The 60,948-nt window shown below is 39.3% G+C and overlaps 2 protein-coding genes across 2 annotated transcripts; both read left to right on the forward strand.

Moving 5' to 3' along the window:
* Positions 1-20,997: 20,997 nt before the first annotated feature.
* On the forward strand, positions 20,998-23,794 carry LOC148113854 (vomeronasal type-2 receptor 26-like). Its single transcript, XM_087893466.1, has 2 exons — positions 20,998-21,121; positions 22,895-23,794. Exons 1-2 carry the CDS (start codon positions 20,998-21,000, stop codon positions 23,788-23,790), a joined length of 1,020 nt encoding a protein of 339 aa, XP_087749592.1. The 3' UTR covers positions 23,791-23,794.
* A 4,222-nt stretch (positions 23,795-28,016) lies between these two features.
* Positions 28,017-57,903, forward strand: LOC148113855 (vomeronasal type-2 receptor 26-like). The gene is made up of 10 exons (XM_087893467.1): positions 28,017-28,064; positions 30,279-30,332; positions 31,952-32,074; positions 41,389-41,413; positions 41,751-41,940; positions 42,669-42,846; positions 43,380-44,225; positions 50,610-50,837; positions 53,668-53,794; positions 56,938-57,903. Exons 1-10 carry the CDS (start codon positions 28,017-28,019, stop codon positions 57,831-57,833), a joined length of 2,715 nt encoding a protein of 904 aa, XP_087749593.1. The 3' UTR covers positions 57,834-57,903.
* Positions 57,904-60,948: the final 3,045 nt, after the last annotated feature.

Raw genomic sequence — 60,948 nt, forward strand, 5'->3', positions numbered from 1 at the left:
GAAAGTTGAAAAAACATCCCAGGAGAAGTAATGTCAAAGCATTTCTACAACATTGTCCAGAATCTCCCAACTAGGAGGAGGAAGAGAAACCGAGAAAGAGGAGGCTTTGAACCAAGTTGCACCCATGCAACCTATCCTCTTTCATAGAACTCATTGTTCTCCATGTTTCACTGAAGAATTAAGGGAGGTGAAACAAGCTATATCTGGAGCATCACTGGGACTTCACAAATGACTAACTCAACCAAATGTGAGCTACAGCTGTTATTAAGTTTTATATTGTGGCAGAAAAGATGTCGCTCAGTGGTGAGTTGCTCCTGGTTTGCACTGGTTCTATAGAACTGGTAGTAAAACCAGCAGGAGGTTCCGCTTACCTTCCCCGATGTCATCAAAATGCTTTTGCACATGCAAAAAGTCCCCGATAAAGACAGCAGGGCACTTCGACTGGTAGCCTGGTTCCACCACAAGTACCCAGATAATTCGGGGGGGTGGGGGTGGGGGCGAACCACCCTTAACCCTCCTGACCATGTTCTCTCTCTTCTAGATACCATCTTCATGATAGAGGGGCCGCATGTCAGCTCCGGCATGCTCAGCTCGGAGCTGTCATTCAGGGGGTGGGGGGGAGAAAAGATCATCAGGGCCTATCCCAGGTGAGGCAATCTTGCTGCAAACAGCTGGACATTGTCATGCCCCTTGCAGGGCCTCCAGAACTGTCTCAGAATATGTCCAGCGGCAGGTATGCCGCAAGAGTACAACTTACAACTGCAAAATGACTCAAAGTGACACAGCACTTCCGGGAGCACTGCGTGATGGGGCAGGCACATAGTAGAGGGAGTGTCGTGGTGAGAACTGTTTAAAGGTGGTGGGGAGCACTGGATGTTAGCTCTGTCAATCCTTTCTTTGCATTGTTTATTGCTTGGATGGTCAGTGAGTGCCAAAGCAGATAAAAGCTTTTAACCTAACATTGGTATTTTTTTCTACGGAACCTGACACATGGCAACTCCTCAATGCCCAGAAACTTTTCTTTTCTTCCACCCCCACCCGTACTCCCATAAAGTTGGCAGGGCTTGATTGCGTGGAAGGATGCACTGGAGGAGGGTCCAGAGTCTGACTCCCGAGCTGAGGCGATGCCTGGTGCGGAGCAGGTGAAAAGGAAAATGAGCAGGGCTCATCTGGTATGGGAGGCAAAGGCCAACAACATGTGTCTTCTCAGGCTCGGCTGCGGCTGACATCAGCCAGCGCCTCTCTGGCCAACTCTGCCAGGCTCTACAGCATCCCACGGCAAGCTCTGCATGATTGGTTTTCAGGGAAAGGATTGTGGGAGATTGGGGGGATGGCAGCTCAGGGAGGAGTCTGGTCTGCAGACCGAGGCAATGTGTGAAAGGACGGTGAGGGGGCAGGAGATGCATGGCGGGGAAGCCCGGGGGTCTTCGTGGACATTCTCTCCCCCACCCTACTTCTCTGACTGCCAACCAAGGAGTCTGGCTAGGCTGGGCTGGGTTGGACATGCACGGCTGCTCTCAAAGCTGCTAAGGGGGCCAGGATGGGGGTCTCAGCCCTGAGAGTCACCTAGCCAGCTTTGCTGAAGTTCTCCCAAGCCCTCCTCCCCCCAACCAGGGATAGGATGGGATGGGGGTTGGTTGCAGCTCCTGGAGCTGAAGCAGAAAACAAAAGGATGGCAGGGAAGAGTTTAAGAGAGAATCCAAGTTGCTACTTCTCAAGTTACACACCACTTGGGGGGAGGAAAGGAGAGCAGGAGAAGAAGTGCTGGCTTGGATTGCAAAAGCCACTGACTAGCTTGATCGCCTTCCTCTTGAACAGCCTGCAGGGCAAACAAGAGATCTGGGGTTTGGGCGAGTGGCAAAATTCTTGCTTTTCTGTCACCCCACCCATCCCCACCCATCCCCACCTGCCACTCCCCCTTGCCGGCTGAGATCGGCAAGCCAGATTCAGGGAGCTGAACATGCTGCCGCTTCCCGGGAGGAGAAGAACGTGAGAAATGGGTGATCTCATAGTGCCTCCTCTCTCTCTTCTTCTCCCGAGTGATAGCGGTGCATTCAGCTCACCGAATCTGGCTTTCTGATCTCGGGAGGTAGCTGCTCTGATGTTCCCCCTCCCTTTCCCCCCTGTGCATGCATCTAAATATTTTGGGGGGCTAATTTTCAGGGAGGCATTATTTTAGTGCATACCCTCGAAAGCCCAATTGGGCTTATTATCCGGACATGTCTTAGTTTTGGGGAAACACGATAGTATAGGAAAAAAGCAAAGATAAATAAATTCCAGTGATCATGATTGTCCTCCTTTGCTTTATTAAAAAGAATCTGTTATTGCAGGACCTAATTCTTTCATCTTTCCCTTCATGGGAAACATCTTGAATATCTATAAGTTGCCTCAGCTAAGGTTTGTTCTTGAAGAAAGTGTAATAGACTGTAAGGATAAACTTGAAAGACAGGAAGATATGAAATCTATTCAACATTCTGATAAAAGTAATCTGGGCCTAAATCAGAAGTGTAATCTAAGAAAACGGCCACAGATTAACCCCAGCACACACACTTCATTCTTTGGAACATAAAGACAGAGGATACCAAATGCTATCCAGTTTCCAAGGTTGATGTTGGCTCTTAAATTTCTCCAGACTAGGAAACAAAATCCTGAATTCTTCCATTACAAGATTACAATGAAGAATCTTGCAAGTCTAAAAGTACTCCCTCCTTTTTTACTTTTATTAAATTTATTTTTAACAAATAGCAACAAATAATCTTTTTTTCCCTTTTTGCATTACATTTTGTGATCTGGAAATATAGTGGCAACCCAAAAAGGAATGAACAAACTATGAGTTTGTAGATGAAATTGATATTTTTGGAACTCTGCTAGATGTATTCCTCAATAAGAATCTGAATGAATTAATGTATTTGATTTCTTGACTTATTTATTAATAAATTCTATAGAAATATCAATTCATTTATTGTATCCATTTCGTTACCATGATTAAATAATCAAGTAAAGGATTCATGGACTTGATGAAGTAATACGAATAGTTATCTTGATTTTTATATTGCAGAATATCCTTCCTTCCTTCCTTCCTTCCTTCCTTCCTTCCTTCCTTCCTTCCTTCCTTCCTTCCTTCCTTCCCTCCCTCCCTCCCTCCCTCCCTCCCTCCCTCCCTTTTATATTCTTCAAGGACTATATTATTCAATTGCTCATCCTATCTTATCTTCATAAGATAAAAACATCATGTCTTTTATTTCTTCAAACTTCTTCCATTTCCTATGTGGAGAAAATTAGTGAAATGTAGTTATAGGTTTCCTTTCTTAGTTAGGATCTAGAAAATCCTAACCTAAGACCTGAAAACCTGTGGTAAAAATTTCCTGAATTAATGCATTTCTGATGACTCTGCCTTTGAACATAGACTACATTAATAGCTGTTGTATAAAAATTCTGCAAATTCTTTCTGAACATGAATAGATATCTTTCAATATTTGCAACAAAAATAAATAAATTAAGAATAGAATTTTCAAAAATAAGAATGAATATTTCATTTTGGAAAATCACATTCCCTCTTTCTCCCATGTTTAGCTCATTTATGGATCTTCTCCAGCGATAGATGGCAGGACACAAGACGTTTTCTATCATCGATTTTTCCCAAATGGTGATCAAGAGATTACAGGTCTTCTCCAGCTGCTGTCGTATTTAAGGTGGACATGGATTGGACTTATTTTTCAACTTGAAAAGATTGGTGAACAATCAATAGAAAATACTGTTATTTTTCCAAGAAAGGTATCTGCTTTGACTTCATGGAAAGAGGGTCCAGCCCACATTTACCAATTATATTGAAAATATACTTAATGATTTCCATAAATTATACGTGATTATCATGAATAGCACTGCCAACGTGATTAACCTATATTGTGAAAATCATTATACTATCACTATTACAATGTTGTCCTAAGCAGGGAGTTGAACTAGAAGACCTCCAAGGTCCTTTCCAACTCTGTTATTCTATTATCTTCTATTATCAAAGACATGATGAAAGTGCCTTAATTTCTATGCTAATTTCCATATCAGAACACATGGAATGACTTAGCCATAGTTTCAATTGGGAAGCCATAGTTACAAGTGAGAATCAGAGACCAAGCAAGTCCAAAAATGCATATAGAGGTAACAACAACTATATATCATTCAAAAGAGACAATCAAAAACCCAAAACAAAAACAAAAAATTCAAAATACCTCCTCACCAGCAATCAACATAAAGATTTTTTTTTGTACATATTTTTTATTTACTTTTTCAAATTTAAACATAAAAACATAACTTTCAAGAGCAAAAATCTCGATCCGGTCATAGATGGTTACCACGCTTACATTCCTTTCACAAGCTCAATTCACAACATTACATCTTTTATAAATAAACAAAAAAAGAAAAAAAAAGATAAAAAAGAAATTCAAAACTTAAGAAAAAACCAATTTTACTTCAAATTTAACATTTTCATCTATATAAATCCATTATATCTATCCAAAATTAGTTTCAAATTCACTTTCACTCATTTTTACATCTGCATAACAATTCTAAACATATCTTTATTCTTCTTTACCTTATATCTTATACAAGTCATATCAAAATAATTTTTACAATATTCTAACCTCTTGTTAAATGTTTACCTTACAATTTTATCACCATTTATTCTTAGTTTCAATTCAATACCACTCCATTTTTATTATATTTTATAAAACCACATTTTATCTAATTTTAATCCTTTGACCCTTATCCTCAAATCAGTTTACCTTAGTTTTTTTTTCTCCCAGTTTCATATTACACAGATTTCTCACAAAGGCATATTTTATTTACTCCAATTTCTAATATATTTTCCACTATATCTCCTCTAATATTTAACTATCTTCCAGCTTGTTCTATTTGATTAATTCTCAGCTTGATCCCCTCCAAAACACCAACTATTTAGTTGATTTCAGAATAGTTCCTCAATCTCCTCCTCTCCTCCTATTTGTTTGACTGTTTCCACCATTTTGTGGGCTGATTTCCAGCATAGTCTCCTCCAACTCTCCTCCTATTTGTTTGGCTGTTTCCAGCATTTTATGGGCTGATTTCCAGCATAGTCTCCTCCTTAACTCCCTCCATTGTCTGGCTGATTACCAGCATAGTCTCCTCCAACTCTCCTCCTATTTGTTTGGCTGTTTCCAGCATTTTGAATTAATTTCCAGCGTATTTTCACCGAGTCTCAAACTCTTATCTAGTTGGTATCCATCCCACACATTTTAACTGTAATATAATTATCTGTTTTGTATCATTTTTCCATCCTGCTCTTTCAATTTAAATCTCAGTATATTTCATAATGGTCATCATTTCCAACTTATATTACCTTAATTCAAGACTAATCACTAGCATCTGTGTATCTTATATTTTGTTCAATCAATCCTTATTCATCAGTTTAACATTTGTTTGCAAATTAAAATTAAAACGTATTACATCAAACAGTACATTTTCTTAAAATTTTCCTGCCTCAAAATATATTCTTCTTTATTATTTTTATCCCCTTGATATCATCCACTATTTTAATAGCCACCTCTTATTTTCTATTTTTATTATTTCACAACCCTTCCTGTTTTTATCCAAAAATCATATATACATAGGCTTTTAAACTTTATCATATATACATAGGCTTTTAAACTTTACATTTCAGTTAGTCACATTTAAATTTATCCACTTTAATTCTTCCTTTTCTTCCTTTTCCTCTCTGTCCAAAGTGCTCTATTTCAAGGTTCATCAGTTCAAAGTAAAGAATTTCTGTATGTCCCTTTAAAACTTTTAAAATGTCTGTTCCAAGCCTAGTGCATCAGCTTCCTGTCTTTGTTAACACACCTAGTTTTGTCAGTCTCCATTGTTAAAATCCAAAATGTTCTTTCTTTCTTCTTTCTTCTTTCTTAAAATCATCTGGGACAGAGTAGGAATCTCCAAAATCCTTATATCCAATATTAATTTCAAGTAATCCAAGGTAAAAAGCCAATTAACATGTTTCTTTTCCACCCAGAAAGGGAAATCTCTTCAATCCACTTCCCTGCTTAATCACTGCAGACTCCATGGCTATTTTGTAGCCATCCATCTGTCTATTTTCATTAGCTTCATTTTCTTTTAGAGGCATTAATTCTCAGGAATATCCATTTCTCCTCTCCACTCCAGTTAAAGGCACAGTCAAATTTCAGAAATTTATTAATACCAAATCATCCAGTTTAAGTTTACTGCAACAAAATTCAATTTGGGTCTTTTACCCATTTTTTTTCTTTTCAATCTTTAAGCCCCGCAGTCCAACAGCCGTTTTTAAGTTTGGGGTCTTATTTTCCAATAATTCCAAATAGGTACATTATATTTCCTGGGTTGGTGTCACTCACCCGGCTTCTTGATTTTTGCTCTTTCTTCATCTTCTTCCTCCAGTACAATCCTTGTTCCCGGTTGCTGCGGTTTCAGGGCAGCCGCCATGGCTGCCGTTCCACTGCCGCCAATGTGAAAGAAAGGCCTCTGGCCCCGAGGAACCTGCCCGTTCCTCTCGGCCGCCCAAGGCGTTCCTGCTTGTCCCCCTGTCCCTGTGCAATCAACATAAAGATTAATTCTAGACCAACAATCAAGCAAACATGTCCAAGTAAGAAACTAGTAACGCAGTCAAACAAGCTAACAGTAAACAAAAGCCTCATCAAGGAACCATGAAGATCACTCTGACAGGGCAAGCCACTATATACAATGAGAGCAAACCCCACTCCTTTGTAGTACAGATGACGTTATCTAGTAATCCAATGAAAACTCTGCAAGAAAACAATCAAACTCAGAGAGCACTAAGGTCCAGACAGTTCAACCCTTAGCAAGAAATTTTCTCTTTTACTGAAACAGCAAAGTCTGGAAAAGATCTATGTATTTATAGTACATTTATATTTATGTGTATGTATATACACATAAAGTGCATGGGTTTCTCTGTCTCTTCCTCTCCTCCCTCCCTCTCCCTCTCCCTCTCTGTCTCTAAAATTGGGCTTCAATCAAGGACCCATATAGAAGAGCAGGAAATGCCCCAAATGTGCCAAGAAGTAGAAGTTATTCTACATCTGTTACTGATTTCCCCAAAAGGGAAAATCTGCATTGAAGAATTACGTATGCAATGCTAATGATAATATTATAAGTGTGACACAAATAAGTACATTGGTGACCAACAGGCATATCAAACAAAATTCAGACAGTACCAGTATTTTGATTAATTGTATTATTTTTAGAATATTTGAAGAGAAAGATGCTTCTTAACAGTGAGATCCAAATTTCAATTAATGCAATTTGATTTGATTTACTTTGTTGTTTAATTGATGGCTGAAATTTTGATTTGAATTCAGCTATTTTCTCAGTTGGAAGCCAACTGCAGATCCTGGAGAACAAAACTTTTTACATATCTCATTTAGTTCTTTCTGTCCCCCTTTATTGTTTTGTCCTTAATTCCAGGTTACAATACCCTATGTATCACAAGTTGGTTTGTGCACCTGAGCATGTCTACACCTGTACAATCATTATCAATTATGCATTCTTATTCTCAATCTCTAAGGAGTTAGAGAAAATACTAAAAGTAATGTATTTCCACAACAATAAAGATACAATATTCTTTTTTCTCCAAGGGTACAGCTAGAGGACCAAGTCCTGTCATTCTGATTTTTTAAAAAGTAAACCTCTACTTTAAAGCAGCCTCATGGAACACTGTATCTCTAGGCTGTCCTATTTCAAATGCTTAATTCTCATGGAGTGAACAGATGCCCGAGAGATAAATGGCTGTACAAAATGATATTATTCTTTGGATCTGTAGCAATATTGCTCTTATATGTAGAAGCTGATACAACCCTTGCTAAATGTTCTGTAGGAAATCAGCCTTTTATTAAGCACAAGCAATATCATTCAGAAGATTTGGTCGTTACAGGCATTTCATCTCAAATTTACATGATTTCTGATCAAGTAACATTCAGAAGTCCATCAGATGAACTGTTTGGTGATTTAATGTATGGAATTCCTTTTTTTCAGTAATGCAAATACAGAAAATAGTTAAAGCCTGTGACATAATTGAATTAGGATGGAGGATGAATGTTAAATTGCCTATCCTGCACTATTATGTTTATTAATATTAATAATTAATATTAATAAATTATTTATTCATTCTTATATTTATTAATACTAAAATTAATTCTAATATTATTACTCTAATAATATTGCTTCAATTTTGATCTCTTACACAAGTTATTTTCCAATGTGTTTTTATTTCTATGGTTTTGGTACCATTCTAGCAGGTATCAGTTTCATTTTAATACACTTTTTTCATATGGCTATAACTCAATGAAGTACACATGAAATAAATGCCTGCAGAGCATTGCTTCATACCAGCGATACGTTAAGGTGTGCATGATTGCAGTTAGTCCAGCATGCAGATATTATATCAAATATTCCTGAGAAATTTCCAGTGTATTGAATAAGTAAAGTAGAAAATTAGGGTACGAAGTAAAATTAAATATAGTCCTCCAAATTAGGAATAACCCCCACTAATTATTGATGTTTACTGCATTTTGCAATTGGGCTGCCTGAATGCATATAGATTGTTATATTGCTTTGACTTCTTTCCTGAATATTTTAAACAAACGGTTTGTTTGATGCTAGTGTATCCACCTGTATCAGTGCTTCTGGCCTGCACAATCTAAACTTGTGTGATACAATTAGAATGCAGCCAATTCAGTACAGTACAGTACCACTGTAGTACCAAGCCAAGAGCCTTGGTAGTACAGTGGTCTAAGGCACCCTGTTATTAAGCTGGTTATTAAGACCAGCTGCCTGCAATTATTGCAGGTTCGAATCTCAAGGCTCAAGGTTGACTCAGCCTTCCATCCTTTCTACGGTAGGTAAATTGAGAAACCTAGTTGTGGGGGCAATAAGCTGACTTTGTATAAATATACAAAAGGATGAAGGCTATTGCTGAGCAAATTGTAAGCTGCCCTGAGTCTCCGGAGAAGGGCGGCATATAAATCAAATTTAAAAAAAAAATAAATATCCAGATTTGGCAACAGATGTTGTAAAATTCATTTCAGATATTATATGCAAAACTACCAGCACATCTTGGCTTTGGAATTTGCAATCAAAGAAATCAATGAGAATTCCAGGATCTTGCCAAACATCACCCTCGGTATCCATATCTCTAATAGCTATTACATGGGAAGATGGATCTATCTGGCTTCGATGGAGCTTCTCTCTACGAAGGAAAGGTTCATCCCAAACTACAAATGTGACCTCAAGGACAATGTAATCACTGTGATTGCAGGACATAATGCTTACATTGGTCAGTTCATGTCAAACATTCTGAGTTTATATAAGATCCCACAGGTAAGAGCCATCCCATAAAGAAAGGAGTCATATCTAAATACAGTATTTCTTGCTTGATTTACTTTAATTTCTATTCCAAATTTTATATTTATGAATCTATTAGTGTCAGAAACATTCAAACCAAAGAGATAACATCGCCTCATATAGTTAAAATCACAATCAAGCTAAACATCAAAATCTATTTCATCCAGGGTGGAACAGAGAGGAATGATTCAAAATGCTAGAACTAAACAATTATCATAGAAATTATATTGGAATATGCAAATGGTAGACAACTCTGTCCATGCCTGGAGAATATTAATATTTAAATAAGATCCTTAAAATAGACATAAGTGATTTGGAAGTATATACTCTAATTTCTTCTTTTTTCTTAGCTCATATATGGTTCAATTGCAGAGACAGATGACAACATAGAAGCTGCTTTCTTCCGTCAATTATTTCCAAATGAAGACCTTCAAATTATGGGGCTGGTCCAATTGTTGCTTCACTTCCAGTGGAAATGGATTGGGCTCATTGTCCTTAACGCTCTAAAGGGGAAGAGGTTGATACAGAATAGGCTTGATATATTTTCTAAGAAAGGCATCTGTTTTGATTTTATGCAAGAAATGCCAAAGGAATCTGCTACCAATGATATCGAAATTCAACTTAATGCTTGTGTCTTGCTGTATAAGACTATTATGAGAAGTACTGCCAATGTTGTAATCATTTATGGTGAAAGTGACAACATGGTTTTTTTTAGAATTGTGCCATTTGGTTCAGAATATGAAGAAATGCCAATGAAGAGAAAAGATAAAGTTTGGGTCATGCCAGCACAGATGGAATTCACATCAGTCCCCTTTCAAAGATACAGGGGACTGGATTTCATCCATGGTGCACTATCGTTGGCAGTTTCCTCAAAGGAAATATTAGGGTTTAAGAAATTTATTCAGACGAGAAAGCCTTCTTCAGAAGAGGAGGACAGTTTGACAAGAGTGTTTTGGGAAAATGCATTTGAATGTTCTTTCCCAAATGCTGGGTTAGATGAGGACAGTGACAATCAATGCACTGGTGAGGAATCACTGGAGACCCTTCCTGAATCTGTGATTGAATCTAGTATTACTGGGCATAGTTATAGCATTTACAATGCTGTCTATATAGTGGCCCATGCTCTGCAAGCCATGCTTTCATCTAAGAGCAGAAAAAGAGGAAATGGTTGGGAACTCAATCAACAGTCGTGGCAGGTAAAAACAACATGAATGAAAATATATTATATATTTATATAAGGGCCAGTTATATAAATGTTCAGCTAGTATTTTGGAGTTGTATAGCTAATAAGAATATTCTGAAGCTGAACTAACTCAAAAGTGACATGTCAGAACTTCAAATAATAATTCCAGATAACACTAAACATGGGGTACAACAATGCAGAGTGAGAAGGAGGCAATGCCATATGTTAATTGAAGAGAAGTTTTGGAAGGAGTGTGGGGTAAATCAGTTTCCAAATGAATGGCACTCTTTAATAGGATATAAGGAATGTGTCCTTGTACCCCGCAGTGGTTTGTGATCGTTCTATCAAAATATTCCATTAGGAACCTCTGAATCTTATGATGCCAATGCTTCTTCTAAGTAAGACCATTGTATTTTTTTTTTGTTGGCTCCTCATAGATCAAATGCTCACAATATTTTGGTAGACCAGAGCTTGTGAGCAACAGCAAGTAACCAGGGTGCCATTAAGGGTGAACATTATTGGTCAAACTGACATAGATGATAATATTGCTTCCACCATGCATGGGAATACTAAAGGAATTCTAAATACCTAAATGCTTTTTAGAAAGGATGTAAAAGTCATTAGAAGGACTGTTGAGAGAAAGTAAATGCCAATTTAGTCCCGGGAAAGAAGATAGAGACTAATTCTGTCTTAGAAGCAAATTCCTGCAGGTATTCAAGTTTCTGTTACCATACCCCATAACAATAAATATTCCTCATATTATATTTGCTGATTGGTCTGCCTTAAAAGGATAACAGCTAATTTATAAAAGATCCTTCATTCATACTTGTTCATTGCTTCCAATTGTTATAAATTTCTTTTAATGATTTCCATTTAGTTCCATTGGTATCTGAAAGCTGTTTCATTTAACAACAGTGCTGGAGAAATGGTTCACTTTGATGAAAGAGGAGAGCTACCAACTGGATTTGATGTTATCAACTGGGTCACCTTCCCCAACCAATCATTTCATCGTATCAAAATTGGAAAAATAGCTCCAGTGACTCACCCTGAAAATCTCCTTACTCTTTCTGCAGAGGAGATCATCTGGCCCCCCATGTTTAACCAGGTAGTTTTGGCAACAATATCAAACCATGGTGAATAATTTACGTTATTTTTACCTACTGCTTCAATGTTCAGAAAGTTCTTTCAGGAATTACAGGCATGAACTAGTGAACATGATTACCCTAAAATAAAAAACCAATGCAAAACATTTGCACTGATTAGAAGAGAGATTTCTATCAAGGGGGATTTTAAAAATATAAGGAAAAACTCTGTCCCAGAGTTTATATGATTTCTGGGAACGTTGGAGTTTTAGAAGCAGGACCTCAAATAGCAACACTATGTAAAGTGGCAAATTTTAGTAACACTTAGCATCCTAAAAATTGCAACCTGCGACATTCTCTATTTAACAGATACAAGTATTATAACAGTTTTCCTACCCAGACACCAAACACCCCTATTATGAAGTCAGCTTCATTTAATTAGCATCATGCAGTAAATGCAGTTAGGAGTGGTGTGGTGGCCTAGAGGTGGAGCTCTCTCCTCACAATCAGGAAGTGTGAGTTCAATTCTAGGTAGAAGCAGATATTTCTCTCTCTGGACACAATGAGAATATATCTGCTGAACAACTCTCCACATTGGCATTAGGAAGGACATCAGGCCAGTAAACACTCTGCTAACACTCAATTCATTTGCCCATACTCTACCCCACAAGGGATGATGGGTTGTTAAACAAGGATTATGATGCCGTAAATGCAGTTACAAAGGACTGCTGGGTAGAAGAGGCTCTCATTTTCCCCACCATCTCCCTAATACTCCATCAATGCTACGATTTGTATTCACTGAATCTCCATGTGAGAAAAGGAGACGCTAAAGCCGTTGAGGAAGTTATGATTTATCCCCAGAGTTAGAATTACTGAATATGTTTGCATCATAGAGCCTTGGTGGCGCAGCAGACTAAAGTGCTGTTAAATAGCACCAGCTGCCTGCAATTACTGCAAGTTCAAATCTCACCAGGCTCAAGGTTGACTCAGCTTTCCATCCTTTTGAGGTAGGTAAAATGAGGACCCGGATTGTGGGGGCAATAAGCTGACTTTTTATATAAAAAAAGAACACCGCTTGGGGGGGCCAAAAGCCCTACTAAGCAGGTATATACAAAAGTATGAAGGCTATTGCTTAACGCATTGTAAGCCGTCCTGAGACTCCGGAGAAGGGCGGCATATAAATCGAACCAATAAATTTTTAAAAAATACAGTACATAGATGAGAGGCCTGTATTTCTCTACAAAGGTAGCAGTAAAGCATAAATTAACCAAAGTTGTGTTTCCATCCTGGGTTTTGTTATTGTTTTGCATTTATGAAACCATTCTAGCTTAATTTTGTAGGGAAAAAAAGCTGAATAATAATAAATTAAAATAAAAAATAATATATTTATAATATAAAAACTGACTTGAACTGAATTTGTTAGGTGAATAAGATAATTGTCATTCTATAACAAGAGAATGCAGCCTTTTTCCTCATCCTCCTGATTTTTCTGAGTCTTAAAAAAATAGAAAAATTGTGATAGCTTCTACAAAATATGGGGATCTGTATCAGTCTTTAAAATTGCACTGATAAATTTCTGTGGTGATTATTATCTGGCCCACCATATTCAACAATGTTCTGCACTAATTTTCATGTGTGTGTATGTGTGTGTGTGTGTGTGTGTTGATCAACTTTATTTATTAATTAAATTTACATGTCACTCATTTCATTGCCAGGCTACTCTGGGTGCCTGACAATGTCATAAAAGCAAATATAGAAAAGACTAGAAATTAAAAATTAACTAAAATTAGATAATCAGTTTACAGAGGGGAAGAGGCAGCATCTTCTTCCTAGTCTACTAACCACCTCCAAAGGGAACACCCCCATTGGGGCTCTAGGCCAATTGGCAGAGTGAGGTTTTAATACCCTTTATAGCAGTGGTCACCAACCTTTTTATCGCCGCGGCCCGCTGAGCGCGCGCAGGGGTGGGGCCACGGCCCAGGAGCTTTTGCGCACGGCCCATTGCGCACGGCCCAGGAGCCTTTGCGCTGCAGCGTTCATGTCCCCCGGCCGCTGCACGGCCCGGTGCCAGGTACTCCACGGCCCGGCACCGGTCCGCGGACCGGGGGTTGGGGACCACTGCTTTATAGGACCAAAAGAATGTTGTGGTTCTTCTCTCAAAGAGAACAATGTTCCAGAGCATGGGAGTTATGGCAGGAAAGTCTCTTCTCCTGGACCCTGAATTGATGCCAAGTTATTCAAATGGTAATTCATTTTTATGCATATTTCTACAAGTGTTCAGTCTTTGAACATACAATATTCTCTGAGTTGTTCATTTATGTTAAAACTGAAGAAATAAATGATTCTGAAAAGGTGACTCATGATAGTTGAATTTTCATAGCATATTTGAATATAGATGTCAGGGTTCCAAATAATACACCCATAGCAAACAAACCTACAAGGCAAGTAGATTCTCAAAGAAAAAGCTTTATTGGCACAGCTCTGGTGAAAACCAACTCTTCGTACAACATGGTCAACCCAGCATCCAGCCTATGTACTTATTTAATTGGTAAACATTTGCCCAACATCATATTTTTACAATAAAGCTGCATTTCTCATATCTTAAGCTTTACTTGTAAGATGATTAAGGCTGCTTGCTTCTCCCAATGTGTCTTTCTGGAATATTTGACAATACTTTGTTAATACAGTGGTACCTTAGTAGTCATTGTTAATTGTTTCAGGGAGGCACGATGAGTACCAAAAATGATGGCGTACCACACAAATTGTTCTCATAAGCAATAAGGTTGTGAGTCACAAGGTAGCTGATATCAACTAGTTCTAGGATCTTCACTGAGTATCAAGCAAATGATGAATTCAATGAGTTTCAAAGCAGCTGAGTTCCAAGGTACCACTTAAATACTAGTTAAGTAATAATTTCTCAATTTTCCTTTTTAATGTCCAATAGGTACAGCCCTTTTCTAAGTGCAATCCTCCATGCTTATCAGGTTACAGCAAAATAAAAATAGAAGGAAAGCCCTTTTGCTGCTATGATTGCCTTAAATGTCCAGAAGGAAAAATTTCAGACAAGACAGGTAAGAGATCTAAAGCAGAGATTCCATTGCTATGTATTTTGTGCAATGCCTTATTTTACTTTTTAATTATAAACAGTAGTTTACCATTTCTTTACAAATTTGTCCATAATTCTTTTGTCATCATTCATTAGTCCATAATTCTGGAGAGATGTTGATTACTTAAACATCTATTCAAATGTCATGTCAACTTTTTTACTTTGGGAAATATAAACCAGACCATAAAAATAAATCTTTTCATCTATGGTTTCTATGAAAGTAAAGAGATTTCAAGATTTGGTGGAATGAACCTATTATCATTTTGGGAATTGCAGTTCAGAAAGATTTAAATTAAAATAGGAGAGTAAAGTAAAGGAGAGATCTCAGTTAGTTCAGCAAGCATAATTTCTTGATAGCGTATTTTTGGAAACAAAAAATAATTTAAATTTAGGTTATTTATTTATGTATTCATCACATTTCTATACCATCATCTGAATTAAGTGAATCTGGACATCTTACAGGTGTTTATGTACCTTAGTATAACAGAAAAGTGTAATCTTTGGGTCTTTCTTTCATTCCAGAACTCCCTAGTAGCATACAGAATAATAGACATTTTCTACATTAAACCAATCATAATTTCTTTTTGATTTATGCAGCATAGCTGTAAGAAATAATACTGTACATAATCATAACAGATTAACATTCAACATTCATTAGTTCAACTCTCTGCTAAAGCAGGAAACCCTATACCTTTTCTGACAAGTGGATGTCTAATATCTTCTTAAAAACATCCAATGTCTGAGCACCTACTCGATTAATTGTTATCACTGTCAAGAAATTCCTTCTTAGTTCTAGGTTGCTTCTCTCCTTGATTAATTTCCATCCATTGCTTCTTGTCCTGGCTTCAGGTGCTTTGGAGAATAGATTGATCACCTCTTCCTTGTGGCATCCCCTCAAATATTGGAATACTTTTATCATGACACCCCTGATTCTTCTTTTTACTAGACTATATATATATAAAAGCAAATCATAGTATAAATATATAAGTAAGAATAAGTTAAAAACAAACTTCAAAAGTAGGGTTGCAGCATTAGAAGTTAAAATATTAAGGTTAAAATATTAAGTCCTCATGACACCCAGGGTTGCATATCAGTCTTCAACTTCCATGATGATGAAGACTAAGGACCGGCCTCACATCTGAGAGTAAGGTGTTCCCCAGAGTAGGAGAAGCAGCAGAAAAGGCTGTCTTCCTGCAACTTGCCAGCCAAAATTTCTTAAATGACAGAATCTGAAATTTCCCTCCCTGCCCGATTAGGTGGGATAGGATCATATAGTGGGGATGACAGTTCTTCAAATGATCTGAGAAAGGGCTTTCAAGGTAATAGCAAATGCCTTGAATTGAACTCCCAGAAGCAACTGAGAAAAAAATGAAGTTTGTATAGAAGAGGTGTTATATGTGGAACCCTAGGGGTGTCCAATATTGTTTGTGATGCTCCATTCTGCATCAGCTACAGCCTCTTCAAGAGTAGCACCATATAGATTGCAGGGAGAAGCATGAGGCAGGGCCTGGATCTTCATCATCATGGAAGTTGAAGACATATGCAACCCTGGGTGTCATTTAGATTGAATTGCAACAATCCATATTTATTTATTTATTTATTTATTTTTCATATTTGTATACCGCCCTACTCCCGAAGGACTCAGGGTGGTGAACAGCCATAATAAATACAAATACATATAGAAGTTAAAAACTATTAAGAAACAGATTAAGTAATTTAGGCTCAAAGATTAAAAAACATCCAAATTTATCTAAAGAGGTTTAAAACCCAATTTAAAAGCCAGTTTAAAAGCCAATTAAAAAGGGAGAGTTAGGCCAGACCAGCTTGTTGGAATAGAAATGTTTTCAGGGCACGGCGGAATATGCGTAAGTCTTGGATGTTTCGTAACTCCGGGGGAAGCCCGTTCCAGATGGTAGGTGCCCCCACAGAAAAGGCTCTCCCCCTGGGGGCCATCAGTCAACATTGTTTGGCCGACGGCACCCTGAGGAGTCCCTCTCTATGGGAGCGAACTGGTCGGTGAGAGGCTATTGGTGGCAGGAGGCGGTCTCGTAAGTACCCTGGTCCTGAGCCATGGAGCGCTCTAAAGATAGTAACCAAAACCTTGAAGCACACCCGGAAGACCACTGGGAGCCAGTGAAGCTCGCGCAGGAGGGGGGTTACATGAGAGCGCCACATTGATCCCATTACCACCCGCGCGGCCGCATTCTGGACCAGGTGGAGCCTTCGGGTGCTTCTCAAGGGGAGCCCCATGTAGAGAGCATTACAATAATCCAGGCGTGAGGTGACAAGGGCATGAGTGACCGTGCGTAACGAGTCCCGATCCAGAAAGGGATGCAACTGGTGAATCAGGCGAACCTGATAAAAAGTCCTCCTGGCTAGGGCCGTCATATGCTCTTCAAAAGACAGCCGTGAGTCCAGGAGGATGCCCAAGTTGCGAACCCCATCTGTGGGGGCCAACGACTCGCCCCCAATAGTCAGAGATGGCGCCAACTGACTATATCGGGACGACGGAAACCACAGCCACTCGGTCTTGGATGGGTTGAGTCTGAGTTTGTTCCTCCCCATCCAGATCCGTACGGCCTCCAGGCACCGGGACATCACCTCAAGGGCATCATTGGGGTGGTCTGGGGTGGAGATTTACAGCTGGGTGTCATCAGCGTACTGATGGTACTTCACCCCAAAACCACGGATGATCTCACCCAGCGGCTTCACATAAATGTTGAATAGAAGGGGCGAGAGGACCGATCCTTGTGGCACCCCACATATAAGGGGCCTTGGGGTCGACCTCTGCCCCCCTGTCAACACAGACTGTGACCGGTCAGAGAGAAAGGAGGAGAACCACTGTAGAACAGTGCCCCCCACCCCCAACCCTTCCAACCGGTGCAGCATGATATCATGATCGATGGTATCAAAAGCCGCTGAGAGGTCTAGTAGGACCAGGACAGAGGAGCAACCCCTGTCCCGAGCCCTCCAGAGATCATCAACCAATGCGACCAATGCTGTCTCTGTGCTGTACCCGGGCCTGAATCCTGACTGGAACGGATCTAGATAATTCGATTCATCCAGGTACTGAGGCAGTTGTCGTGCAACCACACTCTCAACAACCTTTGCAACAAAGCGAAGGTTGGAGACAGGACGATAATTTGCTAATACAGCTGGATCCAGGGAGGGCTTCTTGAGGAGGGGCCTCACCACCGCCTCTTTCAAGATGGTGGGAAAGACACCCTCACTCAAAGAAGCATTTATAATTTCCTGGAGCCAGCCTCGCGTCACCTTCCGGGAGGCCAGTACCAACCAGGATGGACACGGGTCCAATAAACATGTGGTCGCATTTAGTCTGTTCATTATCCTGTCCATGCTTTCGGGAGTCACAGGATCAAACTCTTCCCAAATAATATTCTCAGGACCTGCCCCTGTCATCTCCTCTGGATCAATCCAGTCAGAGTCTAGCTGTTCACGAATCTGAGCAATTTTGTCATACAGATATTGTACAAAATCCTCAGCTCTACCCTCCAAGGGGTCTTCCCGCGTCTCTTGATGGAACAGAGAGCGGGTCACCCTAAACAGGGCGGCTGGGCGATTATCTGATGACGCAATAAGAGTAGAAAAGTAGTTACTCTTCTCTACTCTTATCGCCACTAGGTAATTCTTAATATGAGATCTTACCAGTGTTCGGTCGGATTCAGAATGACTAGCCCTCCAACTGCTCTCTAGGCGTCTTTTCCGGCACTTCATCTCCCTCAGCTCCTCAGTATACCAAGGAGCCAGGTGAGACTGGCGCCGGGTCAGAGGCCGCAAAGGCACGACTCGGTCTAAAGCATCAGCCGCCGCCCTATCCCAGGCGGCCACTAAGTCCTCAGCCGAGTCGTGTGCTAGAACCTCAGGAAATGGCCCAAGTTCCATCTGGAATCTCTCAGGATCCATCAGGTGCCTGGGGCGGAACCACCTGGTCGGTTCTGCCTCCCTGCGGTGGGGTGTGGCGGTTCGAAGGTCCAGGCGAAGGAGGGAGTGATCTGACCATGACAAGGGTTCAATCACTATATCCCCTATCTCGAGATCACTCAACCACTGTCCAGAGACAAAAACAAGGTCCAGTGTGTGTCCCCCCATGTAAGTAGAGCCATAAATTAACTGGGTCAGGTCCATAGCCGTCATGGAAGCCATGAACTCCCGAGCCACCTCAGATGTCTCGCCAACTGATGACAGGTTAAAATCCCCCATGACCATAAGCCTGGGGGTGTCAACAGCCACCGCGGCTATAACATCAAGCAGCTCAGGCAGGGCTGCTGCCACATGGCAGGGAGCCAGGTACGTGACTGCACCCTATGACCCCACTTCACAAGAAGGGACTCACATCCAGCCGTCTGAGGAACAGTGGCCTCCCTTGGTCCAAGACCTTCGTTAATAACAACCGCCACCCCTCCGCCCCTCCCCTGAGACCTTGGCTGATGGAAAGCATGGAAACCTGGTGGGCACATATCAACAAGGGGGTTCCCCCTTCCTGGCCCAACCAGGTCTCCGTAATACCTGCCAGGTCCGCACCCCCCTCCTGAATAAGATCACAAATGAGGGGGGCTTTATTTACCATGGACCTGGCATTCCACAGCATCAGCCGAAGGCCTGGGGCCCGAGGTTCCGTACAACCTGGGGAACGAGAAGAGCTTTGAGGGTCGGAGCACGCCACTGCTTGTAAATAGCGAGGACGCACTCCCGTAGGATGATGTGGCCCCCTGCTCCCGCCATATCTGCCCCTCCCACCTACAGTATCGATGTTATGGGCATCTGTATCATAAGATCTAATCATCTCCTTGACCCCAGAGTTCACACCTCCCATGCCACGCCCTACTTCTGGCCCAGATACCCTCCCCCGTGGGTCTTCCCCCGAACCCACGTAATCTACCCCCCCTCCCAGAATCCCTTAAAATCTTATTAAGAAATTTCCCTAAAAAACCCCATAACCCTCTTTTTGCTGTATGCCATCTCTCCGGACTCCAAAGTCCGTCATCGAGATAGGCGCTCAATAAAGAAGAGGGCCAGACCTGTGAGAGGGGGGCATCTCGCAGTTTGAGGAGTCCTCCCAATGAGTACATTTTGTAGCTAGATAGTCTATAGCTGGTAGGCATGTCCTAGTTATCCAGGGTCCTGTGGAGAGAGTATCAATTAGAGGTACAAGTCATTTTAGTCCCGCTGAACTCTCATATCAGCGGTAGAAAGAGCTATTTTGAACTCAGATGTGAACATCGATCACCCTCTCACGGCAACCAGATATAAGGGAGAAAAACAGCAGCTATAGTCCTGTTCTTTCAATGTTGTACCTAGGCATAGATGGAATAGCCAATCCTTGAGATTAGAGATACGGATAGTCTGTGGGAAATATATATAGTAGGCGAAAATCCAGGGAGACTCAGATGAAATAAAAGTAAGGAAATTCTCATCCTGATATACAGGAAACAACAAACCTGGATAGCAAATGATTCACAAAAAGCCAAATATCCGGTCATAAAAGGGCGATAGGAGATAAAAATACAGGAGGGGAGATGGAATAAGGCAGTCACTTTGTAGAAGCAAAGCCCCCATGATAGACATAACAATCATTTCTAATCTCTTTAGCTTTCTTTAGGTCTTTTATGCATGAAGGTTTGAACCCCCCCCTATAGAAAGAGAGGGGGGAGGCCTCTGGGAGGTAATCCAGAGCTGGCCCAACAATGGAAGGATCGGCATCTTTCCATTGCCCAGGAGATCAGTTGAAAATAAATAAGAAAGGTCCCTCTTCTCCTTTCTGAGGCCTCTTTGGTCTCTAAATTGCTTTGGTTTTTGCTGCCTGTAACCGCCAACTGTAACTGCTATTTCGGGCGCCATTTTGGAATTTTAAACTGCCACCACCATCGGCCTCCTCCGCGCCGATTTCGCCCACCGCCGGCCTCTGCAGGCAACCTCCAATCTTGCCAAGGGTCTAACGAAGTCAGCCCAGGGTGCCAAACAGTCATCGCAGCCGTATATCGCCATCCATCCGGCAGCCTCTGATGAATGTAGGGCCGGCTGTCACAAAGCTATCGGCCCAAATTCGCTGATTCAAATCCCACCAGCACCGCCCATCTCATTATAAGCTGTTTCAGAAAGCGAAGCCACAAAACCGCTCTCCTAGAAGGTCTTCCGGAGCCGAAAACACTCCCATCGGATCGGCAAATCAGCCCTCTCAACACACCATGGGCCCTAAGGACCCCCAACTGTCAGGACATTACCCCCGTAAAACTGGAGCTCCATCGGGAGTCGCCATCTTGGGCATGTGCGAGGGTTCCAATTCCAATATGGGAGATGATCAAGATATGAGTGATAGAGAGTAGAGCTGAAAAAGCTACAATAGTACATAAGAGCCATGATGGTGCATTGGTTAGAATGCAGTATTGCAGGCTATTCTGCCGACTGCCAACTGCCAGCAGTTCGGCAGTTCAACTCTCACTGGCTCAAGGTTGACTCAGTCTTCCATCCTTCTGAGGTCAGTAAAATGAGGACCCAGATTGTTGGGGGCAATATGCTGACTCTGAAAATGGCTTTTGTATATAATAAAAAGATACAGAGAAAGCACCGAGTCATATAGCACCCCATAGTTGGTCTTGCAGGCTGGACCTCTTTCTCCCTTTGGAAGTGGTCAAAGAAGAAGGAGGTGAACCAGACCAGAACTGTTCTTTCCTCCCACAGTTCCCAAAACCATGTCAAAAGGATATCATGGTCAAAAAGAGCCACAATGGATGTACTATCCCTATCCCATTCTCTCCAGACATCATCCAAAAGAATGGCCGATACCATTTCCTTCCCATATCCAGGCCTGAAACCTGACTGAAAGCAGTACAGATAATTCATTTAATCAAGGGTCTTCTGGGGTTGCAGCACAACCATTTTCTCAAACACCTTCCCTAAAAAGGGCAGGTGGGAGACTGAACAAAAGTAATGAACTGTTTGTGTCCAGTAATAACTTTTTGAGAAGTGACACACACTTAATAGTGACTCTAGGTTGTCATTGTTCAAATTCATTCCTCATCTTTCTCCAGCAATGCTCTAGATGTCACTTGACTCTCTCTCAAATCCTCCATAAAGCACAGAGAATGCCTGGTTCAATGGGATGAAAAAAGTTGCATGGGCCTGACCCTATTCAATTCTATCCAAGCCCTCTGCTACCTCTTTATTCCAGTAACAGTAAGGGATTTGGCAGGCCCACGTAACAGACACTATGAAACAATTCCCCAACTCGCTTTGGAACACCAGAGGGCCAATTAATCACTGGAGCTAGGGTACAAAAATCTCAAGGTCACCTGGGCCTCATGTATCAGGGAGAGAGGGAGGGAGGAAAGAAGGGAGGGAGGGAGGAAAGGCGGAAGGAAAGAAGGAAAGAAGGAAGGAAGGACGGGCATTTGAGCTGCAGTGAAGCTTGATTATTTGCTTGGAGTCCTGCATTTTGATTCCACAGTGAAGAGAAGAGTATGAGATACATAAGAAAAAAAGAAAGGATGGCATTGAAGAGTTACCAACAGAAAGCACCACAACAATTTCTAATTGGTTGTTCATAGATCAAATGCTCACAATATTTTAGTACATCTGAGCTTCTGAGCAACAGCAAGTAACCAGGGTGCCATTAAGAGTCAACATTAGGGGTCCAACTGACATAGATGATAATATTGCTTCCAACATGCATGGGAATACTAAAGGAATTCTAAATACCTAAATGCTTTTTAGAAAGGATGCAAAAGTCATTAGAAGGACTGTTAAGAGAAAGTAAATAGCAATTTAGTCCCGGGAAAGAAGATAGTGTGTGACAGAGACTAATTCTGCCTTAGAAGGAAATTCCTGAAGGTATTCAAGTTTCTATTATTATACCCCATAACAATAAATATTCCTCATATTATATTTGCTGATTGGTCTGCCTTAAAAGGACAATACCTAATTTATGAAAGATCCTTCATTCACACTTGCTCTTTGCTTCCAATTTTTATAATTTTTTTAAATGCTCACTATCAGGAAAGGAAATATCTCTGAAATGATGACCAATTCAGTAATGGGTTGTTGTGTATGACATTAAACACTTGACTGCAATAATTTGTTTTCCAGATGCAGATGACTGTTTCCCATGTTCAGAAGATCAGTTCCCAAACAAAGCTCACAACCTTTGCATTCCAAAACACATCACATTTTTGTCTCATGAAGAGCCTATGGGAATTAGCCTGACAGCTATTGCTTCCTTCTTTTCTTTCATCTCAGTTATGGTCCTGGGAATCTTCATTAAGCATCGGGAAACCCCCATTGTCAAAGCCAACAACCGGAACCTCACCTACATTCTTCTCATTGCTCTCCTCCTCTCCTTCCTCTGCACTTTGCTCTTCATTGGGCAACCAGATCAAGTAAAATGTCTCATGCGACAAACTTGTTTTGGCATCATCTTCTCTGTAGCTCTTTCTTGTATATTGGGGAAAACAATCATAGTGGTCCTTGCTTTCATGGCCACCAAACCCGGATCCAAAATGAGGAAATGGGTGGGGAAAAGGCTGGCCAACACTATAGTTCTTTCATGTTTTTTGACACAATTCTCCATTTGTGCAGTGTGGTTGGCAATTTCTCCCCCATTCCCAGATTCTGACATGCACTCCATGGCTGAAGAAATTGTCCTAGAATGTAAAGAAGGTTCAACCACTATGTTTTATACTGTTCTTGGTTTTTTGGGATTCTTGACTGCTGTCAGCTTTTCAGTTGCCTTCCTAGCTAGGAAGTTACCAGACAGCTTTAATGAAGCCAAATTTATCACCTTCAGCATGTTGGTCTTTTGTAGTGTCTGGATATCCTTTGTTCCCACCTATCTGAGCACCAAGGGAAAATACATGGTAGCTGTGGAGATCTTTTCCATTATGGCTTCTGCAGCTGGATTACTGGGTTGCATATTTTTCCCCAAATGTTACATTATTACTCTGAGGCCTGATTTGAATAGAAAGGAACAGCTGACAAAGAAATGAAACTGATTTATTGGGTCCACTATAAATTCTCTAAATCGTGACAGCATCCTCATTTGCCTCATTAAAGGGCTACTGACCATCTTGAAGAACTGATTGAAAACTAGTTCTTTGGTTTTTTAAACAAAAAGAAAATGCAATTCTGAAACATAACATTTTGAATGCAATCCTTATAGCATGTTTCCTATACAACCCTGGCAAAACTGATGGGCTTTGGGTACAGGGAGCTCCAGGAACGGAGAGTTTGTCATCCTTAGTTCTGCATTTTATATTCAAACCCACGTGCTTACACCCGCCATCTGGTCTTTCTCCTGAAGTTACAACTCCAGCCGAAAGACCAGATGGCGGGTGTAAGCACGTGAGCTTTTCCATAGCTCAAGTTTGTGCACCAGTTGTGACTTTTCCTGGATCATGACTCCTGTACTTTGTTACTCAAGCCCTGGTTATCTCTCATCTGGACTACTGCATCTACATGAAGCTACCCTTGAAATGTGCTCAAAAGCTTTAGCTTGTGCATAGTGCAGCAGCAGCAGTAGTCTTTGGGGCCTCTAGGATGATCCATCTCTGTTCCACAAACTTCATTGGCTACCAATGTGCTTCTGGCTGCAGTTCAAGGTGTTGGTTATGACCATTAAAGTCCTTAAGGGCATAGGTCTAGGCTATCTGATGAACTGCCTCATTTTGTTAGGAGTAGCCTATCCTACTAGTCCCAGCAGAAAGGGCCTACTTTGGATCCTGTTGTTCAAAGAACTCTTATTATCAGGAACCAGAAGAAGAGCCTTCTCTGCTACAGCACCTACCCTTTGGAACTTCTTACCCGGTAAAGTAAGATCCACCACACCCTCCTGTCCTTTCACAAAAGTCTTAAGACATGACTCTGCCAATTGGCTTTGGGACCAAATGGGAGAGTTTCACACAGGAGGTAGATTGATGGCAGACTCCACCTTCCCACTGCTGGTCTCTGCTTTCCACTCATCCATCTTTTTGGTTTTCATATTGATGTATTATTACCCTGTGTTCCTTTCCCAACAAGATAGGTGGCAACAAAATGTAATAAATCAGTAAGTAAATAAGTAAGCAAGTAAGTAAGTCTGTGTGGCTTTTTGTGAGAAATAGATAATTACACCTTCAGTAAGAGATATTGAAGACTGTCGCAGAAAACTGAGACTATAGGAACATGAGGTGTGACATACTAATGAGAAAAATAAAGGTAAGAAGGGAGGTGGAAGGTAAGAAGGAGGAAATATGATAAAGTTTGAACTTCTTTTCTCATTTTGTTCTACTTTAAAATATAATAATAGCCCAAAAATGGGAGGAGGGGTGAAAGAGGAAATCGTTGAGAAATAGGTACATGACAGAAAAACTTTGGTGATAGGTTAACAACTAAAAGTGAACTCAGAGGAATGAAAACAGCTTATAAATACCAAAAGCAATAGCACTTAGACTTATATACCACCTCACAGTACTTTCCAGCACTGTGGAAAGCACTGTGTAAACTTCTAAGGGCTGGAAGTTTATAGTTTCAGCATATTGCCCCAAACAATCTGGGTCCTTATTTTACCCACCTTGGAGGGATGGAAGGCTGAGTCAACCTTGAGCCTGGTGAGATTTGAACTGCCAAATTGCAGGCAGCCAGCAGTCAGCAGAAGTAGCCTGCATTGGACGAAGGGATTAATATAACTTGGTTACAATATAATCAATTACAATTGAGATGGAAAGAGGACCAAAAAACTGGTATTATGTTGCACGAGGAAGAATTGGTTAGACATATAAGAGAGAAAGGTCCAATGCATATCAAAAGGCTTTATAATGTTTTGCTAGAAAGGGACTCAGAAACTGAATTAGTTAAAGACTGTATGATTAAGTGGGCACAAAATTTTGAAGAACCAGTGATGTTGGAAACATGGGAAAAAATTTGGGTTCAGAATGTTAAATTTACACAGTCGCAGAACCTGAAGGAAAATTTCTATAAAATGTTTTATAGATGGTATTTAGATCCCAAAAAGTTGTCATGTATGTACCCTAATGTTCAGCCAAAATGTTGGAGATGTGAATGTTTGGATGCTACGTATTATCATGTTTGGTGGACCTGTAGGAAAGTTAAGGCTTTTTGGATAAAAATTTGGTGGGTCATGCAGAATGTTTTGAAGAAAAAAATTCAATTTTCTCCACAACTGTTTTTATTGGGTATAGTTAAGGGTTTTACATTGGGTGAAACAAAATTGATATTGTATATGATAACAGCAGCAAGATTGTTGATAGGTAAATACTGGAAGAATGAAGCTTTGCCCACTATCGAGGAATGGACTTTGAAGATGGCCAGTTTTGCAGAGATGGCGAAGATTTCAGCATATTTAAAAGATTGTTCACAAGAGACTTATGAATGGGAATGGAAAAGGTGGATAGAATATGTTCAGAACAAATATCAAACTAGAAAGTATCAAATAGCTTTTATTTGAAAATAATGTATTGGAAATATTTTAATGTAATGAGGTAAAGAGAAAAATTATACAGGGGAGGGAGGGGTTCAAGTTTATATATAAGTGTTATATTAAGGGTTTTTTATGAGTATGAGTATATTATAGGGAAGTCTGGGGGGAGGGGAGGGTTAGGGAGGGTTAGGGAGGTTGGGAAGTCTGGGGGGGAGGTGGGGGGGGAAAGGGGTGAAAATGTAATTGTAAAACTTTTGCAATAAAAAAAAAAAAGCAGAAGTAGCCTGCAGTACTACACTCTAACCTCTATGCCATCGTGGCTCAATAAATGTATTTATTTGTAGGGTTAGGAATTGCATTTAAATATTGTAACAAACTGACATGTACATAATAATACCTGCTTCCCAATATAATTTTCATTTAAGAGATGCAAGTCATTAAACAATAATAAGTAGTAAATGCCAAAGCTGTTTTCAGATTCACACAACCTATTTTAATAGTTGACTAAGACAAAGGAAGAGGAGGAGGAGGAGGAGGAGGAGGAGGAGGAGGAGGAGGAGGAGGAGGAGGAGGAGGAGGAGGAGGAGGAGAATGCAGAAGAGGAATCGGAGGACTCACAGCAGTTTTTATATGAAGGGGATGTTGATCTGGAATGCAGAAATCCTGGGTGCAATCTAGAATTGGAAAGTTGAAAAAACATCCCAGGAGAAGTCATGTCAAAGCATTTCTACAACATTGCCCAGAATCTCTCAACTAGGAAGAGGAAGAGAAAGTGAGAAAGAGGAGGCTTTGAACCAAGTTGCACCCATGCAACCTATCCTCTTTCACATTGCTCCCCATGTTTCACTAAAGAATTAAGGGTGGTGAAACAAGAGATGTCTGGAGCATAACAGGGACTTCACAAATGACTAACTCAACCAAATGTGAGCTAGAGCTGTTATTAAGTTTTATATTGTGGCAGAAAAGATGTCGCTCAGTGGTGGGTTGCCCCTGGTTTGCCCTGGTTCTATAGAACTGGTAGTAAAACCAGCAGGAGGTTCCGCTTATCTTCCCCGATGTTATCAAAATGCTTTTGCACAAGCAAAAAGTCCCCGATAAAGACATTAGGGCACTTCAACTGGTAGCCTGGTTCCACCACAAGTACCCAGATAATTCAGGGGGGGCGAACCACCCATAACCCTCCTGACTATGTTCTCTCTCTTCTAGATACCATCTCCATGGTAGAGGGGCCGCATGTCAGCTCCGGCATGCTCAGCTCAGAGCTGTCATTCAGGGGGTAGGGGGGAGAAAAGATCATCGTGGCCGATCCCAGGTGAGGCAATCTTGCTGCAAACAGCTGGACATTATCATGGCCCTTGCAGGGCCTCCAGAACTGTCTCAGAATATCTCCAGCGGCAGGTATGCCACAGGAGCACAACTTACAATTGTGAAATGACTCAGAGTGACACAGCACTTCCGGGAGCACTGCGTGATGGGTCAGGCGCATAGTAGAGGGAGTGTCATGGTGAGAACTGTTTAAAGGTGGTGGGGAGCACTGGATGTTAGCTCTGTCAATCCTTTCTTTGCATTGTTTATTGCTTGGATGGTCAGTGAGTGCCGGAGAAGATAAAAGCTTTAAACCTAACATTGGTATTTTTTTCTGCGGAACCTGACACATGGCAGCACCTCAATGCCCAGAAACTTTTCTTTTCTTCCACCCCCACCCCTATTCCCATAAAGTTGGCAGGGCTCAATTGGTTTTTTAAACAAAAAAATGCACTGGAGGAGGGTCCAGAGTCTGACTCCCGAGTTGAGGCGATGCCTGGTGCGGAGCAGGTGAAAAGGGAAGTGAGCGGGGCTTATCTGGTATGGGGAGCAAAGGCCAACAACATGTGTCTTCTCAGGCTCGGCTGTGGCTGACATCAGCCAGCGCCTCTCTGGCCAACTCCACCGGGCTCTACGGCATCCCACAGCAAGCTCTGCATGATTAGTTTTCAGGGAAAGAATTGTGGGAGATTGGGGGGATGGCAGCTCAGGGAGGAGTCTGGTCTGCAGACCGAGGCAATGTGTGAAAGGAAGGTGAGGGGGCAGGAGATGCATGGCGGGGAAGCCCGGGGGTCTTCAGGGACATTCTCTCCCTCCACCCCACTTCCCTGGCTGCCAACCAAGGAGGCTGGCTAGACTGGGCTGGGTTGGACTTGCACGGCTGCTCTCAAAACTGCTAAGAGGGCCAGGATGGGGGTCTCGGCCCTGAGGGTCACCTGGCCAGCTTTGCTGAAGTTCTCCCAAGGCCCCCCCACAACCAGGGATGGGGTGGGATGGAGGTTGGTTTCAGCTCCTGGAGCTGAAGCAGAAAACAAAAGGATGGCAGGGAAGAGTTTAAAAGAGAGAATCCAAGATGCTAGTTCTCAAGTTACACACTGCTCGGGAGGAGAGCAGGAGAAGAAGCGCTGGGTTGGATTGCAAAAGCCACTGACTAGCTTGATCGCCTTCCTCTTGAACAGCCTGCAGGGCAAACAAGAGATCTGGGGTTTGGGCAAGTGGCAAAATTCTTACTTCTCTGCCGCCCCACTCCTCCCCACCTTCCATTCCCCCTTACTGGCCGAGATCGGCAAGCCAGATTCAGGGAGCTGAACATGCTGCCGTTGCCTGGGAGGAGAAGAACATGAGAAATGTGTGATCTCATAGCGCCTCCTCTCTCTCTTCTTCTCCCGAGTGATAGCGATGCATCCAGCTCACTGAATCTGGCTTTCTGATCTCGGGAGGTAGCTGCTCTGATGTTCCCCCTCCCTTTCCCCCCTGCGCATGCATCTAAATATTTTGGGGGGCTAATTTCTTGGGAGGGAGGTATTTTAGTGCATGCCCTCAAAAGCCCAATTGGGCTTATTATCTGGACATGTCTTAGTTTTGGGGAAACACGATAGTATAGGAAAAAAGCAAAGATAAATAAATTCCAGTGATCATGATTGTCCTCCTTTGCTTTATTAAAAAGAATCTGATTCAAGTTTTGTTTTTGTGTATGATAAAAAGGGAAAAATTTGCAGCACCAATTAGATTTCACAATTAAAGAGGAAAGATGATTTCCCATTTCCCCTCTTTTGTGATCAAAATGATTTGTTTGCAGGGCTACAAAATATCAATGGTGGATAATTGATTGATTTGAGCAGGTGGAGGCTCATGTCAGTCATCAAACGTGAAAAAAAATATGGTTCAAATCATGTGATTTTGAGAATATGGTTTAAAAATCATTTGAAATGAGTGAAAAGAATCAAGTGATATTTTTACTTTTTATTATTTATTTTGCAGTACAGAGTTGAAAAATAGGGGCCTCTTAATATTAAGAACTTTCTCTTCTGAAATTGATTCACTTTGTAAAGGTGGGATAATTAAAAACTTGTCTACAATGATATTTCTTTTTATTTCCTTATTTGTTTATATATTACTCAGCATTACAGACTGTTCCCATTTCCTCCCATTGGGAATATTAAAAAGGAATGTCATGATAAAATTAAATTACAAATGCAATAAGGAAAGTGCTTAAAGACCTCTCAAAATAATAAAAAATGTGATTGGGATCCTATTTCTTTTTGGGTCTTTTCGATGGGTCCATTTTTTGGGGGGGAGGGGTTTGGAAAAGTCACACTTTAATGTGCTTCCTAACAGGGAAAAATTTGGTAGTTCTATTATTCCAAAGAATTAAATCTTTACAGCTACAGAACTAGTATTTGTTGATTTGCATTTTCTTTTTTTTCTCTCTCGAGCTCCTATACAGTTGTCAGTTATGAGCATCTTTTCCCAGACCATAAATATCTTCATTCTCATTTCTACTCAAAATCTCTGAGGAGCTTCACTGACTGTCCCTTGATTTCCCTGTAATTACCCAAATAATCTAAGTACAGTAGCTGCTTCTCAAATTCCTTGAGGAATTCCAAGGGCAAACATCAAAGAACAGCTCAGGATTGAAAGGTGCTATTAAATGTGTGACCAAAATGCTAGAGCTGCAACAATTTCCTCTTTAGAAAAGGATATTTATATAGGCTAATGTAATTAGTGAGAATTTTTTTCTCTTTTGTTTCATAGTTACAGGTGGATCTGGTTCATATTAATGTTCAAAATAATCTCTTGAAGAAGATGGTATTTTCCATGGTGGTGATAGCAATATTGTCAGTGTTGCTGTCCAGAATTACATGCCTTATTATACTAAAGCATGTGATGTGGGGAAACCTCCCCTTATTAAGCACAAGTATTTTCTGCCAGGGGATTCCATAACGGTTGGGATACTATCTCTACCTGTTTCGCCCAAAATAAATAATCCCCTGATAATAAGCCCAATCGGGCTTTTGAGCGCATGGCAATAAGGCCAAGCGCTTATTTCAGGGTTCAAAAAAATATAACATAGTGTCTTATTTTCGGGGAAACACGGTACATGATATCAGATCCAGTTGCTTTCACATGGAACCCATCTGAAGAACTCGTTGATGAGATTGTGTAAAGACTTTCACTTCTAAACAGTAGTATACCTTAACCCATATATCTCTCTCGAATAGGGCATAGCTGATTACTGGTATTACTTGCAGCACAATTTTTTTATTCTGTTTCTCCTGTTACTTCCTTCATTCTAAAACCAATATAGATTCACTACACTGACATTTCTTACTGGGCAAATAAATATTTTACACAAACACACAACAGCTCTCACCTCAGTGGTTTTTCCATTTTCTTACTGTTTAATTGAATCATTAGTGCTCTACTATCAAATCACCTTTTGTAGCTAACTGCGTGTTAATAGTTTGTTTCACTTAATATTGGGGAACAGTTGTGCTGTATAGCTCTTTGAATTATTATCAGTCTTTCTTAATGAAATGTCTACAACTTTTCTTATGATAATAGTCCTCTGAAGGTCTATCATGGTTCCCCCCATTTGCCCTAAATTGTATTTCAAAGCACATCTGTCAGCTTTGGAAGCCATATTAGGCCAGAAGCTCCAATGCTGCCACCTTCTCATGTGTGGGAAAGTAGGAGGGGGGATTTAGGAGAGGGGGTTAGTAGACATAATAGCTTTCTTCCTGTCGGTCAAGGTCAGAGCAATCCAGCATCTGGAAAAGGAATGGTCAGGGGACTGGATCAGGATGGAATGGATGTTGATTGGAGCATGTGACCGACTGGGTGGAAAAGGGGATGGTTTTGGGAGCTTTGATTTACTGAAGGAAAACCCGGGCTTTTCAGATTCAGGTTTCCCCAGATGTGCCACTTTGCCTATTCTAATAAAGAGAACTTTGGAAAATGCTTGCTTCCGCGTCTTTACTTGGAATTGGGGTTTTTTCTGGAACAACATGTTTTAAAAGGTTATTAATCTTCTTTCAAACAATTCATCTGTTTCCTAGTGAAAATCCCAAGAGAATTTTCCATTTCATAAAAAAAAATATGTTTTTAGACACTCTGAAGAAATCTTTGCCAAACATTTCCATTACTATACAATGATGTGATCAGTTTTTAATATTCTTCCATTGCTATATTTGGTAGTTGTGTAATGTCACAGCCTTCAGGAAAGGAAATATCATTTGTAATATATCTCTCATCACAGATATTTCCTTCAGAACTATCAACATATCCTGGCCTTGGTTTCTGCTGTAAAGGAGATAAATTAAGACAGTAATATATTATCCAACATCAGTCTAGGTACTCAAATCTCTAATAGTTATTTCATGGTAAGATGGACCTATCTGGCTTCAATTGGGCTTCTCTCAACACAGGGCAGATTCATGCCCAACTATAAGTGTGATGTCAAGGACTGGGTAGTTTCTATTATTGCAGGACCTAATTCTTCCATCTTTCCCTTCATGGCAAACATCTTGAATATCTATAAGATGCCTCAGGTAAGGTTTGTTCTTGAAGAAAGTGTAATAGACTGTAAGGATAAACTTGAAAGACAGGAGGAAAAGATACAATCTATTCAACATTCTTTTTTTTTATTGCAAAAGTTTTACAATTACATTTTCACCCCTTTTTTTCACCCCCCCCACCTCCCTCCCCAAACTTCCCGTCCTCCCTAACCCTCCCTAACCCTCCCCCCCAGACTTCCCTATTATATACTCATAACTAATAATACTGATATATATACCTGAACCCATCCCTCCCCCTATATAATTTTCCCTCTTTATCTCTTTACATTAAAATATTTCTAATACATTGTTTTCAAATAAAAGCTATTTGGTACTTTCTAGTTTGGTATTTGTTCTGAACATATTCTATCCACCTTTTCCATTCCCATTCATAAGTCTCTTGTGAACAATCTTTTAAATATGCTGAAATCTTCGCCATCTCTGCAAAACTGGCCATCTTCAAAGTCCATTCCTCGATAGTAGGCAAAGCTTCATTCTTCCAATATTTACCTATCAACAATCTTGCTGCTGTTATCATATACAATATTAATTTTATTTCGCCCCGTGTAAAGCCCTTAACTATACCCAATAAAAACAATTGTGGAGAAAATTGAATTTTTTTCTTCAAAACATTCTGCATGACCCACCATATTTTTATCCAAAAAGCCTTAACTTTCCTACAGGTCCACCAAACATGATAATACGTAGCATCCAAACATTCACATCTCCAACATTTTGGCTGAACATTAGGGTACATACATGACAACTTTTTAGGATCTAGATGCCATCTATAAAACATTTTATAAAAATTTTCCCTCAAATTCTGCGACTGTGTAAATTTAACATTCTGAACCCAAATTTTTTCCCATGTTTCCAACATCACTGGTTCTTCAAAATTTTGTGCCCACTTAATCATACAATCTTTAACTAATTCCGTTTCTGAATCCCTTTCTAGCAAAACATTGTAAAGCCTTTTAATATGCATTGGACCTTTCTCTCTTATATGTCTAACCAATTCTTCCTCATGCAACATAATACCAGTTTTTTGGTCCTCTTTCCATCTCAATTGTAATTGATTATATTGTAACCAGGTTAAATTAATCCCTTCATCCAACAGTGTCTGCAATGTCTTCAACTGCCATCTGCCCGCATCTGTAAAAAGAACCTCTTTGTATAAAAACCCCCCGAGTGACATTATATTTGTATTCCACAAGGTATGACCAAGATCCAGCCATAGCGGTATTTTATAATCCCATTTGAGTCGGTGCTTCTTCCAAACTCTCATCAAAGAGTCTCTAAGTATATGACTTTTAAATACTTTATCAACTTTATCATCATAAAATAGGTAAGCATGCCATCCAAATTCAAGATCAAAACTTTCTGCATTCAATATTCCAGCCTTTTTACTTCCAAACCAATCACTTGTTAAAGTTAAAGCTGCTGCATCATAATATAACTGTAGGTTTGGAAGTTTAAGGCCTCCTCTTTCTGGAACATCTTGCATAATTTTCAATTTCACTCTCGGCTTTTTCTCGTTCCAGACAAACTTATTAAGTCCAGTTTGCCAAACTTTCAGTTGTTTATCACTTTTAAGCACCGGAATCATTTGAAACAAAAACAGAAATCTTGGCAAAATGTTCATCTTAACTGCTGCTATTCTTCCAAGTAAAGACAGTTGCAGCTTTTTCCAAGTCTCCATGTCTTTCTGAACCTCTCGCCACAACACCTCATAGTTATTTTGAAACAATTTCATGTTTGATTCTGCAACCTGAACTCCAAGATATTTTACCTTAGGTACAATTTCAAAACCTGCCCTCCTTTCAAACTCATGTTTACGATCTTGTGTCATATTTTTGACTATCATTTTAGTCTTTTTTGAGTTCACTCTAAAACCTGAAACTCTACCATAGTCTTGTATAATGTCGTTCATCAAGATTATTAATTCCATTGGTTGTGATAGGGTAACCACCAGATCATCTGCAAATGCCTTTATTCTATAATCCTCTTGCCTTATCATTATGCCTTTCAAAATTTTTGAGTCCCGTATTATATTTAGCAAGACTTCCAATGTTAAAATAAATAAAAGTGGGGACAACGGACATCCCTGTCTTGTTCCTTTTTCAATTTTAAACTCTGTCGTCAAACTTCCATTAATAATAATCTGTGCTTTTTGCTCTTGATAAATTGCTGAGATCGCCTGTATAAATTGGTCCCCAAAGCCCATCTTTTTTAAAGTCTTTAGTAGAAAATTCCAATCCACTCTATCAAAGGCCTTCTCCGCATCCAAAAAAACCAGCACTGCAGAAATCTGTTTATTCTTATCAAGATATTCCAATAAGTCTATTACTTGCCTTACATTGTCCTTCATATATCTGCCCTCAATAAATCCCGCTTGGTCCGCATGAATCACCTTTTGGATTACTGGCATCAACCTGTTGGCTAATACCTTCGCATAAATTTTATAGTCTGTGTTCAAAAGAGATATTGGTCTGTAGTTCTCTGGTTTTTTAGGACCAACTTGTTCTTTTGGTATCAAAGATATATAAGCAGTTGTCCAGGATGGGGGTATTTTACCCCCTTGTTGAATATTGCAAAATAAATCTCTAAGTTGTCCCACCATTTCAGCTTGTAAAGTTTTGTAATACACTGCAGTCAAACCATCCGTGCCAGGAGCTTTGGCTGTTTTTAGCTGTTTAATTGCTGCTGTTATCTCCTCCTCTGTTATAGGATAATTCATTCTTTCCTTTTGTTGATCAGTAATTTTTGTAACTCTCTTATCCTTTAAATATTTTTCTATAAGTCCATTCTGCACCTCTTCTTTGGCATATAGTTTAGTATAATAATCCACAAAAGCTTCTTTAATTAGTTTTTGTTGAAAGATTTCTTTCCCTCCAATATCAATACTATCAATAGTCCGTATACTTTGTTTTTTCCTCAATGTGTAAGCCAACCATCTGCCCGGTTTGTTAGCGTTGCAAAATGTATTATGCTTCGCATATTGTAAACTTGTTGCAACTTGTTCCGCCATAAGCATTTGAAATTGGTCTTTCAAAAGTTTTATAGCACTTCGTATTCTTTCATCTGTTGGATTTTTAATAAGTAACTGTTCTTTATTCTTTATTTCCATTTCCAACTCAGATCTTTTCTTTTGTCGGAGCAGTCTATGTTTAGAGTTCATGTAGATGAGTACCCCTCTCATATAAGCTTTACTTGCATCCCAAACAATTTCAATTGGGGTACCTTTATTCAAATTTATTTCAAAAAATTCTTTCAAGTGCTTTTTAAGTTCTATTGTATTTTTTTCATATCTAAACAAGTTCTCATTTAATCTCCAAGAACGTCTCTCAACCTTATCCATCTCAATTTCTATCCATACAGGGCTATGGTCAGTCAGAGTTCTTGGAAAAATCTTTGTTCTTTTTGTCTTAACAAGTAGATCATTTGACAACAGGATAAAATCAATCCTAGAAAAAGATCTATGTCTATCCGAAAAAAAAGTATAGTCCAATTCATTTGGATTATGTATTCTCCAAACATCTTTTAATTCCATATCTTCTTTCATATCAAAAAAAGTCTGTGGTAATCTAATTCTAGACTTTGCCAAGCTCTTTTTATCTAGTTTAGAATCAATTACTCCATTCCAGTCTCCCATAATTAAAATAGATCTATAGTCCCATTGCAATATTTTAGTATGTAACATCTTGTAAAAATAATCCTGTTGTTGGTTGGGAGCATAAATTCCAATCAAAAGAATTTGACCATTTGCTGTGAGCAATTCAATTGCTACAAACCTACCATCTTGATCTGCTTCTATAACTTTCGCTGTTAATTTTTTATTTACATAAATAACCACACCATTCTTTTTCTGCGAAGTTGAAGATATATAATGTGCTCCTAGTTTTGAATTTATCAAATATTTTTGATCTTGAGTTGTGATATGCGTTTCTTGTAAACATATTATATCATTATTAAATTGTTTCAAATATGTAAATAATTTCTTCCTTTTCTGTGCTGAATTCAACCCATTGACATTCCAAGATAGACACTTAAAGGTCATCAGCCTCTTTCTGGAGCACAGAGCAAAATATTTGAAGTTCATCCGAGAGCTTCGATCTCGCTCCTCCCATAGCTCCACTCTCTTGTACGATACTCTTAACTGCCTTCTTGTCTTGTCTTTCCTGTTGTTGTTGTTGCTTTTGTTTAAGTAGCTTGGATTGGGCTCTAGTTATACGTTGATCTTTAACTTCTGTCAACTGAATCAAATCCAAAATTGGAGAAGAATCCAACAAGGGCTCACTCAGAAAACCTCCTTCTGCACCTTGCACTACTTCTACTTCCTGCTTGGACTGTTCTTGCAATTGCCTCTCTTCACTCTCTTTAATCTCCAAAACTGTGGATGTACGTGGAGATGGTGTTCTTTCCTTAAGAATAGTAGTGTAAAAGTGTTGTGCCTTCTCCACGGTATTCAACCGATACCCTTCTCCCTTGTATCTAAAAATTAACCCAGCTGGTGCGTCCCACCGGAAGGGTATCTGTAAATTTCTCAGTTCCTTAACAAGAAAACCAAATTCTTTTCTGGCTTTCAGCATTTTAGGAGGTAATTCTTTAAAGATTTGAAGTCGTGAACCCCCCACTTGTACAGAAGTATAAAAAGATTTTTGCAGGATATCATTTCTAATTCCTCTTTCTGTAAAGTATATGACCACATCTCTAGGCAGTTGTCTTTGTCTGGCCACCCAAGAGTTCACTCTATAGGTTTTATCTATTTTGTGAGATACCACATCAGGATTAACTTGTAGAATCTTGGCCAAGGCTTCAGAACAAACTTGTCTCAAATCCTGTCTCTCCTCCTCTCGAATTCCCCGAAGCCGTATGGCGAATTCCATCGCCCGGAATTGTATCATAACAATCTCATCATCAATTCTCTGCATTTTATTATCAACTTCATCAATTTTATAATCATTGTCTTTCATCTTGACATTAACTTCTGATTTGAATTCTTCAACTTTATAATCAACTTTCCCAATAAATTCTGCCAGGCCAGACGCCACTTCTGATATTTTTTTGGTCACCTTATTTTGATTCTGTTTCACCATGTCTTTGACTTCATTAATTTCCTGCATAAGTTCCTGATGTGATTTTTGAAATTTATCATCTATCTCCTGTTGACATTTTTGAAATTTGTCATCCAGAGTTTTAGAAATAAATTCTTTTAAATCTCCCACATCAAATTCTTTTTTCTGAGTTTGTAGCTGTTGAGCAGGGGGAAGTTGCGTTTGCTGTTTGTGTGTGGGGGATCCCCCCCCTAATGCCTTCCCTTCCTGCTTCTTTGAAGCCATCCTGGCTCGTGATCTAGTTTTTCTAAAGAGGGAAGTTCCTTTTCCTTTCCCTCCTGCACAAAGACTTCTAAAAAAGTCCCCCAGATTTGATCAAACAAGGGTTAAAATAAAGCAGAGTCCAATATTGAAAAGGGAAAAAAAATTCCCAGTTATTTCTCTTATAACAAGCAAGGCAGCTTAGTAGCAACTTGGAAACTTTGTAGCAAAACAAAGTAACTTCACCAATCCACACTCGCTGGCTCGTTAACTCTGAAGCTAGGCGCCATGTTTTTTCAAAGCACTTTCACTCATTCGCATTGTCTCAGATTGAAAAGTCAACAAAGTGCTAATACTTGTGTTTCCAAATTTCAGGATTCAGGTAGTTTCGCTGTTTATTAAAGCTGGTTCTTTCGCTTTAAGTTTCCTGCAGCCGGCTTGTTCTGCAGGAGCAGAATCGTCCCACGCCGCCCGGAGTCTCAGCAGGTTGGAAGGGAGCCGCGCCTGTTTCCTCCCCAGAAACGATTCCCTGGGGGGTTACAGGGGCTCGACCTGTGCCCTGCTATCTCTCCTCCAACAATCCTCAGGATTTTAAAGTTTTCGAGCCGCTTCTCAATCGCGAAGCGGCTCTACAGGCGGCGGGGCTGGCGGAGCTTCAAAGAGCGCCGCCGTCGCCGAAGACAAGGAAACCGGAAGTCAATCTATTCAACATTCTGATAAAAGTAATCCTATCCCTAAATCAGAAGTGTAATCTAAATAAACGGCCACAGATTAACCCCACCACACACACTTCATTCTTTGGAACATAAAGACAGAGGAGACCGAATGCTATCCAATTTCCAAGGTTGATGTCAGCCTTTTAAATTTCTCCATATTAGGAAACAAAATCCTGAATTCTTCCATCTGAATCTGAATCAATTAATATATTTGATTTCTTGACTTATTTATTAATAAATTCTATAGAAATATCAATTCATTTGTTGTATCCATTTTGTTACCATGATTAAATAATCAAGTAAAGGATTCATGGACTTGACGAAGTAATAGGAATAGTTATCTTGATTTTTATATTGCAGAATATCCTTCCTTCCTTCCTTCCTTCCTTCCTTCCTTCCTTCCTTCCTTCCTTCTTTCCTTCCCTCCCTCCCTCCCTCCCTCCCTCCTTCCTTCCTTCCTTCTTGTCTATGAATTTTTAATGATGACAAAATAATGTAGTGATGTTCTACAAGGTAATCATAATCACACAGAAATTCAAATAAAATGCTCTATTTATTTTACCTTATCGCTTATCCAAACATAGCTGTTTCACTATACTGTAAAAATGCATGAAGTATCTAGGAAAACTACTTGAAGTAAAAGATAAATAGCTGACTGAGTTACTATAATACTTATTACATATGCTTGCTAATATTTGCTAACATTTGCTAAATACAGAGTTTTATAAGAATGTTATTATAATTATTATATATTTCTTCTTCTCTCCCTCCTCCTGAAATTAGAGTAATCAATGGATTATTAAATCCCAGGGGGACATGGGCAGTTTCATCTGCTGGAATATTTTATCAGGGTTTCTGTATCAACTTGAATGTGATAGCGTTAAATCACTTTAAAGCATAAGATACAATTTTTGCCTCTGCCAAATTCTGAAAATGAGGAACGCAGCGAAAGATTTAGCACTAGTTGTATTTCAGACCACTGAAATATGTTGGATGCCAATGCTGGTTGCTAAGGACCTGTATATTTTCTACTTCTGATCTGCAGTGTACTTGTTTCTGAAATTCAGATAGGATACAATGGATAGTAGGAGGCAGATTGCAAAAAAAAAAAAAAAAAAATGAAACACTTAAAAAGAAAGAGGTTAAATGACTGTGCCTGTTCAGTACTTGTTGGATTCCAAATTATATCTATACAAGCATCCATATCCGTATGTGTTCATATCAGGATGCTTAAAGATTTGAGATAAAAATTAAGCAAAGCTGGAAAAGGGACGTGGTACATATTTTATCCAAAACTATATTCTTCAGTTGCTCTTCCTATCTTATCTTCATAAGATAAAATAAAGACATCATAACTTTTATTTCTTCAAACTTCTTCCATTTCCTGTGAGGAGAAAACTAGTGAAATGTAGTTATAGGTTTCCTTTCTTAGTTAGGATCTAGAAACTTTAGACCTGAAAACCTGTGGTAAAAATTTCCTGAATTAATGCATTTCTGATGACTCTGCCTTTGAACATACATACTATATTAATAGCTGTTGTATAAAAATTCTGCAAATACTCTCTGAACATGAATAGATATCTTTCAATATTTGCAACAAAAATAAATAAATTAAGAATAGAATTTTCAAAAATAAGAATGAATATTTCAGTTTGGAAAACCACATTCCCTCTTTCTCCCATGTTTAGCTCATTTATGAATCTTCTCCAGTGATAGATGGCAGGACACAAGATGTTTTCTATCATTGATTTTTCCCAAATGGTAATCAAGAGATTACAGGTCTTCTCCAGCTGCTGTCGTATTTAAGGTGGACATGGATTGGACTGATTTTTCAACTTGAAAAGAGTGGTGAACAATCAATAGAAAATACTGTTACTTTTCCAAGAAAGGTATCTGCTTTGACTTCATGGAAAAGAGGGTCCAGCCCACATTTACCAATTATATTGAAAATATACTTAATGATTTCCATAAATTATACATGATTATCATGAATAGCACTGCCAACGTGATTAACCTATATTGTGAAAATCATTATACTATCACTATTACAATGTTGTCCTAAGCAGGGGGTTGGACTAGAAGACCTCCAAGGTCCCTTCCAACTCTGTTATTCAATTATCTTCTATTATCAAAGACATGATGAAAGTGCATTAATTTCCATGCTAATTTCCATATCAGAACACATGGAATGACTTAGCCATAGTTTCAATTGGGAAACCATAGTTACAAGTGAGAATCAGAGACCAAGCAAGTCCAAAAATGCATATAGAGGTAACAACAACTATATATTATTTAAAAGAGATAATCAAAACCCCAAAAAGAAAACAAAAAATTCAAAATACCTCCTCACCAGCAATCAACATAAAGATTAATGCTAGACCAACAATCAAGCAAACAAGTCCAAGTAAGAAATTAGTAACACAGTCAAACAAGTTAACAGTAAACAAAAGCTTCATCAAGGAACCATGAAGATCACTCTGACAGGGCAAGCCACTATATACAATGAGAGCAAACCCCACTCTTTTGTAGTACAGATGACGTTATCTAGTAATCCAATGAAAAATCTGCAAGAAAATAATCAAACTCAGAGAGCACTAAGATACAGACAGTTCAACCCTTAGCAACAAATTTTCTCTTTTACTAAAACAGCAAAGTCTGGAAAAGATCTATATATGTATAGTACATTTATATTTATGTGTATGTATATAGAAATAAAGTGCATGGGTTTCTCTGTCTCTTCCTCTCCCTGCCTCTCCCTCTCTGTCTCTAAAATTGGGCTTCAATCAAGGACACATATAGAAGAGCAGGAAATGCCCCAAATGTGCCAAGAAGTAGAAGTTATTCTAGTTCTGTTACTGATTTCCCCAAAAGGGGAAAGAGTTGTAGAATTATGTATGCAGTGCTAATGATAATATTATAAGTGTGACAGAAATAAGCACATTGGTGACCAATAGGCATATCAAACAAAATTCAGACAATACCAGTATTTTGATTAATTGTATTATTTTTAGAATATTTGAAGAGGAAGATGCTTCTTAACAGTGAGATCCAAATTTCAATTAATGCAATTTGATCTGATTTACTTTGTTGTTTAATTAATGGCTGAAATTTGATTTGATTTAATTTGTTTTTAAATTAATCATGACTGAAATTTCCATTTGAATTCAGCTGTTTTCTCAGTTGGAAGCCAACTGCAGATCCTGGAGAACAAAACTTTTTACATATCTCATTGAGTTCTTTCTGTTCCCCATCAGTATTATTTTGTCCTTAATTGCAGGTTACAATACCCTGTGTATCACAAGGTTTGTGCACCTGGCATGTCTAGACTTGTACAATCATTATCAATTATACATTCTTATTTTCAATCTCTAAGGAGTTAAAGAAAATATTAAAAGTAATGTATTTCAACAGCAACATTGTTGAATGTTGAATGTAACATTCTTTTTTCTCCAAAGCTACAGCCAAAGGACAAAGTCTTGTCATTCTGATTTTTTAAAAGAGTAAACCTCTATTTTAAAGCAGCCTCATGGAACACTGTATCTCATGCTGTCCTATTTCAAATACCTAATTCTCATGTAGTGAACAGATGGCTGAGAGATAAATTGCTGTACAAAATGATATTATTCTTTGCATCTGTAGCATTATTGTCCTTATATGTAGAAGCTGATACAACCCTTGCTAAATGTTCTGTAGGAAATCAGCCTTTTATTAAGCACAAGCAATATCATTCAGAAGATTTGGTCGTTGCAGGCATTTCGTCTCAAATTTACATGATTTCTGATCAAGTAACATTCAGAAGTCCATCAGATGAACTGTTTGGTGATATATTGTATGGAATTCCTTTTTTTCAGTAATGCAAATACAGAAAATAGTTAAAGCCTGTGACATGATTGAATTAGAATGATTAATGTTAAATTGCCTTCCTACACTGTTATTTCTCAATATTGCTTCAATTTCCATCTCTTACACAAGATATATTCCAATGTGTTTTTATTTCTATGATTTTGGTACCATTCTAGCAGGTTTCAGTTTCATTTTAATACACTTTTTTCATATGGCTATAACGATATGTTAAGGTGTGCATGATTGCAGTTAGTCCTACATGCAGATATTATATCAAATATTCCTGAGAAATTTCCAGTGTATTGAATAAGTAAAGTAGAAAATTAGGGTATGAAGTAAAATTAAATATAGTCCTCCAAATTAAGAAAACCTCCCACTAATTATTGATGTTTATTGCATTTTGCAATTGGGCTGCTGAATGCATATGGATTGTTATATTGCTTTGACCTCTTTCCTGAATATTTTAAACAAATGGTTTCTTTGATGCTAGTGCATCCACCTGTATCAGAACTGGTGGCCTGCACAATCTAAACTTGTGTGATACAATTAGAATGCAGTCAATTCCAGATTTGGCAACAGATGTTGTAAAATTCATTTCAGATATTTTATGCAAAACTATCAGCACATCTTGGCTTTGGAATTTGCAATCAAAGAAATCAATGAGAATTCCAGGATCTTGCCAAATATCACCCTCGGTATCCATATCTCTAATAGCTATTTCATGGGAAGATGGATCTATCTGGCTTCCATGGAGCTTCTCTCTACGAAGGAAAGGTTCATCCCAAATTACAAATGTGACCTCAAGGACAATGTAATATCTGCGATTGCAGGATATAATGCTTACATTGCTCAGTTCATGTCAAACATTCTGAGTATCTATAAGATCCCACAGGTAAGAGCCATCCTATAAAGAAAGGAGTCATATCTAAATACAGTATTTCTTGCTTGATTTAGTTTAATTTCTATTCCAAATTTTATATTTATGAATTCAAAACAAAGGGATAAGATTGCCTCATATAGTTAAAATCACAATCAAGCTAAACATCAAAATATATTTCATCAAGGGTGGGACAGAGAGGAATGATTCAAAATGCTAGAAAGTTATGTATACCTAATCTACAGGGTAAATCATGTCCTGGAAACTTGTGTAAACATAGCATAATCCAGAGGTTCATATTCATTCTTGAAGTTCTTACATTTCTGGAACTTTGTTTATTTTAAAAAAACTAAACAATTATCATAGAAATTCCTGCCCATGCCTGGAGAACTTTAATATTTAAATAAGATCCTTAAAATAAGACATTAAATAAATAAAATAAGACATTAAGGATCCTTAAATAAGATCCTTAAAATATTTAAATAAGATCCTTAAAATAGACATAAGTGATTTGGAAGTATATACTCTAATTTCTTCTTTTTTCCTAGCTCATATATGGTTCAACTGCAGAGATAGATGACAACATACATGCTGCTTTCTTCCGTCAATTATTTCCAAATGAAGACCTTCAAATTATGGGGCTGGTCCAATTGTTGCTTCACTTCCAGTGGAAATGGATTGGGCTCATTGTCCAGAACCCTGAAAAGGGGAAGAGGTTCATACAGAATAAACTTGATATATTTTCTAAGAAAGGCATCTGTTTTAATTTCATGGAAGAAATGCCAATGGAATCTGTTATCAACAATATTGAAATTCAACTTAATGGTTTTGATTTGCTGTATAAGGCTATTATGAGAAGTACTGCCAATGTTGTAATCATATATGGTGAAAGTGACAACATGGCTTTTCTTAGAATGTTTCCAATTATTTCAAAAAATGAAGAAATACCAATGAAGAGAAATGATAAAGTTTGGGTCATGCCAGCACAGATGGAATTCACATCAGTCCCCTTTCAAAGATTCAGGAGCCTGGATTTCATCCATGGTGCACTATCGTTGGCAGTTTCCTCAAAGGAAATATTGGGGTTTAAGAAATTTATTCAGATGAGAAAGCCTTCTTCTTCAGAAGAGGACAGTTTGACAAGAGTGTTTTGGGAACATGCATTTGAATGTTCTTTCTCAAATGCTGGGTTAGATGAGGACAGTGACAATCAATGCACTGGTGAGGAGTCACTGGAGACCCTTCCTGAATCTGTGATTGAATCTAGTATTACTGGACAAAGTTATAGCATTTACAATGCTGTCTATGCAGTGGCCCATGCTTTGCAAGCCATGCTTTCATCTAAGAGCAGAAAAAGAGGAAATGGTTGGGAACTCAGTCAACAGTCGTGGCAGGTAAAAACAACATGAATGAAAATATATTATATATTTATATAAGGGCCAGTCATATAAATGTTCAGCTAGAAAATTAAAGAAGAGATCAGTTTATTACGTGGGCAATTTAATATGATGCTTTCAGACCAAGTGGCAACCAATCTACAATATACTAAACATAATACTTTTTGTAATGCAAATAAACCAGGTAGATGGTTGGCATACATGCTGAGGAAAAAACAAAAATCTCGTACCATAGAGAAAATAGAGTATAAAGGTAAAGAGCTGTATCACCAAAATATGATTAAAAAGGCATTTTTAGAATTTTATGCAAGATTGTATACTGCAGACAAAATACAAGGTGCAGAGGTAGAGACATATCTGGATAGACAGAATATTCCAATAGTTACAGAGGAACAAAGAGAACGGTTAAACCAATTAATAACAGAGGAGGAGATCCTCTCAACAATTAAACAGTTAAAAACTGGTAAGGCTCCTGGTACGGATGGATTAACAGCTGTGTACTATAAATATTTACAATTGGAGATGGTTTTACCTCTTAAAGAATTATTCAATAGAATTCAGCTGGGTGAAGGGGTACCACCTTCATGGAAAACAGCTTTTATTTCGTTAATTCCAAAAGAAGATCAAGATTTGACACAACCCAAAAATTATAGACCTATATCCTTATTGAATACAGATTATAAAATATTTGCTAAGATATTGGCAAATAGGTTAATGCTAGTAATGCAGAAGACGATTCATGCTGACCAAACTGGTTTTATATAAGGTAGACAAATGAAAAATAATGTAAGACAAATTGTTGACATATTGGAACATTTGGAAAGGAATAACCAAATCCCTGCGGTGCTTATATTTCTGGATGCGGAAAAAGCTTTTGATCGATTAGATTGGCAATTTTTATTGAGAGTGGTTAATAGGATGCAATTTGGGAATTGCTTTATGCAGTCCATAAAAGCAATATATCAGGAACAGACAGCTCAGATAATTATTAATGGCAGTTTGACAGAAACTTTTAAAATTGAAAAAGGCACAAAGCAGGGATGTCCCTTATCGCCATTATTATTTATATTAACTTTGGAGTTGCTGTTAAATAAAATACGTAATGCAGATGGGATAAAGGGAATCAAAGTTAGAGATTATGAATATAAGATACGGGCATTTGCAGATGATTTGGTTATGACCTTAACTCATCCAGTGGGAACAGCAAAGGTTTTGATTGATATAATAAAACAGTATAGTCAAGTATCTGGGTTTAAGATAAACATTGGAAAAACAAAGATGATAGTTAAAAATATGACAGCTAATCAAAAAGAGGAGTTACAAAGGGTAACAGGATGTGAAATAGTTAAAAAAGTCAAGTATTTAGGAGTTTATATTGCATCTTCTAATGGTAAATTGTATAAGTATAATTATGAATTGATATGGCATAAAATACAAGTTGAAATGGATAAATGGAAAAAACTACAATTGTCCTTGTTGGGTAGAATAGCAGTTATAAAAATGAATGTGTTGCCTAGGTTTTTGTTCCTCTTTCAAATGATACCAATACTAAAAAAGGATGCCAACCTGGAAGAGTGGCAGAAAGGTATTAATAAGTTTGTATGGCAAGGTAAGAAACCAAGGATAAAATTGAAAATAATGCAGGACATACGAGAAAGAGGAGGATTGAAAATGCCAAATTTAAAATTGTACTATGAAGCAGCTGTTCTATCAGCAATTAATGATTGGATTAATTTAAGAAATGGAAGGATATTGAATATTGAAGGGTATGATCTGGTCTATGGTTGGCATGCTTATTTAGTGTATGAAAAAAGGGTGGATAGAGCATTTAAGAGTCATATACTGAGAAATGCTTTATTGCGTGTCTGGAAGAAATATCAATATAAGTTAAATGAAAAAATACCTATATGGACAGCACCCAGGCACGCAATAGAGAATACGAGTATAGAATGTAGACAGGATGTAATTACGTATAAAGATATTCTCATTATGGAGGGAGGTATATTAAAATTAAAATCTGTGAATGTGTTGAAAGAGGAGAAAATAATTCAAACATGGTTTCAATATGTACAATTACAAGCCAGATGGAGAAAAGACCAGAAAACTGGTGTTATACAAAGTGATGAAAATTTAATTAAACAAATTAGAGATCAAAGCCCAATGCATATAAAAAGATTGTATGATATATTGATAGAATGGACTCGGAAACAGAGCTAGTTAAGGACTGTATGATAAAATGGGCGCAGAATTTTGAACAGCCAATAATGATGGAAACGTGGGAGAAAATATGGGTAACAAATGTGAAATTTACCAAAGGGCAAAATTTAAGGGAGAACTTCTATAAAATGTTTTATAGATGGCATCTAGATCCAAAAAAGTTATCTCGTATGTATCCGAATGTACAACCAAAATGTTGGAGATGTAATTGTGAGGATGCTACTTATTTTCACATTTGGTGGACATGTAAAAAGGTTAAAGCGTTTTGGATTAAAATCTGGTGGATTTTACAAAATATTCTTAAAAAGAGGTTGAAATTTACACCACAGCTGTTTCTTTTGGGTATAGTTACGGATTGTACAGTTATAGAGACCAAATTGATTTTGAATTTAATAACTGCAGCAAGACTGTTGGTGGCACAATATTGGAAGAAGCAAGATTTACCTACAATCCAAGAGTGGACAATGAAAGTTACAAATCTAGCGGAAATGGCAAAAATCTCGGCGTACCTGAAGGATCATTCAAATGAAAGATATTTAAGAGACTGGAGAAGATGGATAGATTATATTCAAAATAAATATCGGAATAAGAAATTGCAGATAGGTTATGAATGATTATATAGATATTTAGTGTGTCTTTAAGTAATAAAGCTAGGCGGGTAATTAGGGAGTTGAAGAAACAAGAGATGTGGAATGTCATAATTGTTTAGATTAGGATTGATTATGATTGTTGAAGTTTATACCCTGTAATTTGTTCTGGGAAGGGGAGGGGGGAGGGGGGAGGTTGAGGTAGGGAAGGGGGGGGAAATATGTAAACTTTTTGTAAAACTTTTCAATAAAAAAAAATGTTCAGCTAGTATTTTGGAGTTGTATAGCTAATAAGAATATTCTGAAGTTGAACTAACTCAAAAGTAATATGTGAGAACTTCAAATAATAATTCCAGATAACACTAAACATGGGGTGCAACAATGCACAGTGAGAAGGAGGCAATGCCATACGTTAATTCAAAAGAAGTTTTGGAAGGAATGTGGAGTAAATCAGTTTCCAAATGAATGGGACTGTTTAATAGGATATAAGGAATGTGTCCTTGTATCCCACAGTTGTTTGTGATAGTTCTATCAAAATATTTCATTAGGAACTTCTGAATCTTATCATGCAAATGCTTCTTCTAAGTAAGACCATTGTATTCTTTAAATAAAAGGAGAGCTTGAAGTACCTTGAGATCTATTATGTAATTACTTATGAATAGGTATGCATGCATCATTTTGCCTTTGTTTTTGAAATATAAGCTCTCTGCAGAAGTTCCCTCCACTAGTTTCTGTCCTCCACTAGTTTAGTGTCCTATGTTGGACCGTGTCGTGCCTTTGCGGCCTCTGACCCGATGCCGACCTCAATTGGCTCCTTGGTTCTCCGAGGAGCTGAGAGAGATGAAGCATTGGAAAAGACGCCTAGAGAGCATTTGGAGGACTAGTCAATCCGATTCTGACCGGATACTGGTGAGGTCTTGTATCAAGACCTACCTAGTGGCGATAAAAGCAGCAAAATCTAACTATTTTTCCACTCTTATCGCATCTGCAGAGAACCGCCCAGCTGCCTTCTTTAGGATGACCGACTCCCTTCTTCGGGTGAGAGTGCGGGAAGATCCCTTGCAGGGTCGAACTGAGGATTTTGTGCAATTCCTGCATGATAAAGTTGCTTGGATTCGGGAAGGCTTGGACTCTGACTGGGTGAGTCCAGGGGAGGAGACGAGGGCAGGTCTTGAGAATATTATCTGGGAGGAGTTTGATCCTGTGTCTCCCGAGGATGTGGACAGGGTTCTGGGTAGGATTAGTGCCGCCACATGTTTATTGGACCCGTGTCCCTCCTGGTTGGTACTGGCCTCCCAGGAGGTTACATGAGGCTGGCTCCAGGGGATTATAAGTGCTTCTCTGAGTGAGGGTGCCTTTCCCGCTGCCTTGAAAGAGGCGGTGGTGAGGCCCCTCCTCAAGAAGCCTTCCCTGGACCCGGCTGAATTAGCCAACTACCGTACGGTCTCCAACCTTCGTTTTGTGGCGAAGGTTACCGAGAGTGTGGTGGCATGACAACTGCCCGGGCACCTGGATGAAGCTATCTATCTGGACCCGTACCAGTCAGGCTTCAGGCAGGGGTACAGCACAGAAACGGCATTGGTCGCGTTGGTGGATGATCTCTGGAGGGCTCGGGACAGGGGTTGCTCCTCTGTCCTGGTCCTGTTAGATCTCTCAGCGGCTTTTGATACCATCGACCATGGTATCATGCTGCAGCGGTTGAGGGGGTTAGGAATAGCGGGAACCGTTTTGCGGTGGTTCTCCTCCTTCCTCTCCGACCGCTCGCAGTTCGTGTTGACAGGGGGGCAGAGGTCGACTTCAAGGCGCCTTGCATGGGGAGTGCCGCAGGGGTCGGTCCTCTCGCCCCTTCTGTTCAACATTTATGTGAAGCCGCTGGGTGAGATCATCCGTGGTTTTGGGGTGAGAGTCCATCTGTACGCTGATGATACTCAGCTGTACATCTCCACCCCAGACCACCCCAACGATGCCCTTGATGTGATGTCTCGCTGCCTGGAGGCTGTGCGGGTCTGGATGGGGAGAAATAGGCTCAGACTCAACCCCTCCAAGACCGAGTGGCTGTGGTTCCCGGTGTCATGATATAGTCAGCTGGTGCCATCGCTGACTATTGGGGGTGAGTCTTTACCCCCCACAGAGAGGGCCTGTAATCTGGGCGTCCTCCTGGATGCACGGCTGTCTTTAGAAGAACATATGATGGCCGTGGCCAGGGGGGCTTTTTATCAGGTTCGCCTGATCCACCAGTTGCGGCCCTTTCTGGACCGCAACGCCTTGCGCACAGTCACTCATGCCCTTGTCACCTCCCGACTGGACTACTGCAATGCTCTCTACATGGGGCTCCCCTTGAAAAGCACCCGGAGGCTCCAACTGGTCCAGAATGCGGCCGCGTGGGTGGTTATGGGCGCAACTCGTTCTGCCCATGTGACACCCCTCCTGCACGAGGTGCACTGGCTCCCAGTGGTCTTCCGGGTGCAATTCGATGTTTTGGTTACCACCTTTAAAGCGCTCCATGGCATTGGACCTGGATACCTTCGAAACCGTCTTCTGCCACCAGTAGCCTCCTACCGGCCAGTTCACTCCCACAGAGAGGGTCTCCTCAGGGTGCCATCGGCCAAATTATGTCGGCTGGCGACACCCAGGGGCAGGGCCTTCTCTGTGGGAGCCCCTGCCCTTTGGAATGATCTGCCCCCAGAAATTCATAAAATTTCTGATCTCCATGTGTTTCGCTGTGCCCTCAAAACCATGTTGTTCCCCCAGGCTGGGCTATCAATGAAAAGATTTTTAATTGGTTTTAAATGGGATTTTAAATTTGGAGTTTTACAAATTGGGCCTATTATTTAATAATTTTAATTATTTTTAAATTTTGTCTGTCTTTGTGTTTTTAATTAGGCTGTACACCGCCCTGAGTCCTTCGGGAGAAGGGTGGTATAGAAATTAAATAAATAAATAAATAAATAAATAAATATGTTAAGAATAAATACTGTAATTATCTTTGGTTATTTGCTTGGATTCTGAGTTTTGATTCCACAGTGAGGAGAAGGTTATGAGATGAGGAAGGAAGGAAGGAAGGAAGGAAGGAAGGAAGGAAGGAAGGAAGGAAGGAAGGAGGGAGGGAGGGAGGGAGGGAGGGAGGGAGGGAGGGAGGGAGGGAGGGAAGGGAAGGAAGTACACCAGATTTTGTGAGCAACAGCAAGTAACCAGGGTGCCATTAAGGGTGAACATTATTGGTCCAACTGACATAGATGATAATATTGCTTCCAACATGCATGGGGATACTAAAGGAATTCTAAATACATAAATTCTTTTTAGAAAGGATGCAAAAGTCATTAGAAGGACTGTTAAGAGAAAGTAAATGCCAATTTAGTTCCAGGAAAGAAGATAGAGACTAATTCTGTCTTAGAAGCAAATTCCTGCAGGTATTCAAGTTTCTGTTATCGTACCCCATAACAATAAATATTCCTCATATTATATTTGGTGATTGGTCTGCCTTAAAAGGATAACACCTAATTTATGAAAGATCCTTCAATCATACCTGTTCATTGCTTCCAATTGTTATAAATTTCTTTTAATGATTTCCATTTAGTTCCATTGGTATCTGAAAGCTGTTTCATTTAACAACAGTGCTGGAGAAATGGTTCACTTTGACGAAAGAGGAGAGCTACCTACTGGATTTGATGTTATCAACTGGGTCACCTTCCCCAACCAATCATTTCATCGTATCAAAATTGGAAACATAGCTCCAGTGACTCCCCCTGAAAATCCCCTTACTATTTTTGCAGAGGAGATCATCTGGCCCCCCATGTTTAACCAGGTAGTTTTGGCACCAATATCAAACCATGGTGAATAATTTACTTTATTTTTACTTACTACTTCAATGTTCAGAAAGTTCTTTCAAGAATTACAGGCATACAATGACTCTTTTCTCAAAGTGACTCGTGAACATGATTCCCTAAAAGAAAAAAACCAATGCAAAACATTTGCACTGATTCGAAGAGAGATTTTTATAAAGGGGGATTTACAAAATATAAAGAAAAATTCTGTTCTAGAGTTTATATTATTTCTGGGAACGTTGGAGTTTTAGAAGCAGGACCCCAAATAGCAACACTATGCAAAGTGGAATGCTTTAGTAACACACAGCTTCCTAAAAATTGCAACCTGCGACATTCCCTGTGTAACAGACACAAATATGTTAACAGTTTTCCTACTCAGACACCAAACACTCCTATTATGAAGTCAGCTTCATTTAATTAGCATCATGTAGTAAATGCAGTTAGGAGTGGTGCAGTGGGCCTAGAGTTGGAGCTCTCGCCTCACAATCAGGAGCTGTGAGTTCTATCCTAGGTAGAGGCAGATATTTCTCTCTCTGGACACAATGAGAATATATCTGCTGAATAAAGTGCCGCATTGACGATAGGAAGGGCATCCGGCCAGTAAATACTCTGCTAACACTCCATTCAGTTGCCCAGGCTCCACCTCATAAGGGATTAAGGGGTCGTTCAATGATGCAGTAAATGCAGTTATAAGGACTGCTGGGTACAAGAGGCTCTCCATTTCCCCACCATCTCCCTAATACTCCATCAATTAGTGTTAACTGAATCTCCATATGAGAAAAAGAGATGCTAAAGCCTTTGAGGAAGTTATGATTTATCCCCAGAGTTAGAATTACTGAACATGTTTGCAACATTATTAAAAAATGCAGTACAAAGGTGAAAGGCCTGTGTTTCTCTACAAAGGTAGCAGTAAAGCATAAATTAACAGAAGTTGTGTTTCCATCCTGGGTTTTGTTTTTGTTTTGCATTTATGAAACCATTCTAGCATAATTTTGTAGGGAAAAAAGAGCTGAACAGTAACAAATTAGAAACCCAATATAAAAACTCACTTGAACTGAATTTGTTAGGGGGAATAAGATTATTGTCATTCTATAACAAGAGAATGCTGCCTTTTTCCTCATCTTCCTGATTTTTCCGAGTCTTAAAAAAAAAAAATAAACATTTTTGGAAAAGATTAAAATATATCGTTTTTTAAAAACCATTCTTCAATGTTTAATGTTATATTAAAAACTGTAGGCATTTTAGTACACTATAAAAAAGCAAATACTAAAAGAATATGGTTATCTAAACTCTTACAAGGTGATAGCTTCTACAAAATGTGGGGATCTGTATCAGCCTTTAAAATTGCACTGATACATCTCTGCTGGAATGGCCAGGGAATAGCCCAGACCTTAACCCAATTGAAAATCTATGGAGCTGACTAAAGAAACTTGTTAGTCAGAAGCGATAAAACCCAGTTAATAGAATCATTAAATCTTGGTTTCACATTATAACAGCTGCAGAACTAAAGAACTTGGTTCACTCCATGGGAAGATGTTGTAAGACCATGATTCACGCTAACAGTTACCCAACTAAGTATTAACTGATGTGATATTTTTTTTATATCTTGTTTTTTTCTATGGTGATAATTTTGGTATATCTTATTTTTTCTATGTGTTTCACTTTTCTTCTTCATACTGTAACTGCTATCCTAATAGCAAATACTTCATAAAAGTTATTGCATTATATTCATAATTAAATTATCTTTCCATTGATATATAATTTTATGGTACTGATAAAAATGTAGTGTTATTAGCTAGTTTTAGAAAATACACTTTTCTCAACAGGTTTCCATGATTTTGGCTGTTACTGTAAACTAAAAATACCTAGTTAACATAGTATAAATTACCAAGTAAAGCTATAAATGGAACCAATACTGGAAATCTAATTTTTCATAAAATTCAAAGACAGACTTTTGGTTGTGATATAAATTATTTTATAATATTATAGTGCAAGAATTATTTCCAGTTAGAATGAACTTCAAATTTTTCAATACAAAGTTATTCTGGATAGGGAAGAATACTTTCACAATTTAGTTAGCCATTTTTCCAAAGAAGCAATCAAACATTCTTTCAAGTAGACAATATAGAAGATCCTTGTAGCCATTAAGACATAATTTTATTTTAGAAATGAATTCTTTCTGAGGTTTTTATTTGCAGTTCCACCAATTGTGGCAAAGGACATAGTGTTTGATTATATGAATAACAAAAGACTCTTAAAAATAACCAATAGGGCTGCACTTTCTAAATTATACCACTTTCTGTCACATGGTTACCTAAGGATATATGCTTCATGCAACATGGCCAACCCAGCATCCAGCCTGTGTACTTATTTAATTGGTAAACATTTACCCAACATCATATTTTTTCCAATAGAGTTGCATTTCTCATATCTTAAGTGTTGTTTGTAAGATGACTAAGGCTGCTTGCTTCTCCCAATGTGTCTTTCTGGCCTGTTTGACAATACTTTGTTAATACAGTGGTACCTCGGTAGTCATTGTTAATTGGTTCCGGAAGGCACGATGAGTACCAGAAATGATGAGTACCAAACAAATTGTTCTCAAAAGGAATAAGGTTGTGAGTCACAAGGTAGCTGATATCAACAAGTTCTAGGATCTTCATTGAGTATCAAGCAAACAATGAATTCAAAGCAGCTGAGTTCCAAGATACCACTGTATATACCTTAAATACTAGTCAAATCCAATTTTCAGATGCAAGAATTCCTGAAAGGTTAAGTAATAATTTCTTATTTTTCCTTCTATATGTTCAATAGGTACAGCCCTTTTCTAAGTGCAATCCTCCATGCTTATCAGGTTGCAGCAAAATAAAAATAGAAGGGAAGCACTTTTGCTGCTATGGTTGCCTTCAATGTCCAGAAGGAAAAATTTCAAACAAGACAGGTAAGAGATCTAAAGCAGAGATTCCATTGCTATGTATTTTGTGCAATGCCTTATTTTACTCTTTAATTATAAATAGTAGTTTAACATCTCTTTACAAATTTGTCCATAATTCATTTGTCATAATTTATTTGTCCATAATTCTGGAGAGATGTTGATTACTTAGATGTCTCTATTCAAATGCCATGTCAACTTTTTTACTTTGGGAAATATAAATCAGACCATAAAAATAAATCTTTTCCTCTATGGTTTCTATGAAAGTAAAGAGATTTCAAGATTGGGTGGAATGAACTCACTATCATTTTGGGCATTGCAGTTCAGAAAGATTTAAAATAAATGGTAAAGGAAAGATGTCAGTTAGTTAAGCAAGCAGAATTTCTTGATAGTTTATTTTTGGAAACAAAAAATAATTTAAATTTAGATTATTTATTTATGTATTCATCACATTGCTATACTGTCATCTGAATTAAGTGAATCTGGACAGCTTACAGGTGTTTACGTACTTTAGTATAACAGAATAACATAACCTTTGGGTCTTTCTTTCAGTTCCAGAGCTCCCTAGTAGCATACAGGATAATAGACATTTTCTACATTAAACCAATCAGAATTTCTTTTTGCTTTATGCAGCACAGCTATCAGAAATAATACATCATCATAACAGAATAACATAGTTTGAATGGACCTTGGAGGCCTTCTACTATCTGCTCAAGCAGGCAACCTTAAACCTTTTCAGACAAGTGGATGTCTAATATCTTCTTAAAAACCTCCAATGTCTAAGCACCTACTGGATTAATTGTTATCCCTCTCAGAAAATTTCTCCTTAGTTTTAGGTTGTTATTGGTTTCCATCCATTGCTTCTTGTCCTGACTTCAGGTAGTTTGAAGGAAAAATTGGCCATCTCATCCTTTTGGCAGCCCCTCAAATATTGGAACACTGTAATCATTACACCCGTGGTTCTTCTTCTCACAAGACTAATTGCATAAAATCAAATCATAGTATAAAGATATAAGTAAGAATAAATTAAAAACAAACTTTAAAAGTAGAGTTGCACCATTAAGTTAAAATGTTAAGGTGAAAAGAATGCCCTCATGACACCCAGAGTTGCATATCAGTTTTCAACTTCTATGATGATGAAGACCAAGGACCGGCCTCACGTCTTAGAGTAAGGTATTCCACAGAGCAGGAGCAACAGCAGAAAAGGCTTCTCCCTGCAACCTGCCAGCCAAAATTCCTTAAATGACAGAATCTGCAAAATACCCTCCCTGTCCAATTAGGTGGGATAGGATCATAGAGTGGGGATGACAGTTCTTCAAATAATCTGAGAAAGGGCTTTCAAGGTAATAGCAAATGCCTTGAATTGAACTCCTAGAAGCAACTGAGAAAAAAACGAAGTTTGTATAGCAGAAGTGTTATATGTTATATGTGGAACCCTAGGGGTGCCCAATATTGTTTGTGATGCTGCATTCTACATCAGCTACAGCCTCTTCAAGAGTAGTTCCATATAGATTGCATTGCAATAATCCATATGGGAGATGACCAAGATATGAATGATAGAGAGTAGACCTGAAAAGTCTACAACTAGTACATAACAGCCATGATGGTGCAGTAGTTAGAATGCAATATTGCAGGCTATTCTGCTGACTACCAACTGCCAGCAGTTCAGCAGTTCAACTCTCACTGGCTCAAGGTTGACTCAGTCTTCCATCCTTTTGAGGTCGGTAAAATGAGGATGCAAATTGTTGGTGGCAATATGCTGACTCTTAAAACTGCTTTTATAGATAATAGAAAGATACAGAGAAAGCACCGACTCATATAGCACCCCATAGTTGGTCTTGCAGGCTGGACCTCTTTCTCCCTTTCGAAGTGGTCAAAGAAGAAGGAGGTGAACCAGACCAGAATTGTTCTTTCCTCCCACAGTTCCCAAAACCATGTCAAAAGGATATCATGGTCAAAAAGAGCCACAATGGATGTACTATCCCTATCCCATTCTCTCCAGACATCATCCAAAAGAATGATCAATATCATTTCCTTCCCATATCCAGGCCTGAAACCTGTCTGAAAGCAGTCCAGATATTTCGTTTTGGGATTTTTGACTGCTGTCAGCTTTTCAGTTGCCTTCCTAGCTAGGAAGTCACCTGACAGCTTTAATGAAGCCAAATTTATCACCTTCAGCATGTTGGTCTTTTGTAGTGTCTGGATATCCTTTGTTCCCACCTATCTGAGCACCAAGGGAAAATACATGGTAGCTGTGGAGATCTTTTCCATTTTGGCTTCTGCAACTAGATTACTGGGTTGCATCTTTTCTCCCAAATGTTACATTATTATTCTGATCAGGGAACTCAGCTTGGATCCTCAGAGCATTTAAAAGAAAACAAAGGTTTTTTTCTTTTAAATGCCTTTGAGGAGCCGCACGATCATCAGAGGCTTTTTTTTTTTTTACTTTTAAAAGCATTTTTTGGGCGAAGTTGTAGAAAAAATGCTTTTAAAAGTAAAAATAAAGCCTCTGATGATCATGCGGCTCAGCTGGGCATGGCAGGGTGGGTGGTGGGGATTTTTGCTATCGGTTCTCGGAACCACCGGCCTCCATCGCTACCAGATCGGGTGATCCGGTCCAAACCGGGAGCATTTCACCCCTACTCTTGACTCTTTTCAACCCTCTCAAATCCTCCATAAAGCAAAGAAAAGGCCTGGTTCAATTGGATGAAAAAAGTTGCATGGGCCTGACCTATTCAATTCTATCCAAGCCCTCTGCTATCTCTTTATTCCAGTAACAGTGAGGGATTTGGCAGGCCCATGCAGCAGATCCTATGAAACAACTACCCTCCCCCACTCACTTTGGAACCATTGGAATCATTAATCACTGGAGCTGGACCAATTAAATATGTCTTGTAAAAGGGGTTAGTGTAGAAAAATCTCAAGGTCATGTCTCAAGGAGGGAGGGAAGGAAGGAAGGAGGGAGGGAGGGAGGGAGGGAGGGAGGGAGGGAGGAAGGAAGGAAGGAAGGAAGGAAGGAAGGAAGGAAGGAAGGAAGTTAGTTTTCAAATGCTCACCATAAGGAAAGGAAATATCTCTGAAGTGATGACCAATTCGGTAATGGGTTGTTATGTATAATATTAAACACTTGACTTCAATAATTTATTTTCCAGATGCAGATGAGTGTTTCCCATGTTCAGAAGATCAGTACCCAAACAAAGCTCACAACCTTTGTATTCCAAAACACATCACATTTTTGTCTCATGAAGAGCCGCTGGGAATTAGCCTGACAGCTATTGCTTCCTTCTTTTCTTTCATCTCAGTTATGGTCCTAGGAATCTTCATTAAGCATCGGGACACCCCCATTGTCAAAGCCAACAACCGGAACCTCACCTACATTCTTCTCATTGCTCTCCTCCTCTCCTTCCTTTGCACTTTCCTCTTCATTGGGCAACCAGATAAGGTGAAATGTCTCATGCGCCAAACTTCTTTTGGCATCATCTTCTCTATAGCTCTTTCTTGTATATTGGGGAAAACAATCATAGTGGTCCTTGCTTTCATGGCCACCAAACCCGGATCCAAAATGAGGAAATGGGTGGGGAAAAGGCTGGCCAACGCTATAGTTCTTTCATGCTCTTTAACACAATTCTCCATTTGTGCAGTGTGGTTGGCAATTTCCCCCCCATTCCCAGATTCTGACATGCACTCCATGGCTGAAGAAATTGTCCTAGAATGTAAAGAAGGTTCAGCCACTATGTTTTATACTGTTCTTGGTTTCTTGGGATTCTTGACTGCTGTCAGCTTTTCAGTTGCCTTCCTAGCTAGGAAGTTACCTGACAGCTTTAATGAAGCCAAATTTATCACCTTCAGCATGTTGGTCTTTTGTAGTGTCTGGATATCCTTTGTTCCCACCTATCTGAGCACCAAGGGAAAATACATGGTAGCTGTGGAGATCTTTTCCATTTTGGCTTCTGCAGCTGGATTACTGGGTTGCATCTTTTTCCCCAAATGTTACATTATTATTCTGAGGCCTGATTTGAACAGAAAGGAACAGCTGACAAAAAAATGAAACAGATTTATTTGGTCCACTATAAGTTCTCTAAATTGTGACAGAATCCTCATTTGCCTTATTAAAGGGCTACCAACCAGCTTGAAAAACTGATTGAAAACTAGTTCTTTGGTTTTTTAAACCAAAAATTGCTATTGTGAAATATAACATTTTGAATGCAATTTTTATACCATGTTTCCTATATAACCCTTGCAAAATTGAGTGGCTATCTCTCATCTGGACTACTGCATCTACATGAAGCTACCCTTGAAGTCCATTCAAAAGCTTTAGCTGGTGCATAGTGCAGCAGCAGCAGTAGTCTTTGGGTCCTCAAGGGTGATCCATTTCTGTTCCAAAAGCTTCACTGGCAACCAATGTGCTTCTGGCTGCAGTTCAAGGTGTTGGTTATGACCATTAAAGTCCTTAATGGCATAGGTCCAGGCTATCTGATGAACTGCCTCATCCTGTTAGGACAATCTTGTCCTACTTGTACCAGCAGAGAGGGCCTACTTTGGATCCCATTGTTCAAAGATCTCTGATTATTGGGATCCAGAAGAAGAGCCTTCTCTGCAGCAGCACCTACCCTTTGGAACTTCTTACCATATAAGGTAAGAAGTTCCATACCCTCCTGTCCAGTAAATTTTTTACTACCGGTTCTGTGAGTGTGGCTTGGTGGGAATGGCTTAGTGGCATGGCAGGGGAAGGATACTGTAAAATCTCCATTCCTTCCCCACTCCAGGGGAAGGTTACTGCAAAATCCCCATTTCCTCCCGATCAGCTGGAACTTGGGAGGCAGAGAATAGATGGGGGTGAGGCCAGTCAAAATTTTTACTACTGGTTCTCCGAACTACTCAAAATTTCCACTACCGGTTCTCCAGAACTGGTCAGAACCTGCTGAAACCCACATCTACCCTTGTCCTTTCACAGAAGTTTTAAGACATGACTCTGCCAATTGGCTTTGGGACCAAATGGAAGATTTTCACACAGGAGGTAGATTGATGGCAAACTCCACCTTTCCACTTCTGGTCTCTGGTCTCCACACATCCATCTTTTCTGTTTTCATATTGATGTATTATTATCCTGTGTTCCTTTGCCATTGTTTATTAAATTGTTTTATTATTTTACTTCTGTTCTGTTTACATTCTTTTCATTTTCCTTCTGTTTCATGATTGTAAACTGCCTAGAATAGACCCACAGCAAGATAGGTGGCAAAGAAATGTAAAAAAATGGGGGTGAAAGAGGAAATAGTTGAGAAATATGTAGATCAGAGAAAAACTTTGGTGATAGGTTAACAACTAAAAGTGAACTCAGAGGAATGAAAAGTGGATATAAATACCAATAGTAATAACACTTGGACTTATATCACAGTGGTTTCCAGCCCTCTCTAAGTGGTTTACAGAGTCAGCATGTTGTGCACAAAAATCTTGGTCCTCATTTTATCCACCTTTGAGGGATGGAAGGCTGAGTCAGCCTTGAGCCTAGTGAGAGTTGAACTGCCAAATTGCAGGCAGCCAGCAGTCAGCAGAAGTAGCCAGCAGTATTGCACTCTAACCACTGTGCCACCGTGGCTCAATAAATGTAAGTATTTGTAGAGTTAGGAACTGCATTTAAATATTGTAGCAGACTGACATCTACATAATAACACCTGCTTGCTAATATAATTTTTATTTAACAGATGCAACTTATTAAAGAATAATAAGTAGTAAATACTTATTTACTCAGCATAAGTGTGCATAAATATTTAAATCTCAATCAGAACAGAGGTAGAAGAGACCTTCTAGACCAGCTCCCTGCTCAAACAGGAGATCATATACCATTCCAGACAAGAAGCTATACAGGGTCTTCTTAAAAAACTCCAGTGATGAAACACCCACAACTGCTGTCGGCAAGCGATTCCACTGGTTAATTGTTCTCACTGTTAGGAAGTTTCTCCTTAACTCCAGGTTGCTTCTCTCCTTGATTAGTTTCCATGCATTGTTTCTTGTCCTGCTTTCGGATGCATTGAAAAATAAATTGACACACACACACACACACACCATTTGTGGCAAACTCTCAAATACTGCAATACTGCTACCATGTTCCCCGTAATCCTTTTCTCTAGATTAGCCAAACCCAGGTCCTGCAAGCAATTTTATGCTTCTTTATACAACAAACATTTAGCTTTTTAAACCATTTCTTTGGCTGCTGCCACACACTACTAGCTCATATTTAAGTGATCTTCCATTAGGACTCTAAGGTCATTCTAGTAGTTACTGTTTTCAGATTCACACAACCTACTTTAATAGTTGACAAGGAAAGGGAAGAGGAGGAGGAGTAGTTGTTTAATTAATCATGACTGAAATTTCCATTTGAATTCAGCTGTTTTCTCAGTTGGAAGCCAACTGCAGATACTGGAGAACAAAACTTTTTACTTTAATTTTTTTTTACTTAACTGCGCTGCACACCAGAATAACTAAACACAAAAACAGTTTTTTCCCGAATGCCATCATTCTGCTAAACAAATAATTCCCTCAACACTGTCAAACTATTTACTAAGTCTGCACTACTATTAATCTTGTCATCATTCCTATTGTATCTTTTCTTTTAAGTACACTGAGAGCATATGCACCAAGACAATAAGTTTCAGGTAAAATTCCCAACAAAAAAAAAAATTTTATCCAATATTTTTTTGCTTCTACACATGTCTGTGCATACTCAAAGATGGCGGCGTTGGGCCAGCTCCCGGTCTGACGATGGGGGCTGTTTGGTCTCTTTGGGAGGTGTAGGGTCGCTAAATCCATCTGCGACCCCAAGCCCCAGCGATGAGAGCCCCTGCCCAACCTGGAGAGGATTTTTACTCCCTCCATGACATTGTGGTTGGAGCAAGGGGCTAGCATTTTGGGAGAGGCCCTGGAGGCGCTGTGGATGCTGAGGATGCTGCGGAACGCCACGGAGCACCACGGAGCTAATAGCGGCAGTGGCGACGACGCTGTGGAACCACCCTGGGCGCTGCGGAACTGCCTTGGAGCACCGCAAGGACATGGCGGTGATGGTGGCACCATAGATTATCATAGAGTGCCGAGAAGGCAATGGCAGTGGTGGCGGTGGCAGCAGCAGCAGTGGCGGTGGCAGCAATGGTGGTGGTAGCTTGGCATGG

Source organism: Pantherophis guttatus, chromosome 4, assembly GCF_059756535.1.
Source record: "Pantherophis guttatus breed Tessera chromosome 4, ASM5975653v1, whole genome shotgun sequence".
NCBI lineage: Eukaryota > Metazoa > Chordata > Lepidosauria > Squamata > Colubridae > Pantherophis > Pantherophis guttatus.

Coding starts and splice junctions, on each gene's coding strand:
- LOC148113854 (XM_087893466.1), top strand. CDS start 20,998: ATGGGCCCTAAGGACCCCCAACTGTCAGGACATTACCCCCGTAAAACT. Junction 21,122..22,894: donor GGGAGATGATCAAGATATGA/GTGATAGAGAGT, acceptor TTTGTTTTCCAG/ATGCAGATGACTGTTTCCCA.
- LOC148113855 (XM_087893467.1), top strand. CDS start 28,017: ATGCCTGGTGCGGAGCAGGTGAAAAGGGAAGTGAGCGGGGCTTATCTG. Junction 28,065..30,278: donor AAGTGAGCGGGGCTTATCTG/GTATGGGGAGCA, acceptor TTTGTTTCATAG/TTACAGGTGGATCTGGTTCA. Junction 41,941..42,668: donor GAACTGTTTGGTGATATATT/GTATGGAATTCC, acceptor TATCTCTAATAG/CTATTTCATGGGAAGATGGA.